Source organism: Rattus norvegicus, chromosome Y (genome assembly GCF_021556685.1).
Source record: "Rattus norvegicus strain SHRSP/BbbUtx chromosome Y, alternate assembly SHRSP_T2T, whole genome shotgun sequence".
Classification (NCBI taxonomy): Eukaryota; Metazoa; Chordata; class Mammalia; order Rodentia; family Muridae; genus Rattus; species Rattus norvegicus.
The window spans coordinates 69,839,461-69,911,549 of NC_141555.1; positions in this window are offsets into that span (position 1 = coordinate 69,839,461).

Below are 72,089 nucleotides of genomic sequence, written 5' to 3' on the forward strand. Positions count from 1 at the left end.
CTTTGCAAAACACTAGCTGTGTGTTTATCTTGAAAGTCAACTTCCTACAAGCTTTTCCCTCTTGGAATGAAGAGATTTCGCCAAAGAATGAAAGACTGAGACTGGGAAAAGCTATTTCAGTCTATATAAATAAGTCTGCTTTTACCGTCTAGAACCACTTAAAACTAAGCTTATTGGTCAAGTAACAGCAATTCACTGTGCAAAACAGTAGCTGTGTGTTTGTCTTCAAAGTCAACTTCCTACAAGCTTTTCCTACTGGAAGGAAAAGAATTCTCCAAAGATTGTTGGATTCAGACTGGGAAATCCATGTTTTGTCTATATTGAAAAGTGTGCTTTTTTCGCTCTAGAACCACATAGAGCTAGGCTTATTCGCCAAGTAACACCGATTTACTTTGCAAATCATTAGCTTTGTGTTCAGCTTCAAAGTCAAGTTCCTACAAGCTTTTTCCAGATGGAACAAACAGAACTCGACTGAGAATGTGTGATTCAGACAGGGAAACGCACTTTTTTCTATATAGAGAGGTATGCTTATCACCTTCTAGGACCATTTAAAAGAGAGCTTAATCACCAGGTAAGAACAATTCACTTGTAAAATGAAAAATAAAAGGCTGTTTTTTTATCTTCAAAGTCAACTTCCTACAAGCTTTTCCCTCTTGGAATGAACAGAATTCGCCAAAGAATGAGAGACTAAGACTGGGAAAAGCTTTTTCAGTCTATATAAATAATTCTGCTTTTTTACAGTCTAGAACCACTTAAAACTAAGATTATTGGTCAAGTAACAGCAATTCACTTTTCAAAACACTAGCTGTGTGTTTATCTTCAAAGTCAACTTCCTACAAGCTTTACCCCCTTGGAGAGAACAGAATTCGCCAAAGAATGAGAGATTCAGACTGGAAAACCCATGTTTGTCTATATTCAAAAGTCTGCTTTTTAGCCTCAAGAACAACTTAAAAGTAAGCTTATTCGCCTAGTAACAGAAATTCACTATTCAAAACACTAGCTGTGTGTTTATCTTCAAAGTCAACTTCCTACAAGCTTTTCCCTTTTGGAACGAACAGAATTCACCAAAGAATGGGAGACTGAGACTGGGAAAATCTTTTTCAGTCTATATGAATAAGTCTGCTTTTTACCATCTAGAACCAGTTAAAACTAAGCTTATTGGCCAAGTAACAGCAATACATTTTGCAAAACACTGGCTGTGTGTTTATTTCAAAGTCAACATCTTCTAAGCTCTTCCCCCTTGGAGAGAACAGAATTCACCTAAGAATGTCTGATTCAGACTGGGAAATGCAAGTATTGTCTACATTGAAGTCTGCTTTTTACTGTCTAGGACCACTTAAAACTAAGCCCATTGGCCAAGTAAGAGCAATTCACTTTGCAGATCATTAGCTCTGTGTTTATCTTCAAAGTGAACTTCCTACAAGCTTTTCCCGCTTGGAACGAACAGAATTCGCCAAAGAATGTTGGATTCAGACTGGGAAACACATGTTTGGTCCACATAGAAAAGTCTGCTTTTTACTGTCTAGAACCACTTAAAACTAAGCTTATTGGCCAAGTAACAGCAATTCACTTTGCAAAACCCTAGCTGTGTGTTCATTTTCAATGTCAACTTCCTACAAGCTTTTCATACTGGAACCAACAGAATTCTGCAAAGAATGTTCGATTCTGACTGGGAAACCCATGTTTTGTCTACATTGAAAAGTGTGCTTCTTACCCTATAGAACCACTTTAAACTAAGCTTATTCACCAAGGAACAGCCATTCACTCTGCAAATCACCAGCTTTGTGTTAAGCTTCAAACTCAAGTTCCTACAAGGTTTTCCCAATTGGAAGGAACAGAATTAGCCAAAGAATGAGATATTGAGACTGGGAAAAGGATTTTTAGTCTATATAGAAAAGTATGCTTTTTACCATATAGAACTACTTAAAACTAAGCTTAATCACCAAGTAAGAACAATTCACTTTGTAAAAGGAAAAATGGGGCTTTTTTTTTATCTCCAAAGTCAACTTCCTACAAGCCTTTCCAGCCTGGAACGGACAGAATTCACCAAGGAATGTTTGATTCAGACTGAGAAAACCATGTTTTGTCAATCTTGAAAAGTCTGCTTTTTACTCTCTAGAACCACTTAAAACTAATCTTATCCGCCAAGTAACACCTTTCACTTTGCAAATCACTAGCTGTGTGTTTTTCTTCAAAGTCAAGTTCCTACAAGCTTTTCCCGCTTGGAAGGAACAGAATGCGCCTGAGAATGTGTGATTCGGACAGGGAAACACACTTTTTTTCTATATAGAAATGTATGCTTTTTACATTCTAGGACCATTTAAAACAAAGGTTATTGGCCAAATAACCGCAATTCACTTTGTAAAACAGTAACTGTGTGTCTATCTTCAAAGTCAACTTCCAGCAAGCTTTTCCTGCTTGGATGAACAGTATTCGCCCAAGAATGAGAGATTCAGACCGGGAAAACCATGCTTTGTCTATACTGAAAAGTCTGGTTTTTACCGTCTAGCACCACTGAAAACTAAGTGTATTGGCCAAGCAAAGCAATTCACTTTCCAAACACCAGCTGTGTGTTTATCTTCAAAGTCAAGTTCCTACAAGCATTTCTCACTTGGATTGGACAAAATTTCCCAAAGAATGAGATTCAGACTGGGAAAACAATGTTTTGTCTATATTGAAAAGTCTGCTTTTACCCACTAGACCCACTTAAAACTAAGAATAATCTCCTGGTAAGAACAATTCCCTTTGCAAAAACAATTGCTGTGTGTTTGTCTTCAAAGTCAACTTTCTACAAGATTTTCATGATTGGAACACACAGAATTTGCCAAAGAGAGAGAGATTGAGACTGGGAAAAGCTTTTTTAGAATATATAGATAAGTATGTTTTTTACCAACTAGAACTACTTAAAACAGAGCTTAATCCCAAAGTAAGAACAATTCACTTTGTAAAAATCTAGCTGTGTGTTTATCTTCAAAGTTCACTTTCTCCAAACTTTTCCCGATTGGAACTAACACGTTTCCTCTAAGAATGTGTGATTGAGATAGGGAAACACACGTTTTGTGTATATATAAAAGTCTGCTTTTTTCCTCCTTTGAACCACTGAAAACTAAGCTTATTTTCCAAGTAACAGCACTTCACTTTGCAAAACACTACCTGTGTGTTTATCTTGAAAGTCACCTTCCTACAAGCTTTACACCCATGGAAAGGACAGTATTGGCCAAAGAATGAGAGATTCAGACTGGGAAAAACATGTTTGTCTCTATTGAAAAGTCTGCTTTTTGCCTCAAGAACCACTTAAAAGTAAGCTTCTTAGCCTAGTAACAGCAATTCACTTTGCAAAACACTAGCTGTGTGTTTATCTTGAAAGTCAACTTCCTACAAGCTTTTCCCTCTTGGAATGAAGAGATTTCGCCAAAGAATGAAAGACTGAGACTGGGAAAAGCTATTTCAGTCTATATAAATAAGTCTGCTTTTACCGTCTAGAACCACTTAAAACTAAGCTTATTGGTCAAGTAACAGCAATTCACTGTGCAAAACAGTAGCTGTGTGTTTGTCTTCAAAGTCAACTTCCTACAAGCTTTTCCTACTGGAAGGAAAAGAATTCTCCAAAGATTGTTGGATTCAGACTGGGAAATCCATGTTTTGTCTATATTGAAAAGTGTGCTTTTTTCGCTCTAGAACCACATAGAGCTAGGCTTATTCGCCAAGTAACACCGATTTACTTTGCAAATCATTAGCTTTGTGTTCAGCTTCAAAGTCAAGTTCCTACAAGCTTTTTCCAGATGGAACAAACAGAACTCGACTGAGAATGTGTGATTCAGACAGGGAAACGCACTTTTTTCTATATAGAGAGGTATGCTTATCACCTTCTAGGACCATTTAAAAGAGAGCTTAATCACCAGGTAAGAACAATTCACTTGTAAAATGAAAAATAAAAGGCTGTTTTTTTATCTTCAAAGTCAACTTCCTACAAGCTTTTCCCTCTTGGAATGAACAGAATTCGCCAAAGAATGAGAGACTAAGACTGGGAAAAGCTTTTTCAGTCTATATAAATAAGTCTGCTTTTTTACAGTCTAGAACCACTTAAAACTAAGATTATTGGTCAAGTAACAGCAATTCACTTTTCAAAACACTAGCTGTGTGTTTATCTTCAAAGTCAACTTCCTACAAGCTTTACCCCCTTGGAGAGAACAGAATTCGCCAAAGAATGAGAGATTCAGACTGGAAAACCCATGTTTGTCTATATTCAAAAGTCTGCTTTTTAGCCTCAAGAACAACTTGAAAGTAAGCTTATTCGCCTAGTAACAGAAATTCACTATTCAAAACACTAGCTGTGTGTTTATCTTCAAAGTCAACTTCCTACAAGCTTTTCCCTTTTGGAACGAACTGAATTCACCAAAGAATGGGAGACTGAGACTGGGAAAAGCTTTTTCAGTCTATATGAATAAGTCTGCTTTTACCATCTAGAACCAGTTAAAACTAAGCTTATTGGCCAAGTAACAGCAATTCATTTTGCAAAACATTGGCTGTGTGTTTATTTCAAAGTCAACATCTTCTAAGCTCTTCCCCCTTGGAGAGAACAGAATTCACCTAAGAATGTCTGATTCAGACTGGGAAATGCAAGTATTGTCTACATTGAAATCTGCTTTTTACTGTCTAGGACCACTTAAAACTAAGCCCATTGGCCAAGTAAGAGCAATTCACTTTGCAGATCATTAGCTCTGTGTTTATCTTCAAAGTGAACTTCCTACAAGCTTTTCCCGCTTGGAACGAACAGAATTCGCCAAAGAATGTTGGATTCAGACTGGGAAACACATGTTTGGTCCACATAGAAAAGTCTGCTTTTTACTGTCTAGAACCACTTAAAACTAAGCTTATTGGCCAAGTAACAGCAATTCACTTTGCAAAACCCTAGCTGTGTGTTCATTTTCAATGTCAACTTCCTACAAGCTTTTCATACTGGAACCAACAGAATTCTGCAAAGAATGTTCGATTCTGACTGGGAAACCCATGTTTTGTCTACATTGAAAAGTGTGCTTCTTACCCTATAGAACCACTTTAAACTAAGTTTATTCACCAAGGAACAGCCATTCACTCTGCAAATCACCAGCTTTGTGTTAAGCTTCAAACTCAAGTTCCTACAAGGTTTTCCCAATTGGAAGGAACAGAATTAGCCAAAGAATGAGATATTGAGACTGGGAAAAGTATTTTTAGTCTATATAGAAAAGTATGCTTTTTACCATATAGAACTACTTAAAACTAAGCTTAATCACCAAGTAAGAACAATTCACTTTGTAAAAGGAAAAATGGGGCTTTTTTTTTATCTCCAAAGTCAACTTCCTACAAGCCTTTCCAGCCTGGAACGGACAGAATTCACCAAGGAATGTTTGATTCAGACTGAGAAAACCATGTTTTGTCAATCTTGAAAAGTCTGCTTTTTACTCTCTAGAACCACTTAAAACTAATCTTATCCGCCAAGTAACACCTTTCACTTTGCAAATCACTAGCTGTGTGTTTTTCTTCAAAGTCAAGTTCCTACAAGCTTTTCCCGCTTGGAAGGAACAGAATGCGCCTGAGAATGTGTGATTCGGACAGGGAAACACACTTTTTTTCTATATAGAAATGTATGCTTTTTACCTTCTAGGACCATTTAAAACAAAGGTTATTGGCCAAATAACCGCAATTCACTTTGTAAAACAGTAACTGTGTGTCTATCTTCAAAGTCAACTTTCAGCAAGCTTTTCCTGCTTGGATGAACAGTATTCGCCCAAGAATGAGAGATTCAGACCGGGAAAACCATGCTTTGTCTATACTGAAAAGTCTGGTTTTTACCGTCTAGCACCACTGAAAACTAAGTGTATTGGCCAAGCAAAGCAATTCACTTTCCAAACACCAGCTGTGTGTTTATCTTCAAAGTCAAGTTCCTACAAGCATTTCTCACTTGGATTGGACAAAATTCCCCAAAGAATGAGATTCAGACTGGGAAAACAATGTTTTGTCTATATTGAAAAGTCTGCTTTTACCCACTAGACCCACTTAAAACTAAGAATATTCTCCTGGTAAGAACAATTCCCTTTGCAAAAACAATTGCTGTGTGTTTGTCTTCAAAGTCAATTTTCTACAAGATTTTCCTGATTGGAACACACAGAATTTGCCAAAGAGAGAGAGATTGAGACTGGGAAAAGCTTTTTTAGAATATATAGATAAGTATGTTTTTTACCAACTAGAACTACTTAAAACAGAGCTTAATCCCAAAGTAAGAACAATTCACTTTGTAAAAAACTAGCTGTGTGTTTATCTTCAAAGTTCACTTCCTCCAAACTTTTCCCGATTGGAACGAACACGTTTCCTCTAAGAATGTGTGATTGAGATAGGGAAACACACGTTTTGTGTATATTTAAAAGTCTGCTTTTTTCCTCCTTTGAACCACTGAAAACTAAGCTTATTTTCTAAGTAACAGGACTTCACTTTGCAAAACACCACCTGTGTGTTTATCTTGAAAGTCACCTTCCTACAAGCTTTACACCCATGGAAAGGACAGTATCGGCCAAAGAATGAGAGATTCAGACTGGGAAAAACATGTTTGTCTCTATTGAAAAGTCTGCTTTTTGCCTCAAGAACCACTTAAAAGTAAGCTTCTTCGCCTAGTAACAGCAATTCACTTTGCAAAACACTAGCTGTGTGTTTATCTTGAAAGTCAACTTCCTACAAGCTTTTCCCTCTTGGAATGAAGAGATTTCGCCAAAGAATGAAAGACTGAGACTGGGAAAAGCTATTTCAGTCTATATAAATAAGTCTGCTTTTACCGTCTAGAACCACTTAAAACTAAGCTTATTGGTCAAGTAACAGCAATTCACTGTGCAAAACAGTAGCTGTGTGTTTATCTTCAAAGTCAACTTCCTACAAGCTTTTCCTACTGGAAGGAAAAGAATTCTCCAAAGATTGTTGGATTCAGACTGGGAAATCCATGTTTTGTCTATATTGAAAAGTGTGCTTTTTTCGCTCTAGAACCACATAGAGCTAGGCTTATTCGCCAAGTAACACCGATTTACTTTGCAAATCATTAGCTTTGTGTTCAGCTTCAAAGTCAAGTTCCTACAAGCTTTTTCCAGATGGAACGAACAGAACTCGACTGAGAATGTGTGATTCAGACAGGGAAACGCACTTTTTTCTATATAGAGAGGTATGCTTATCACCTTCTAGGACCATTTAAAAGAGAGCTTAATCACCAGGTAAGAACAATTCACTTGTAAAATGAAAAATAAAAGGCTGTTTTTTTATCTTCAAAGTCAACTTCCTACAAGCTTTTCCCTCTTGGAATGAACAGAATTCGCCAAAGAATGAGAGACTAAGACTGGGAAAAGCTTTTTCAGTCTATATAAATAATTCTTCTTTTTTACAGTCTAGAACCACTTAAAACTAAGATTATTGGTCAAGTAACAGCAATTCACTTTTCAAAACACTAGCTGTGTGTTTATCTTCAAAGTCAACTTCCTACAAGCTTTACCCCCTTGGAGAGAACAGAATTCGCCAAAGAATGAGAGATTCAGACTGGGAAACCCATGTTTGTCTATATTCAAAAGTCTGCTTTTTAGCCTCAAGAACAACTTGAAAGTAAGCTTATTCGCCTAGTAACAGAAATTCACTATTCAAAACACTAGCTGTGTGTTTATCTTCAAAGTCAACTTCCTACAAGCTTTTCCCTTTTGGAACGAACAGAATTCACCAAAGAATGGGAGACTGAGACTGGGAAAAGCTTTTTCAGTCTATATGAATAAGTCTGCTTTTTACCATCTAGAACCAGTTAAAACTAAGCTTATTGGCCAAGTAACAGCAATTCATTTTGCAAAACATTGGCTGTGTGTTTATTTCAAAGTCAACATCTTCTAAGCTCTTCCCCCTTGGAGAGAACAGAATTCACCTAAGAATGTCTGATTCAGACTGGGAAATGCAAGTATTGTCTACATTGAAGTCTGCTTTTTACTGTCTAGGACCACTTAAAACTAAGCCCATTGGCCAAGTAAGAGCAATTCACTTTGCAGATCATTAGCTCTGTGTTTATCTTCAAAGTGAACTTCCTACAAGCTTTTCCCGCTTGGAACGAACAGAATTCGCCAAAGAATGTTGGATTCAGACTGGGAAACACATGTTTGGTCCACATAGAAAAGTCTGCTTTTTACTGTCTAGAACCACTTAAAACTAAGCTTATTGGCCAAGTAACAGCAATTCACTTTGCAAAACCCTAGCTGTGTGTTCATTTTCAATGTCAACTTCCTACAAGCTTTTCATACTGGAACCAACAGAATTCTGCAAAGAATGTTCGATTCTGACTGGGAAACCCATGTTTTGTCTACATTGAAAAGTGTGCTTCTTACCCTATAGAACCACTTTAAACTAAGCTTATTCACCAAGGAACAGCCATTCACTCTGCAAATCACCAGCTTTGTGTTAAGCTTCAAACTCAAGTTCCTACAAGGTTTTCCCAATTGGAAGGAACAGAATTAGCCAAAGAATGAGATATTGAGACTGGGAAAAGTATTTTTAGTCTATATAGAAAAGTATGCTTTTTACCATATAGAACTACTTAAAACTAAGCTTAATCACCAAGTAAGAACAATTCACATTGTAAAAGGAAAAATGGGGCTTTTTTTTTATCTCCAAAGTCAACTTCCTACAAGCCTTTCCAGCCTGGAACGGACAGAATTCACCAAGGAATGTTTGATTCAGACTGAGAAAACCATGTTTTGTCAATCTTGAAAAGTCTGCTTTTTACTCTCTAGAACCACTTAAAACTAATCTTATCCGCCAAGTAACACCTTTCACTTTGCAAATCACTAGCTGTGTGTTTTTCTTCAAAGTCAAGTTCCTACAAGCTTTTCCCGCTTGGAAGGAACAGAATGCGCCTGAGAATGTGTGATTCGGACAGGGAAACACACTTTTTTTCTATATAGAAATGTATGCTTTTTACCTTCTAGGACCATTTAAAACAAAGGTTATTGGCCAAATAACCGCAATTCACTTTGTAAAACAGTAACTGTGTGTCTATCTTCAAAGTCAACTTCCAGCAAGCTTTTCCTGCTTGGATGAACAGTATTCGCCCAAGAATGAGAGATTCAGACCGGGAAAACCATGCTTTGTCTATACTGAAAAGTCTGGTTTTTACCGTCTAGCACCACTGAAAACTAAGTGTATTGGCCAAGCAAAGCAATTCACTTTCCAAACACCAGCTGTGTGTTTATCTTCAAAGTCAAGTTCCTACAAGCATTTCTCACTTGGATTGGACAAAATTCCCCAAAGAATGAGATTCAGACTGGGAAAACAATGTTTTGTCTATATTGAAAAGTCTGCTTTTACCCACTAGACCCACTTAAAACTAAGAATAATCTCCTGGTAAGAACAATTCCCTTTGCAAAAACAATTGCTGTGTGTTTGTCTTCAAAGTCAACTTTCTACAAGATTTTCATGATTGGAACACACAGAATTTGCCAAAGAGAGAGAGATTGAGACTGGGAAAAGCTTTTTTAGAATATATAGATAAGTATGTTTTTTACCAACTAGAACTACTTAAAACAGAGCTTAATCCCAAAGTAAGAACAATTCACTTTGTAAAAATCTAGCTGTGTGTTTATCTTCAAAGTTCACTTCCTCCAAACTTTTCCCGATTGGAACGAACACGTTTCCTCTAAGAATGTGTGATTGAGATAGGGAAACACACGTTTTGTGTATATATAAAAGTCTGCTTTTTTCCTCCTTTGAACCACTGAAAACTAAGCTTATTTTCCAAGTAACAGCACTTCACTTTGCAAAACACCACCTGTGTGTTTATCTTGAAAGTCACCTTCCTACAAGCTTTACACCCATGGAAAGGACAGTATTGGCCAAAGAATGAGAGATTCAGACTGGGAAAAACATGTTTGTCTCTATTGAAAAGTCTGCTTTTTGCCTCAAGAACCACTTAAAAGTAAGCTTCTTAGCCTAGTAACAGCAATTCACTTTGCAAAACACTAGCTGTGTGTTTATCTTGAAAGTCAACTTCCTACAAGCTTTTCCCTCTTGGAATGAAGAGATTTCGCCAAAGAATGAAAGACTGAGACTGGGAAAAGCTATTTCAGTCTATATAAATAAGTCTGCTTTTACCGTCTAGAACCACTTAAAACTAAGCTTATTGGTCAAGTAACAGCAATTCACTGTGCAAAACAGTAGCTGTGTGTTTATCTTCAAAGTCAACTTCCTACAAGCTTTTCCTACTGGAAGGAAAAGAATTCTCCAAAGATTGTTGGATTCAGACTGGGAAATCCATGTTTTGTCTATATTGAAAAGTGTGCTTTTTTCGCTCTAGAACCACATAGAGCTAGGCTTATTCGCCAAGTAACACCGATTTACTTTGCAAATCATTAGCTTTGTGTTCAGCTTCAAAGTCAAGTTCCTACAAGCTTTTTCCAGATGGAACGAACAGAACTCGACTGAGAATGTGTGATTCAGACAGGGAAACGCACTTTTTTCTATATAGAGAGGTATGCTTATCACCTTCTAGGACCATTTAAAAGAGAGCTTAATCACCAGGTAAGAACAATTCACTTGTAAAATGAAAAATAAAAGGCTGTTTTTTTATCTTCAAAGTCAACTTCCTACAAGCTTTTCCCTCTTGGAATGAACAGAATTCGCCAAAGAATGAGAGACTAAGACTGGGAAAAGCTTTTTCAGTCTATATAAATAATTCTGCTTTTTTACAGTCTAGAACCACTTAAAACTAAGATTATTGGTCAAGTAACAGCAATTCACTTTTCAAAACACTAGCTGTGTGTTTATCTTCAAAGTCAACTTCCTACAAGCTTTACCCCCTTGGAGAGAACAGAATTCGCCAAAGAATGAGAGATTCAGACTGGAAAACCCATGTTTGTCTATATTCAAAAGTCTGCTTTTTAGCCTCAAGAACAACTTAAAAGTAAGCTTATTCGCCTAGTAACAGAAATTCACTATTCAAAACACTAGCTGTGTGTTTATCTTCAAAGTCAACTTCCTACAAGCTTTTCCCTTTTGGAACGAACAGAATTCACCAAAGAATGGGAGACTGAGACTGGGAAAATCTTTTTCAGTCTATATGAATAAGTCTGCTTTTTACCATCTAGAACCAGTTAAAACTAAGCTTATTGGCCAAGTAACAGCAATACATTTTGCAAAACACTGGCTGTGTGTTTATTTCAAAGTCAACATCTTCTAAGCTCTTCCCCCTTGGAGAGAACAGAATTCACCTAAGAATGTCTGATTCAGACTGGGAAATGCAAGTATTGTCTACATTGAAGTCTGCTTTTTACTGTCTAGGACCACTTAAAATTAAGCCCATTGGCCAAGTAAGAGCAATTCACTTTGCAGATCATTAGCTCTGTGTTTATCTTCAAAGTGAACTTCCTACAAGCTTTTCCCGCTTGGAACGAACAGAATTCGCCAAAGAATGTTGGATTCAGACTGGGAAACACATGTTTGGTCCACATAGAAAAGTCTGCTTTTTACTGTCTAGAACCACTTAAAACTAAGCTTATTGGCCAAGTAACAGCAATTCACTTTGCAAAACCCTAGCTGTGTGTTCATTTTCAATGTCAACTTCCTACAAGCTTTTCATACTGGAACCAACAGAATTCTGCAAAGAATGTTCGATTCTGACTGGGAAACCCATGTTTTGTCTACATTGAAAAGTGTGCTTCTTACCCTATAGAACCACTTTAAACTAAGCTTATTCACCAAGGAACAGCCATTCACTCTGCAAATCACCAGCTTTGTGTTCAGCTTCAAACTCAAGTTCCTACAAGCTTTTCCCAATTGGAAGGAACAGAATTAGCCAAAGAATGAGATATTGAGACTGGGAAAAGGATTTTTAGTCTATATAGAAAAGTATGCTTTTTACCATATAGAACTACTTAAAACTAAGCTTAATCACCAAGTAAGAACAATTCACTTTGTAAGAGGAAAAAAGGGGCTTTTTTTTTTATCTCCAAAGTCAACTTCCTACAAGCCTTTCCAGCCTGGAACGGACAGAATTCACCAAGGAATGTTCGATTCAGACTGGGAAAACCATGTTTTGTCAATCTTGAAAAGTCTGCTTTTTACTCTCTAGAACCACTTAAAACTAATCTTATCCGCCAAGTAACACCTTTCACTTTGCAAATCACTAGCTGTGTGTTTTTCTTCAAAGTCAAGTTCCTACAAGCTTTTCCCGCTTGGAAGGAACAGAATGCGCCTGAGAATGTGTGATTCGGACAGGGAAACACACTTTTTTTCTATATAGAAATGTATGCTTTTTACATTCTAGGACCATTTAAAACAAAGGTTATTGGCCAAATAACCGCAATTCACTTTGTAAAACAGTAACTGTGTGTCTATCTTCAAAGTCAACTTCCAGCAAGCTTTTCCTGCTTGGATGAACAGTATTCGCCCAAGAATGAGAGATTCAGACCGGGAAAACCATGCTTTGTCTATACTGAAAAGTCTGGTTTTTACCGTCTAGCACCACTGAAAACTAAGTGTATTGGCCAAGCAAAGCAATTCACTTTCCAAACACCAGCTGTGTGTTTATCTTCAAAGTCAAGTTCCTACAAGCATTTCTCACTTGGATTGGACAAAATTCCCCAAAGAATGAGATTCAGACTGGGAAAACAATGTTTTGTCTATATTGAAAAGTCTGCTTTTACCCACTAGACCCAGTTAAAACTAAGAATAATCTCCTGGTAAGAACAATTCCCTTTGCAAAAACAATTGCTGTGTGTTTGTCTTCAAAGTCAACTTTCTACAAGATTTTCATGATTGGAACACACAGAATTTGCCAAAGAGAGAGAGATTGAGACTGGGAAAAGCTTTTTTAGAATATATAGATAAGTATGTTTTTTACCAACTAGAACTACTTAAAACAGAGCTTAATCCCAAAGTAAGAACAATTCACTTTGTAAAAAACTAGCTGTGTGTTTATCTTCAAAGTTCACTTCCTCCAAACTTTTCCCGATTGGAACGAACACGTTTCCTCTAAGAATGTGTGATTGAGATAGGGAAACACACGTTTTGTGTATATATAAAAGTCTGCTTTTTTCCTCCTTTGAACCACTGAAAACTAAGCTTATTTTCCAAGTAACAGCACTTCACTTTGCAAAACACCACCTGTGTGTTTATCTTGAAAGTCACCTTCCTACAAGCTTTACACCCATGGAAAGGACAGTATTGGCCAAAGAATGAGAGATTCAGACTGGGAAAAACATGTTTGTCTCTATTGAAAAGTCTGCTTTTTGCCTCAAGAACCACTTAAAAGTAAGCTTCTTAGCCTAGTAACAGCAATTCACTTTGCAAAACACTAGCTGTGTGTTTATCTTGAAAGTCAACTTCCTACAAGCTTTTCCCTCTTGGAATGAAGAGAATTCGCCAAAGAATGAAAGACTGAGACTGGGAAAAGCTATTTCAGTCTATATAAATAAGTCTGCTTTTTACCGTCTAGAACCACTTAAAACTAAGCTTATTGGTCAAGTAACAGCAATTCACTGTGCAAAACAGTAGCTGTGTGTTTATCTTCAAAGTCAACTTCCTACAAGCTTTTCCTACTGGAAGGAAAAGAATTCTCCAAAGATTGTTGGATTCAGACTGGGAAATCCATGTTTTGTCTATATTGAAAAGTGTGCTTTTTTCGCTCTAGAACCACATAGAGCTAGGCTTATTGGCAAAGTAACACCGATTCACTTTGCCAATCATTAGCTTTGTGTTCAGCTTCAAAGTCAAGTTCCTACAAGCTTTTTCCGCATGGAACGAACAGAACTCGACTGAGAATGTGTTTCAGACAGGGAAACGCACTTTTTTCTATATAGAGAGGTATGCTTATCACCATCTAGGGCCATTTAAAACAGAGCTTAATCACCAGGTAAGAACAATTCACTTGTAAAATGAAAAAAAAAAAAGGCTGTTTTTTTATCTTCAAAGTCAACTTCCTACAAGCTTTTCCCTCTTGGAATGAACAGAATTCGCCAAAGAATGAGAGACGAAGACTGGGAAAAGCTTTTTCAGTCTATATAAATAAGTCTGCTTTTTTACAGTCTAGAACCACTTAAAACTAAGATTATTGGTCAAGTAACAGCAATTCACTTTTCAAAACACTAGCTGTGTGTTTATCTTCAAAGTCAACTTCCTACAAGCTTTACCCCCTTGGAGAGAACAGAATTCGCCAAAGAATGAGAGATTCAGACTGGGAAACCCATGTTTGTCTATATTCAAAAGTCTGCTTTTTAGCCTCAAGAACAACTTGAAAGTAAGCTTATTCGCCTAGTAACAGAAATTCACTTTTCAAAACACTAGCTGTGTGTTTATCTTCTAAGTCAACTTCCTACAAGCTTTTCCCTTTTGGAACGAACAGAATTCACCAAAGAATGGGAGACTGAGACTGGGAAAAGCTATTTCAGTCTATATAAATAAGTCTGCTTTTTACCATCTAGAACCAGTTAAAACTAAGCTTATTGGCCAAGTAACAGCAATTCATTTTGCAAAACACTAGCTGTGTGTTTATTTCAAAGTCAACATCTTCTAAGCTCTTCGCCCTTGGAGAGAACAGAATTCACCTAAGAATGTCTGATTCAGACTGGGAAATGCAAGTATTGTCTACATTGAAAGTCTGCTTTTTACTGTCTAGGACCACTTAAAACTAAGCCCATTGGCCAAGTAAGAGCAATTCACTTTGCAGATCATTAGCTCTGTGTTTATCTTCAAAGTGAACTTCCTACAAGCTTTTCCCGCTTGGAACGAACAGAATTCGCCAAAGAATGTTCGATTCAGACTGGGAAACACATGTTTGGTCCACATAGAAAAGTCTGCTTTTTACTGTCTAGAACCACTTAAAACTAAGCTTATTGGCCAAGTAACAGCAATTCACTTTGCAAAACCCTAGCTGTGCGTTTATTTTCAATGTCAACTTCCTACAAGCTTTTCATACTGGAACCAACAGAATTCTGCAAAGAATGTTCGATTCTGACTGGGAAACCCATGTTTTGTCTACATTGAAAAGTGTGCTTCTTACCCTATAGAACCACTTTAAACTAAGTTTATTCACCAAGGAACAGCCATTCACTCTGCAAATCACCAGCTTTGTGTTCAGCTTCAAACTCAAGTTCCTACAAGGTTTTCCCAATTGGAAGGAACAGAATTAGCCAAAGAATGAGATATTGAGACTGGGAAAAGGATTTTTAGTCTATATAGAAAAGTATGCTTTTTACCATATAGAACTACTTAAAACTAAGCTTAATCACCAAGTAAGAACAATTCACTTTGTAAGAGGAAAAAAGGGGCTTTTTTTTTTATCTCCAAAGTCAACTTCCTACAAGCCTTTCCAGCCTGGAACGGACAGAATTCACCAAGGAATGTTCGATTCAGACTGGAAAAACCATGTTTTGTCAATCTTGAAAAGTCTGCTTTTTACTCTCTAGAACCACTTAAAACTAATCTTATCCGCCAAGTAACACCTTTCACTTTGCAAATCACTAGCTGTGTGTTTTTCTTCAAAGTCAAGTTCCTACAAGCTTTTCCCGCTTGGAAGGAACAGAATGCGCCTGAGAATGTGTGATTCGGACAGGGAAACACACTTTTTTTCTATATAGAAATGTATGCTTTTTACCTTCTAGGACCATTTAAAACAAAGGTTATTGGCCAAATAACCGCAATTCACTTTGTAAAACAGTAACTGTGTGTCTATCTTCAAAGTCAACTTCCAGCAAGCTTTTCCTGCTTGGATGAACAGTATTCGCCCAAGAATGAGAGATTCAGACCGGGAAAACCATGCTTTGTCTATACTGAAAAGTCTGGTTTTTACCGTCTAGCACCACTGAAAACTAAGTGTATTGGCCAAGCAAAGCAATTCACTTTCCAAACACCAGCTGTGTGTTTATCTTCAAAGTCAAGTTCCTACAAGCATTTCTCACTTGGATTGGACAAAATTCCCCAAAGAATGAGATTCAGACTGGGAAAACAATGTTTTGTCTATATTGAAAAGTCTGCTTTTACCCACTAGACCCACTTAAAACTAAGAATATTCTCCTGGTAAGAACAATTCCCTTTGCAAAAACAATTGCTGTGTGTTTGTCTTCAAAGTCAATTTTCTACAATATTTTCCTGATTGGAACACACAGAATTTGCCAAAGAGAGAGAGATTGAGACTGGGAAAAGCTTTTTTAGAATATATAGATAAGTATGTTTTTTACCAACTAGAACTACTTAAAACAGAGCTTAATCCCAAAGTAAGAACAATTCACTTTGTAAAAATCTAGCTGTGTGTTTATCTTCAAAGTTCACTTCCTCCAAACTTTTCCCGATTGGAACTAACACGTTTCCTCTAAGAATGTGTGATTGAGATAGGGAAACACACGTTTTGTGTATATATAAAAGTCTGCTTTTTTCCTCCTTTGAACCACTGAAAACTAAGCTTATTTTCCAAGTAACAGCACTTCACTTTGCAAAACACCACCTGTGTGTTTATCTTGAAAGTCACCTTCCTACAAGCTTTACACCCATGGAAAGGACAGTATTGGCCAAAGAATGAGAGATTCAGACTGGGAAAAACATGTTTGTCTCTATTGAAAAGTCTGCTTTTTGCCTCAAGAACCACTTAAAAGTAAGCTTCTTAGCCTAGTAACAGCAATTCACTTTGCAAAACACTAGCTGTGTGTTTATCTTGAAAGTCAACTTCCTACAAGCTTTTCCCTCTTGGAATGAAGAGATTTCGCCAAAGAATGAAAGACTGAGACTGGGAAAAGCTATTTCAGTCTATATAAATAAGTCTGCTTTTACCGTCTAGAACCACTTAAAACTAAGCTTATTGGTCAAGTAACAGCAATTCACTGTGCAAAACAGTAGCTGTGTGTTTGTCTTCAAAGTCAACTTCCTACAAGCTTTTCCTACTGGAAGGAAAAGAATTCTCCAAAGATTGTTGGATTCAGACTGGGAAATCCATGTTTTGTCTATATTGAAAAGTGTGCTTTTTTCGCTCTAGAACCACATAGAGCTAGGCTTATTCGCCAAGTAACACCGATTTACTTTGCAAATCATTAGCTTTGTGTTCAGCTTCAAAGTCAAGTTCCTACAAGCTTTTTCCAGATGGAACAAACAGAACTCGACTGAGAATGTGTGATTCAGACAGGGAAACGCACTTTTTTCTATATAGAGAGGTATGCTTATCACCTTCTAGGACCATTTAAAAGAGAGCTTAATCACCAGGTAAGAACAATTCACTTGTAAAATGAAAAATAAAAGGCTGTTTTTTTATCTTCAAAGTCAACTTCCTACAAGCTTTTCCCTCTTGGAATGAACAGAATTCGCCAAAGAATGAGAGACTAAGACTGGGAAAAGCTTTTTCAGTCTATATAAATAATTCTGCTTTTTTACAGTCTAGAACCACTTAAAACTAAGATTATTGGTCAAGTAACAGCAATTCACTTTTCAAAACACTAGCTGTGTGTTTATCTTCAAAGTCAACTTCCTACAAGCTTTACCCCCTTGGAGAGAACAGAATTCGCCAAAGAATGAGAGATTCAGACTGGAAAACCCATGTTTGTCTATATTCAAAAGTCTGCTTTTTAGCCTCAAGAACAACTTAAAAGTAAGCTTATTCGCCTAGTAACAGAAATTCACTATTCAAAACACTAGCTGTGTGTTTATCTTCAAAGTCAACTTCCTACAAGCTTTTCCCTTTTGGAACGAACAGAATTCACCAAAGAATGGGAGACTGAGACTGGGAAAATCTTTTTCAGTCTATATGAATAAGTCTGCTTTTTACCATCTAGAACCAGTTAAAACTAAGCTTATTGGCCAAGTAACAGCAATACATTTTGCAAAACACTGGCTGTGTGTTTATTTCAAAGTCAACATCTTCTAAGCTCTTCCCCCTTGGAGAGAACAGAATTCACCTAAGAATGTCTGATTCAGACTGGGAAATGCAAGTATTGTCTACATTGAAGTCTGCTTTTTACTGTCTAGGACCACTTAAAACTAAGCCCATTGGCCAAGTAAGAGCAATTCACTTTGCAGATCATTAGCTCTGTGTTTATCTTCAAAGTGAACTTCCTACAAGCTTTTCCCGCTTGGAACGAACAGAATTCGCCAAAGAATGTTGGATTCAGACTGGGAAACACATGTTTGGTCCACATAGAAAAGTCTGCTTTTTACTGTCTAGAACCACTTAAAACTAAGCTTATTGGCCAAGTAACAGCAATTCACTTTGCAAAACCCTAGCTGTGTGTTCATTTTCAATGTCAACTTCCTACAAGCTTTTCATACTGGAACCAACAGAATTCTGCAAAGAATGTTCGATTCTGACTGGGAAACCCATGTTTTGTCTACATTGAAAAGTGTGCTTCTTACCCTATAGAACCACTTTAAACTAAGCTTATTCACCAAGGAACAGCCATTCACTCTGCAAATCACCAGCTTTGTGTTCAGCTTCAAACTCAAGTTCCTACAAGCTTTTCCCAATTGGAAGGAACAGAATTAGCCAAAGAATGAGATATTGAGACTGGGAAAAGGATTTTTAGTCTATATAGAAAAGTATGCTTTTTACCATATAGAACTACTTAAAACTAAGCTTAATCACCAAGTAAGAACAATTCACTTTGTAAGAGGAAAAAAGGGGCTTTTTTTTTTATCTCCAAAGTCAACTTCCTACAAGCCTTTCCAGCCTGGAACGGACAGAATTCACCAAGGAATGTTCGATTCAGACTGGGAAAACCATGTTTTGTCAATCTTGAAAAGTCTGCTTTTTACTCTCTAGAACCACTTAAAACTAATCTTATCCGCCAAGTAACACCTTTCACTTTGCAAATCACTAGCTGTGTGTTTTTCTTCAAAGTCAAGTTCCTACAAGCTTTTCCCGCTTGGAAGGAACAGAATGCGCCTGAGAATGTGTGATTCGGACAGGGAAACACACTTTTTTTCTATATAGAAATGTATGCTTTTTACATTCTAGGACCATTTAAAACAAAGGTTATTGGCCAAATAACCGCAATTCACTTTGTAAAACAGTAACTGTGTGTCTATCTTCAAAGTCAACTTCCAGCAAGCTTTTCCTGCTTGGATGAACAGTATTCGCCCAAGAATGAGAGATTCAGACCGGGAAAACCATGCTTTGTCTATACTGAAAAGTCTGGTTTTTACCGTCTAGCACCACTGAAAACTAAGTGTATTGGCCAAGCAAAGCAATTCACTTTCCAAACACCAGCTGTGTGTTTATCTTCAAAGTCAAGTTCCTACAAGCATTTCTCACTTGGATTGGACAAAATTCCCCAAAGAATGAGATTCAGACTGGGAAAACAATGTTTTGTCTATATTGAAAAGTCTGCTTTTACCCACTAGACCCAGTTAAAACTAAGAATAATCTCCTGGTAAGAACAATTCCCTTTGCAAAAACAATTGCTGTGTGTTTGTCTTCAAAGTCAACTTTCTACAAGATTTTCATGATTGGAACACACAGAATTTGCCAAAGAGAGAGAGATTGAGACTGGGAAAAGCTTTTTTAGAATATATAGATAAGTATGTTTTTTACCAACTAGAACTACTTAAAACAGAGCTTAATCCCAAAGTAAGAACAATTCACTTTGTAAAAAACTAGCTGTGTGTTTATCTTCAAAGTTCACTTCCTCCAAACTTTTCCCGATTGGAACGAACACGTTTCCTCTAAGAATGTGTGATTGAGATAGGGAAACACACGTTTTGTGTATATATAAAAGTCTGCTTTTTTCCTTCTTTGAACCACTGAAAACTAAGCTTATTTTCTAAGTAACAGGACTTCACTTTGCAAAACACCACCTGTGTGTTTATCTTGAAAGTCACCTTCCTACAAGCTTTACACCCATGGAAAGGACAGTATCGGCCAAAGAATGAGAGATTCAGACTGGGAAAAACATGTTTGTCTCTATTGAAAAGTCTGCTTTTTGCCTCAAGAACCACTTAAAAGTAAGCTTCTTCGCCTAGTAACAGCAATTCACTTTGCAAAACACTAGCTGTGTGTTTATCTTGAAAGTCAACTTCCTACAAGCTTTTCCCTCTTGGAATGAAGAGATTTCGCCAAAGAATGAAAGACTGAGACTGGGAAAAGCTTTTTCAGTCTATATAAATAAGTGTGCTTTTTACCGTCTAGAACCACTTAAAACTAAGCTTATTGGTCAAGTAACAGCAATTCACTGTGCAAAACAGTAGCTGTGTGTTTATCTTCAAAGTCAACTTCCTACAAGCTTTTCCTGCTGGAAGGAACAGAATTCTCCAAAGATTGTGGATTCAGACTGGGAAATCCATGTTTTGTCTATATTGAAAAGTGTGCTTTTTTCGCTCTAGAACCACATAGAGCTAGGCTTATTCGCCAAGTAACACCGATTTACTTTGCAAATCATTAGCTTTGTGTTCAGCTTCAAAGTCAAGTTCCTACAAGCTTTTTCCAGATGGAACGAACAGAACTCGACTGAGAATGTGTGATTCAGACAGGGAAACGCACTTTTTTCTATATAGAGAGGTATGCTTATCACCTTCTAGGACCATTTAAAAGAGAGCTTAATCACCAGGTAAGAACAATTCACTTGTAAAATGAAAAATAAAAGGCTGTTTTTTTATCTTCAAAGTCAACTTCCTACAAGCTTTTCCCTCTTGGAATGAACAGAATTCGCCAAAGAATGAGAGACTAAGACTGGGAAAAGCTTTTTCAGTCTATATAAATAATTCTGCTTTTTTACAGTCTAGAACCACTTAAAACTAAGATTATTGGTCAAGTAACAGCAATTCACTTTTCAAAACACTAGCTGTGTGTTTATCTTCAAAGTCAACTTCCTACAAGCTTTACCCCCTTGGAGAGAACAGAATTCGCCAAAGAATGAGAGATTCAGACTGGAAAACCCATGTTTGTCTATATTCAAAAGTCTGCTTTTTAGCCTCAAGAACAACTTAAAAGTAAGCTTATTCGCCTAGTAACAGAAATTCACTATTCAAAACACTAGCTGTGTGTTTATCTTCAAAGTCAACTTCCTACAAGCTTTTCCCTTTTGGAACGAACAGAATTCACCAAAGAATGGGAGACTGAGACTGGGAAAATCTTTTTCAGTCTATATGAATAAGTCTGCTTTTTACCATCTAGAACCAGTTAAAACTAAGCTTATTGGCCAAGTAACAGCAATTCATTTTGCAAAACACTGGCTGTGTGTTTATTTCAAAGTCAACATCTTCTAAGCTCTTCCCCCTTGGAGAGAACAGAATTCACCTAAGAATGTCTGATTCAGACTGGGAAATGCAAGTATTGTCTACATTGAAGTCTGCTTTTTACTGTCTAGGACCACTTAAAACTAAGCCCATTGGCCAAGTAAGAGCAATTCACTTTGCAGATCATTAGCTCTGTGTTTATCTTCAAAGTGAACTTCCTACAAGCTTTTCCCGCTTGGAACGAACAGAATTCGCCAAAGAATGTTGGATTCAGACTGGGAAACACATGTTTGGTCCACATAGAAAAGTCTGCTTTTTACTGTCTAGAACCACTTAAAACTAAGCTTATTGGCCAAGTAACAGCAATTCACTTTGCAAAACCCTAGCTGTGTGTTCATTTTCAATGTCAACTTCCTACAAGCTTTTCATACTGGAACCAACAGAATTCTGCAAAGAATGTTCGATTCTGACTGGGAAACCCATGTTTTGTCTACATTGAAAAGTGTGCTTCTTACCCTATAGAACCACTTTAAACTAAGCTTATTCACCAAGGAACAGCCATTCACTCTGCAAATCACCAGCTTTGTGTTAAGCTTCAAACTCAAGTTCCTACAAGGTTTTCCCAATTGGAAGGAACAGAATTAGCCAAAGAATGAGATATTGAGACTGGGAAAAGGATTTTTAGTCTATATAGAAAAGTATGCTTTTTACCATATAGAACTACTTAAAACTAAGCTTAATCACCAAGTAAGAACAATTCACTTTGTAAAAGGAAAAATGGGGCTTTTTTTTTATCTCCAAAGTCAACTTCCTACAAGCCTTTCCAGCCTGGAACGGACAGAATTCACCAAGGAATGTTTGATTCAGACTGAGAAAACCATGTTTTGTCAATCTTGAAAAGTCTGCTTTTTACTCTCTAGAACCACTTAAAACTAATCTTATCCGCCAAGTAACACCTTTCACTTTGCAAATCACTAGCTGTGTGTTTTTCTTCAAAGTCAAGTTCCTACAAGCTTTTCCCGCTTGGAAGGAACAGAATGCGCCTGAGAATGTGTGATTCGGACAGGGAAACACACTTTTTTTCTATATAGAAATGTATGCTTTTTACATTCTAGGACCATTTAAAACAAAGGTTATTGGCCAAATAACCGCAATTCACTTTGTAAAACAGTAACTGTGTGTCTATCTTCAAAGTCAACTTCCAGCAAGCTTTTCCTGCTTGGATGAACAGTATTCGCCCAAGAATGAGAGATTCAGACCGGGAAAACCATGCTTTGTCTATACTGAAAAGTCTGGTTTTTACCGTCTAGCACCACTGAAAACTAAGTGTATTGGCCAAGCAAAGCAATTCACTTTCCAAACACCAGCTGTGTGTTTATCTTCAAAGTCAAGTTCCTACAAGCATTTCTCACTTGGATTGGACAAAATTTCCCAAAGAATGAGATTCAGACTGGGAAAACAATGTTTTGTCTATATTGAAAAGTCTGCTTTTACCCACTAGACCCACTTAAAACTAAGAATAATCTCCTGGTAAGAACAATTCCCTTTGCAAAAACAATTGCTGTGTGTTTGTCTTCAAAGTCAACTTTCTACAAGATTTTCATGATTGGAACACACAGAATTTGCCAAAGAGAGAGAGATTGAGACTGGGAAAAGCTTTTTTAGAATATATAGATAAGTATGTTTTTTACCAACTAGAACTACTTAAAACAGAGCTTAATCCCAAAGTAAGAACAATTCACTTTGTAAAAATCTAGCTGTGTGTTTATCTTCAAAGTTCACTTTCTCCAAACTTTTCCCGATTGGAACTAACACGTTTCCTCTAAGAATGTGTGATTGAGATAGGGAAACACACGTTTTGTGTATATATAAAAGTCTGCTTTTTTCCTCCTTTGAACCACTGAAAACTAAGCTTATTTTCCAAGTAACAGCACTTCACTTTGCAAAACACTACCTGTGTGTTTATCTTGAAAGTCACCTTCCTACAAGCTTTACACCCATGGAAAGGACAGTATTGGCCAAAGAATGAGAGATTCAGACTGGGAAAAACATGTTTGTCTCTATTGAAAAGTCTGCTTTTTGCCTCAAGAACCACTTAAAAGTAAGCTTCTTAGCCTAGTAACAGCAATTCACTTTGCAAAACACTAGCTGTGTGTTTATCTTGAAAGTCAACTTCCTACAAGCTTTTCCCTCTTGGAATGAAGAGATTTCGCCAAAGAATGAAAGACTGAGACTGGGAAAAGCTATTTCAGTCTATATAAATAAGTCTGCTTTTACCGTCTAGAACCACTTAAAACTAAGCTTATTGGTCAAGTAACAGCAATTCACTGTGCAAAACAGTAGCTGTGTGTTTGTCTTCAAAGTCAACTTCCTACAAGCTTTTCCTACTGGAAGGAAAAGAATTCTCCAAAGATTGTTGGATTCAGACTGGGAAATCCATGTTTTGTCTATATTGAAAAGTGTGCTTTTTTCGCTCTAGAACCACATAGAGCTAGGCTTATTCGCCAAGTAACACCGATTTACTTTGCAAATCATTAGCTTTGTGTTCAGCTTCAAAGTCAAGTTCCTACAAGCTTTTTCCAGATGGAACAAACAGAACTCGACTGAGAATGTGTGATTCAGACAGGGAAACGCACTTTTTTCTATATAGAGAGGTATGCTTATCACCTTCTAGGACCATTTAAAAGAGAGCTTAATCACCAGGTAAGAACAATTCACTTGTAAAATGAAAAATAAAAGGCTGTTTTTTTATCTTCAAAGTCAACTTCCTACAAGCTTTTCCCTCTTGGAATGAACAGAATTCGCCAAAGAATGAGAGACTAAGACTGGGAAAAGCTTTTTCAGTCTATATAAATAAGTCTGCTTTTTTACAGTCTAGAACCACTTAAAACTAAGATTATTGGTCAAGTAACAGCAATTCACTTTTCAAAACACTAGCTGTGTGTTTATCTTCAAAGTCAACTTCCTACAAGCTTTACCCCCTTGGAGAGAACAGAATTCGCCAAAGAATGAGAGATTCAGACTGGAAAACCCATGTTTGTCTATATTCAAAAGTCTGCTTTTTAGCCTCAAGAACAACTTGAAAGTAAGCTTATTGGCCTAGTAACAGAAATTCACTTTTCAAAACACTAGCTGTGTGTTTATCTTGAAAGTCAACTTCCTACAAGCTTTACCCTCTTGGAATGAAGAGATTTCGCCAAAGAATGAAAGACTGAGACTGGGAAAAGCTATTTCAGTCTATATAAATAAGTCTGCTTTTACCGTCTAGAACCACTTAAAACTAAGCTTATTGGTCAAGTAACAGCAATTCACTGTGCAAAACAGTAGCTGTGTGTTTATCTTCAAAGTCAACTTCCTACAAGCTTTTCCTGCTGGAAGGAACAGAATTCTCCAAAGATTGTGGATTCAGACTGGGAAATCCATGTTTTGTCTATATTGAAAAGTGTGCTTTTTTCGCTCTAGAACCACATAGAGCTAGGCTTATTCGCCAAGTAACACCGATTTACTTTGCAAATCATTAGCTTTGTGTTCAGCTTCAAAGTCAAGTTCCTACAAGCTTTTTCCGCATGGAACGAACAGAACTCGACTGAGAATGTGTGATTCAGACAGGGAAACGCACTTTTTTCTATATAGAGAGGTATGCTTATCACCTTCTAGGACCATTTAAAAGAGAGCTTAATCACCAGGTAAGAACAATTCACTTGTAAAATGAAAAATAAAAGGCTGTTTTTTTATCTTCAAAGTCAACTTCCTACAAGCTTTTCCCTCTTGGAATGAAAAGAATTCGCCAAAGAATGAGAGACTAAGACTGGGAAAAGCTTTTTCAGTCTATATAAATAATTCTGAATTTTTACAGCCTAGAACCACTTAAAACTAAGATTATTGGTCAAGTAACAGCAATTCACTTTTCAAAACACTAGCTGTGTGTTTATCTTCAAAGTCAACTTCCTACAAGCTTTACCCCCTTGGAGAGAACAGAATTCGCCAAAGAATGAGAGATTCAGACTGGAAAACCCATGTTTGTCTATATTCAAAAGTCTGCTTTTTAGCCTCAAGAACAACTTAAAAGTAAGCTTATTCGCCTAGTAACAGAAATTCACTATTCAAAACACTAGCTGTGTGTTTATCTTCAAAGTCAACTTCCTACAAGCTTTTCCCTTTTGGAACGAACAGAATTCACCAAAGAATGGGAGACTGAGACTGGGAAAATCTTTTTCAGTCTATATGAATAAGTCTGCTTTTTACCATCTAGAACCAGTTAAAACTAAGCTTATTGGCCAAGTAACAGCAATTCATTTTGCAAAACACTGGCTGTGTGTTTATTTCAAAGTCAACATCTTCTAAGCTCTTCCCCATTGGAGAGAACAGAATTCACCTAAGAATGTCTGATTCAGACTGGGAAATGCAAGTATTGTCTACATTGAAGTCTGCTTTTTACTGTCTAGGACCACTTAAAACAAAGCCCATTGGCCAAGTAAGAGCAATTCACTTTGCAGATCATTAGCTCTGTGTTTATCTTCAAAGTGAACTTCCTACAAGCTTTTCCCGCTTGGAACGAACAGAATTCGCCAAAGAATGTTGGATTCAGACTGGGAAACACATGTTTGGTCCACATAGAAAAGTCTGCTTTTTACTGTCTAGAACCACTTAAAACTAAGCTTATTGGCCAAGTAACAGCAATTCACTTTGCAAAACCCTAGCTGTGTGTTCATTTTCAATGTCAACTTCCTACAAGCTTTTCATACTGGAACCAACAGAATTCTGCAAAGAATGTTCGATTCTGACTGGGAAACCCATGTTTTGTCTACATTGAAAAGTGTGCTTCTTACCCTATAGAACCACTTTAAACTAAGCTTATTCACCAAGGAACAGCCATTCACTCTGCAAATCACCAGCTTTGTGTTCAGCTTCAAACTCAAGTTCCTACAAGCTTTTCCCAATTGGAAGGAACAGAATTAGCCAAAGAATGAGATATTGAGACTGGGAAAAGGATTTTTAGTCTATATAGAAAAGTATGCTTTTTACCATATAGAACTACTTAAAACTAAGCTTAATCACCAAGTAAGAACAATTCACTTTGTAAGAGGAAAAAAGGGGCTTTTTTTTTTATCTCCAAAGTCAACTTCCTACAAGCCTTTCCAGCCTGGAACGGACAGAATTCACCAAGGAATGTTCGATTCAGACTGGGAAAACCATGTTTTGTCAATCTTGAAAAGTCTGCTTTTTACTCTCTAGAACCACTTAAAACTAATCTTATCCGCCAAGTAACACCTTTCACTTTGCAAATCACTAGCTGTGTGTTTTTCTTCAAAGTCAAGTTCCTACAAGCTTTTCCCGCTTGGAAGGAACAGAATGCGCCTGAGAATGTGTGATTCGGACAGGGAAACACACTTTTTTTCTATATAGAAATGTATGCTTTTTACCTTCTAGGACCATTTAAAACAAAGGTTATTGGCCAAATAACCGCAATTCACTTTGTAAAACAGTAACTGTGTGTCTATCTTCAAAGTCAACTTCCAGCAAGCTTTTCCTGCTTGGATGAACAGTATTCGCCCAAGAATGAGAGATTCAGACCGGGAAAACCATGCTTTGTCTATACTGAAAAGTCTGGTTTTTACCGTCTAGCACCACTGAAAACTAAGTGTATTGGCCAAGCAAAGCAATTCACTTTCCAAACACCAGCTGTGTGTTTATCTTCAAAGTCAAGTTCCTACAAGCATTTCTCACTTGGATTGGACAAAATTCCCCAAAGAATGAGATTCAGACTGGGAAAACAATGTTTTGTCTATATTGAAAAGTCTGCTTTTACCCACTAGACCCACTTAAAACTAAGAATATTCTCCTGGTAAGAACAATTCCCTTTGCAAAAACAATTGCTGTGTGTTTGTCTTCAAAGTCAACTTTCTACAAGATTTTCATGATTGGAACACACAGAATTTGCCAAAGAGAGAGAGATTGAGACTGGGAAAAGCTTTTTTAGAATATATAGATAAGTATGTTTTTTACCAACTAGAACTACTTAAAACAGAGCTTAATCCCAAAGTAAGAACAATTCACTTTGTAAAAAACTAGCTGTGTGTTTATCTTCAAAGTTCACTTCCTCCAAACTTTTCCCGATTGGAACGAACACGTTTCCTCTAAGAATGTGTGATTGAGATAGGGAAACACACGTTTTGTGTATATATAAAAGTCTGCTTTTTTCCTCCTTTGAACCACTGAAAACTAAGCTTATTTTCCAAGTAACAGCACTTCACTTTGCAAAACACTACCTGTGTGTTTATCTTGAAAGTCACCTTCCTACAAGCTTTACACCCATGGAAAGGACAGTATTGGCCAAAGAATGAGAGATTCAGACTGGGAAAAACATGTTTGTCTCTATTGAAAAGTCTGCTTTTTGCCTCAAGAACCACTTAAAAGTAAGCTTCTTAGCCTAGTAACAGCAATTCACTTTGCAAAACACTAGCTGTGTGTTTATCTTGAAAGTCAACTTCCTACAAGCTTTTCCCTCTTGGAATGAAGAGATTTCGCCAAAGAATGAAAGACTGAGACTGGGAAAGCTATTTCAGTCTATATAAATAAGTCTGCTTTTACCGTCTAGAACCACTTAAAACTAAGCTTATTGGTCAAGTAACAGCAATTCACTGTGCAAAACAGTAGCTGTGTGTTTATCTTCAAAGTCAACTTCCTACAAGCTTTTCCTACTGGAAGGAAAAGAATTCTCCAAAGATTGTTGGATTCAGACTGGGAAATCCATGTTTTGTCTATATTGAAAAGTGTGCTTTTTTCGCTCTAGAACCACATAGAGCTAGGCTTATTCGCCAAGTAACACCGATTTACTTTGCAAATCATTAGCTTTGTGTTCAGCTTCAAAGTCAAGTTCCTACAAGCTTTTTCCGCATGGAACGAACAGAACTCGACTGAGAATGTGTGATTCAGACAGGGAAACGCACTTTTTTCTATATAGAGAGGTATGCTTATCACCTTCTAGGACCATTTAAAAGAGAGCTTAATCACCAGGTAAGATAATTCACTTGTAAAATGAAAAATAAAAGGCTGTTTTTTTATCTTCAAAGTCAACTTCCTACAAGCTTTTCCCTCTTGGAATGAACAGAATTCGCCAAAGAATGAGAGACTAAGACTGGGAAAAGCTTTTTCAGTCTATATAAATAAGTCTGCTTTTTTACAGTCTAGAACCACTTAAAACTAAGATTATTGGTCAAGTAACAGCAATTCACTTTTCAAAACACTAGCTGTGTGTTTATCTTCAAAGTCAACTTCCTACAAGCTTTACCCCCTTGGAGAGAACAGAATTCGCCAAAGAATGAGAGATTCAGACTGGGAAACCCATGTTTGTCTATATTCAAAAGTCTGCTTTTTAGCCTCAAGAACAACTTGAAAGTAAGCTTATTGGCCTAGTAACAGAAATTCACTTTTCAAAACACTAGCTGTGTGTTTATCTTGAAAGTCAACTTCCTACAAGCTTTACCCTCTTGGAATGAAGAGATTTCGCCAAAGAATGAAAGACTGAGACTGGGAAAAGCTATTTCAGTCTATATAAATAAGTCTGCTTTTACCGTCTAGAACCACTTAAAACTAAGCTTATTGGTCAAGTAACAGCAATTCACTGTGCAAAACAGTAGCTGTGTGTTTATCTTCAAAGTCAACTTCCTACAAGCTTTTCCTGCTGGAAGGAACAGAATTCTCCAAAGATTGTGGATTCAGACTGGGAAATCCATGTTTTGTCTATATTGAAAAGTGTGCTTTTTTCGCTCTAGAACCACATAGAGCTAGGCTTATTCGCCAAGTAACACCGATTTACTTTGCAAATCATTAGCTTTGTGTTCAGCTTCAAAGTCAAGTTCCTACAAGCTTTTTCCGCATGGAACGAACAGAACTCGACTGAGAATGTGTGATTCAGACAGGGAAACGCACTTTTTTCTATATAGAGAGGTATGCTTATCACCTTCTAGGACCATTTAAAAGAGAGCTTAATCACCAGGTAAGAACAATTCACTTGTAAAATGAAAAATAAAAGGCTGTTTTTTTATCTTCAAAGTCAACTTCCTACAAGCTTTTCCCTCTTGGAATGAAAAGAATTCGCCAAAGAATGAGAGACTAAGACTTGGAAAAGCTTTTTCAGTCTATATAAATAATTCTGAATTTTTACAGCCTAGAACCACTTAAAACTAAGATTATTGGTCAAGTAACAGCAATTCACTTTTCAAAACACTAGCTGTGTGTTTATCTTCAAAGTCAACTTCCTACAAGCTTTACCCCCTTGGAGAGAACAGAATTCGCCAAAGAATGAGAGATTCAGACTGGAAAACCCATGTTTGTCTATATTCAAAAGTCTGCTTTTTAGCCTCAAGAACAACTTAAAAGTAAGCTTATTCGCCTAGTAACAGAAATTCACTATTCAAAACACTAGCTGTGTGTTTATCTTCAAAGTCAACTTCCTACAAGCTTTTCCCTTTTGGAACGAACAGAATTCACCAAAGAATGGGAGACTGAGACTGGGAAAATCTTTTTCAGTCTATATGAATAAGTCTGCTTTTTACCATCTAGAACCAGTTAAAACTAAGCTTATTGGCCAAGTAACAGCAATTCATTTTGCAAAACACTGGCTGTGTGTTTATTTCAAAGTCAACATCTTCTAAGCTCTTCCCCATTGGAGAGAACAGAATTCACCTAAGAATGTCTGATTCAGACTGGGAAATGCAAGTATTGTCTACATTGAAGTCTGCTTTTTACTGTCTAGGACCACTTAAAACAAAGCCCATTGGCCAAGTAAGAGCAATTCACTTTGCAGATCATTAGCTCTGTGTTTATCTTCAAAGTGAACTTCCTACAAGCTTTTCCCGCTTGGAACGAACAGAATTCGCCAAAGAATGTTGGATTCAGACTGGGAAACACATGTTTGGTCCACATAGAAAAGTCTGCTTTTTACTGTCTAGAACCACTTAAAACTAAGCTTATTGGCCAAGTAACAGCAATTCACTTTGCAAAACCCTAGCTGTGTGTTCATTTTCAATGTCAACTTCCTACAAGCTTTTCATACTGGAACCAACAGAATTCTGCAAAGAATGTTCGATTCTGACTGGGAAACCCATGTTTTGTCTACATTGAAAAGTGTGCTTCTTACCCTATAGAACCACTTTAAACTAAGCTTATTCACCAAGGAACAGCCATTCACTCTGCAAATCACCAGCTTTGTGTTCAGCTTCAAACTCAAGTTCCTACAAGCTTTTCCCAATTGGAAGGAACAGAATTAGCCAAAGAATGAGATATTGAGACTGGGAAAAGGATTTTTAGTCTATATAGAAAAGTATGCTTTTTACCATATAGAACTACTTAAAACTAAGCTTAATCACCAAGTAAGAACAATTCACTTTGTAAGAGGAAAAAAGGGGCTTTTTTTTTTATCTCCAAAGTCAACTTCCTACAAGCCTTTCCAGCCTGGAACGGACAGAATTCACCAAGGAATGTTCGATTCAGACTGGGAAAACCATGTTTTGTCAATCTTGAAAAGTCTGCTTTTTACTCTCTAGAACCACTTAAAACTAATCTTATCCGCCAAGTAACACCTTTCACTTTGCAAATCACTAGCTGTGTGTTTTTCTTCAAAGTCAAGTTCCTACAAGCTTTTCCCGCTTGGAAGGAACAGAATGCGCCTGAGAATGTGTGATTCGGACAGGGAAACACACTTTTTTTCTATATAGAAATGTATGCTTTTTACCTTCTAGGACCATTTAAAACAAAGGTTATTGGCCAAATAACCGCAATTCACTTTGTAAAACAGTAACTGTGTGTCTATCTTCAAAGTCAACTTCCAGCAAGCTTTTCCTGCTTGGATGAACAGTATTCGCCCAAGAATGAGAGATTCAGACCGGGAAAACCATGCTTTGTCTATACTGAAAAGTCTGGTTTTTACCGTCTAGCACCACTGAAAACTAAGTGTATTGGCCAAGCAAAGCAATTCACTTTCCAAACACCAGCTGTGTGTTTATCTTCAAAGTCAAGTTCCTACAAGCATTTCTCACTTGGATTGGACAAAATTCCCCAAAGAATGAGATTCAGACTGGGAAAACAATGTTTTGTCTATATTGAAAAGTCTGCTTTTACCCACTAGACCCACTTAAAACTAAGAATATTCTCCTGGTAAGAACAATTCCCTTTGCAAAAACAATTGCTGTGTGTTTGTCTTCAAAGTCAACTTTCTACAAGATTTTCATGATTGGAACACACAGAATTTGCCAAAGAGAGAGAGATTGAGACTGGGAAAAGCTTTTTTAGAATATATAGATAAGTATGTTTTTTACCAACTAGAACTACTTAAAACAGAGCTTAATCCCAAAGTAAGAACAATTCACTTTGTAAAAAACTAGCTGTGTGTTTATCTTCAAAGTTCACTTCCTCCAAACTTTTCCCGATTGGAACGAACACGTTTCCTCTAAGAATGTGTGATTGAGATAGGGAAACACACGTTTTGTGTATATATAAAAGTCTGCTTTTTTCCTCCTTTGAACCACTGAAAACTAAGCTTATTTTCCAAGTAACAGCACTTCACTTTGCAAAACACTACCTGTGTGTTTATCTTGAAAGTCACCTTCCTACAAGCTTTACACCCATGGAAAGGACAGTATTGGCCAAAGAATGAGAGATTCAGACTGGGAAAAACATGTTTGTCTCTATTGAAAAGTCTGCTTTTTGCCTCAAGAACCACTTAAAAGTAAGCTTCTTAGCCTAGTAACAGCAATTCACTTTGCAAAACACTAGCTGTGTGTTTATCTTGAAAGTCAACTTCCTACAAGCTTTTCCCTCTTGGAATGAAGAGATTTCGCCAAAGAATGAAAGACTGAGACTGGGAAAGCTATTTCAGTCTATATAAATAAGTCTGCTTTTACCGTCTAGAACCACTTAAAACTAAGCTTATTGGTCAAGTAACAGCAATTCACTGTGCAAAACAGTAGCTGTGTGTTTATCTTCAAAGTCAACTTCCTACAAGCTTTTCCTACTGGAAGGAAAAGAATTCTCCAAAGATTGTTGGATTCAGACTGGGAAATCCATGTTTTGTCTATATTGAAAAGTGTGCTTTTTTCGCTCTAGAACCACATAGAGCTAGGCTTATTCGCCAAGTAACACCGATTTACTTTGCAAATCATTAGCTTTGTGTTCAGCTTCAAAGTCAAGTTCCTACAAGCTTTTTCCAGATGGAACGAACAGAACTCGACTGAAAATGTGTGATTCAGACAGGGAAACGCACTTTTTTCTATATAGAGAGGTATGCTTATCACCTTCTAGGACCATTTAAAAGAGAGCTTAATCACCAGGTAAGAACAATTCACTTGTAAAATGAAAAATAAAAGGCTGTTTTTTTATCTTCAAAGTCAACTTCCTACAAGCTTTTCCCTCTTGGAATGAACAGAATTCGCCAAAGAATGAGAGACTAAGACTGGGAAAAGCTTTTTCAGTCTATATAAATAAGTCTGCTTTTTTACAGTCTAGAACCACTTAAAACTAAGATTATTGGTCAAGTAACAGCAATTCACTTTTCAAAACACTAGCTGTGTGTTTATCTTCAAAGTCAACTTCCTACAAGCTTTACCCCCTTGGAGAGAACAGAATTCGCCAAAGAATGAGAGATTCAGACTGGAAAACCCATGTTTGTCTATATTCAAAAGTCTGCTTTTTAGCCTCAAGAACAACTTAAAAGTAAGCTTATTCGCCTAGTAACAGAAATTCACTATTCAAAACACTAGCTGTGTGTTTATCTTCAAAGTCAACTTCCTACAAGCTTTTCCCTTTTGGAACGAACAGAATTCACCAAAGAATGGGAGACTGAGACTGGGAAAATCTTTTTCAGTCTATATGAATAAGTCTGCTTTTTACCATCTAGAACCAGTTAAAACTAAGCTTATTGGCCAAGTAACAGCAATTCATTTTGCAAAACACTGGCTGTGTTTTTATTTCAAAGTCAACATCTTCTAAGCTCTTCCCCCTTGGAGAGAACAGAATTCACCTAAGAATGTCTGATTCAGACTGGGAAATGCAAGTATTGTCTACATTGAAGTCTGCTTTTTACTGTCTGGGACCACTTAAAACTAAGCCCATTGGCCAAGTAAGAGCAATTCACTTTGCAGATCATTAGCTCTGTGTTTATCTTCAAAGTGAACTTCCTACAAGCTTTTCCCGCTTGGAACGAACAGAATTCGCCAAAGAATGCTGGATTCAGACTGGGAAACACATGTTTGGTCCACATAGAAAAGTCTGCTTTTTACTGTCTAGAACCACTTAAAACTAAGCTTATTGGCCAAGTAACAGCAATTCACTTTGCAAAACCCTAGCTGTGTGTTCATTTTCAATGTCAACTTCCTACAAGCTTTTCATACTGGAACCAACAGAATTCTGCAAAGAATGTTCGATTCTGACTGGGAAACCCATGTTTTGTCTACATTGAAAAGTGTGCTTCTTACCCTATAGAACCACTTTAAACTAAGCTTATTCACCAAGGATCAGCCATTCACTCTGCAAATCACCAGCTTTGTGTTCAGCTTCAAACTCAAGTTCCTACAAGCTTTTCCCAATTGGAAGGAACAGAATTTGCCAAAGAATGAGATATTGAGACTGGGAAAAGGATTTTTAGTCTATATAGAAAAGTATGCTTTTTACCATATAGAACTACTTAAAACTAAGCTTAATCACCAAGTAAGAACAATTCACTTTGTAAGAGGAAAAAAGGGGCTTTTTTTTTTTATCTCCAAAGTCAACTTCCTACAAGCCTTTCCAGCCTGGAACGGACAGAATTCACCAAGGAATGTTCGATTCAGACTGGGAAAACCATGTTTTGTCAATCTTGAAAAGTCTGCTTTTTACTCTCTAGAACCACTTAAAACTAATCTTATCCGCCAAATAACACCTTTCACTTTGCAAATCACTAGCTGTGTGTTTTTCTTCAAAGTCAAGTTCCTACAAGCTTTTCCCGCTTGGAAGGAACAGAATGCGCCTGAGAATGTGTGATTCGGACAGGGAAACACACTTTTTTTCTATATAGAAATGTATGCTTTTTACATTCTAGGACCATTTAAAACAAAGGTTATTGGCCAAATAACCGCAATTCACTTTGTAAAACAGTAACTGTGTGTCTATCTTCAAAGTCAACTTCCAGCAAGCTTTTCCTGCTTGGATGAACAGTATTCGCCCAAGAATGAGAGATTCAGACCGGGAAAACCATGCTTTGTCTATACTGAAAAGTCTGGTTTTTACCGTCTAGCACCACTGAAAACTAAGTGTATTGGCCAAGCAAAGCAATTCACTTTCCAAACACCAGCTGTGTGTTTATCTTCAAAGTCAAGTTCCTACAAGCACTTCTCACTTGGATTGGACAAAATTTCCCAAAGAATGAGATTCAGACTGGGAAAACAATGTTTTGTCTATATTGAAAAGTCTGCTTTTACCCACTAGACCCACTTAAAACTAAGAATAATCTCCTGGTAAGAACAATTCCCTTTGCAAAAACAATTGCTGTGTGTTTGTCTTCAAAGTCAACTTTCTACAAGATTTTCATGATTGGAACACACAGAATTTGCCAAAGAGAGAGAGATTGAGACTGGGAAAAGCTTTTTTAGAATATATAGATAAGTATGTTTTTTACCAACTAGAACTACTTAAAACAGAGCTTAATCCCAAAGTAAGAACAATTCACTTTGTAAAAAACTAGCTGTGTGTTTATCTTCAAAGTTCACTTCCTCCAAACTTTTCCCGATTGGAACTAACACGTTTCCTCTAAGAATGTGTGATTGAGATAGGGAAACACACGTTTTGTGTATATATAAAAGTCTGCTTTTTTCCTCCTTTGAACCACTGAAAACTAAGCTTATTTTCCAAGTAACAGCACTTCACTTTGCAAAACACTACCTGTGTGTTTATCTTGAAAGTCACCTTCCTACAAGCTTTACACCCATGGAAAGGACAGTATTGGCCAAAGAATGAGAGATTCAGACTGGGAAAAACATGTTTGTCTCTATTGAAAAGTCTGCTTTTTGCCTCAAGAACCACTTAAAAGTAAGCTTCTTAGCCTAGTAACAGCAATTCACTTTGCAAAACACTAGCTGTGTGTTTATCTTGAAAGTCAACTTCCTACAAGCTTTTCCCTCTTGGAATGAAGAGAATTTGCCAAAGAATGAAAGACTGAGACTGGGAAAAGCTATTTCAGTCTATATAAATAAGTCTGCTTTTTACCGTCTAGAACCACTTAAAACTAAGCTTATTGGTCAAGTAACAGCAATTCACTGTGCAAAACAGTAGCTGTGTGTTTATCTTCAAAGTCAACTTCCTACAAGCTTTTCCTACTGGAAGGAAAAGAATTCTCCAAAGATTGTTGGATTCAGACTGGGAAATCCATGTTTTGTCTATATTGAAAAGTGTGCTTTTTTCGCTCTAGAACCACATAGAGCTAGGCTTATTGGCAAAGTAACACCGATTCACTTTGCCAATCATTAGCTTTGTGTTCAGCTTCAAAGTCAAGTTCCTACAAGCTTTTTCCGCATGGAACGAACAGAACTCGACTGAGAATGTGTTTCAGACAGGGAAACGCACTTTTTTCTATATAGAGAGGTATGCTTATCACTTTCTAGGACCATTTAAAACAGAGCTTAATCACCAGGTAAGAACAATTCACTTGTAAAATGAAAAAAAAAAAGGCTGTTTTTTTATCTTCAAAGTCAACTTCCTACAAGCTTTTCCCTCTTGGAATGAACAGAATTCGCCAAAGAATGAGAGACGAAGACTGGGAAAAGCTTTTTCAGTCTATATAAATAAGTCTGCTTTTTTACAGTCTAGAACCACTTAAAACTAAGATTATTGGTCAAGTAACAGCAATTCACTTTTCAAAACACTAGCTGTGTGTTTATCTTCAAAGTCAACTTCCTACAAGCTTTACCCCCTTGGAGAGAACAGAATTCGCCAAAGAATGAGAGATTCAGACTGGGAAACCCATGTTTGTCTATATTCAAAAGTCTGCTTTTTAGCCTCAAGAACAACTTAAAAGTAAGCTTATTCGCCTAGTAACAGAAATTCACTATTCAAAACACTAGCTGTGTGTTTATCTTCAAAGTCAACTTCCTACAAGCTTTTCCCTTTTGGAACGAACAGAATTCACCAAAGAATGGGAGACTGAGACTGGGAAAATCTTTTTCAGTCTATATGAATAAGTCTGCTTTTTACCATCTAGAACCAGTTAAAACTAAGCTTATTGGCCAAGTAACAGCAATTCATTTTGCAAAACACTGGCTGTGTGTTTATTTCAAAGTCAACATCTTCTAAGCTCTTCCCCCTTGGAGAGAACAGAAATCACCTAAGAATGTCTGATTCAGACTGGGAAATGCAAGTATTGTCTACATTGAAGTCTGCTTTTTACTGTCTAGGACCACTTAAAACTAAGCCCATTGGCCAAGTAAGAGCAATTCACTTTGCAGATCATTAGCTCTGTGTTTATCTTCAAAGTGAACTTCCTACAAGCTTTTCCCGCTTGGAACGAACAGAATTCGCCAAAGAATGTTGGATTCAGACTGCGAAACACATGTTTGGTCCACATAGAAAAGTCTGCTTTTTACTGTCTAGAACCACTTAAAACTAAGCTTATTGGCCAAGTAACAGCAATTCACTTTGCAAAACCCTAGCTGTGTGTTTATTTTCAATGTCAACTTCCTACAAGCTTTTCATACTGGAACCAACAGAATTCTGCAAAGAATGTTCGATTCTGACTGGGAAACCCATGTTTTGTCTACATTGAAAAGTGTGCTTCTTACCCTATAGAACCACTTTAAACTAAGCTTATTCACCAAGGAACAGCCATTCACTCTGCAAATCACCAGCTTTGTGTTCAGCTTCAAACTCAAGTTCCTACAAGCTTTTCCCAATTGGAAGGAACAGAATTAGCCAAAGAATGAGATATTGAGACTGGGAAAAGGATTTTTAGTCTATATAGAAAAGTATGCTTTTTACCATATAGAACTACTTAAAACTAAGCTTAATCACCAAGTAAGAACAATTCACTTTGTAAGAGGAAAAAAGGGGCTTTTTTTTTTTATCTCCAAAGTCAACTTCCTACAAGCCTTTCCAGCCTGGAACGGACAGAATTCACCAAGGAATGTTCGATTCAGACTGGAAAAACCATGTTTTGTCAATCTTGAAAAGTCTGCTTTTTACTCTCTAGAACCACTTAAAACTAATCTTATCCGCCAAGTAACACCTTTCACTTTGCAAATCACTAGCTGTGTGTTTTTCTTCAAAGTCAAGTTCCTACAAGCTTTTCCCGCTTGGAAGGAACAGAATGCGCCTGAGAATGTGTGATTCGGACAGGGAAACACACTTTTTTTCTATATAGAAATGTATGCTTTTTACCTTCTAGGACCATTTAAAACAAAGGTTATTGGCCAAATAACCGCAATTCACTTTGTAAAACAGTAACTGTGTGTCTATCTTCAAAGTCAACTTCCAGCAAGCTTTTCCTGCTTGGATGAACAGTATTCGCCCAAGAATGAGAGATTCAGACCGGGAAAACCATGCTTTGTCTATACTGAAAAGTCTGGTTTTTACCGTCTAGCACCACTGAAAACTAAGTGTATTGGCCAAGCAAAGCAATTCACTTTCCAAACACCAGCTGTGTGTTTATCTTCAAAGTCAAGTTCCTACAAGCATTTCTCACTTGGATTGGACAAAATTCCCCAAAGAATGAGATTCAGACTGGGAAAACAATGTTTTGTCTATATTGAAAAGTCTGCTTTTACCCACTAGACCCAGTTAAAACTAAGAATAATCTCCTGGTAAGAACAATTCCCTTTGCAAAAACAATTGCTGTGTGTTTGTCTTCAAAGTCAACTTTCTACAAGATTTTCATGATTGGAACACACAGAATTTGCCAAAGAGAGAGAGATTGAGACTGGGAAAAGCTTTTTTAGAATATATAGATAAGTATGTTTTTTACCAACTAGAACTACTTAAAACAGAGCTTAATCCCAAAGTAAGAACAATTCACTTTGTAAAAAACTAGCTGTGTGTTTATCTTCAAAGTTCACTTCCTCCAAACTTTTCCCGATTGGAACTAACACGTTTCCTCTAAGAATGTGTGATTGAGATAGGGAAACACACATTTTGTGTATATATAAAAGTCTGCTTTTTTCCTCCTTTGAACCACTGAAAACTAAGCTTATTTTCCAAATAACAGCACTTCACTTTGCAAAACACTACCTGTGTGTTTATCTTGAAAGTCACCTTCCTACAAGCTTTACACCCATGGAAAGGACAGTATTGGCCAAAGAATGAGAGATTCAGACTGGGAAAAACATGTTTGTCTCTATTGAAAAGTCTGCTTTTTGCCTCAAGAACCAATTAAAAGTAAGCTTCTTAGCCTAGTAACAGCAATTCACTTTGCAAAACACTAGCTGTGTGTTTATCTTGAAAGTCAACTTCCTACAAGCTTTTCCCTCTTGGAATGAAGAGAATTCGCCAAAGAATGAAAGACTGAGACTGGGAAAAGCTATTTCAGTCTATATAAATAAGTCTGCTTTTTACCGTCTAGAACCACTTAAAACTAAGCTTATTGGTCAAGTAACAGCAATTCACTGTGCAAAACAGTAGCTGTGTGTTTATCTTCAAAGTCAACTTCCTACAAGCTTTTCCTACTGGAAGGAAAAGAATTCTCCAAAGATTGTTGGATTCAGACTGGGAAATCCATGTTTTGTCTATATTGAAAAGTGTGCTTTTTTCGCTCTAGAACCACATAGAGCTAGGCTTATTGGCAAAGTAACACCGATTCACTTTGCCAATCATTAGCTTTGTGTTCAGCTTCAAAGTCAAGTTCCTACAAGCTTTTTCCGCATGGAACGAACAGAACTCGACTGAGAATGTGTTTCAGACAGGGAAACGCACTTTTTTCTATATAGAGAGGTATGCTTATCACCTTCTAGGACCATTTAAAACAGAGCTTAATCACCAGGTAAGAACAATTCACTTGTAAAATGAAAAAAAAAAGGCTGTTTTTTTATCTTGAAAGTCAACTTCCTACAAGCTTTTCCCTCTTGGAATGAACAGAATTCGCCAAAGAATGAGAGACTAAGACTGGGAAAAGCTTTTTCAGTCTATATAAATAAGTCTGCTTTTTTACAGTCTAGAACCACTTAAAACTAAGATTATTGGTCAAGTAACAGCAATTCACTTTTCAAAACACTAGCTGTGTGTTTATCTTCAAAGTCAACTTCCTACAAGCTTTACCCCCTTGGAGAGAACAGAATTCGCCAAAGAATGAGAGATTCAGACTGGGAAACCCATGTTTGTCTATATTCAAAAGTCTGCTTTTTAGCCTCAAGAACAACTTGAAAGTAAGCTTATTGGCCTAGTAACAGAAATTCACTTTTCAAAACACTAGCTGTGTGTTTATCTTGAAAGTCAACTTCCTACAAGCTTTTCCCTCTTGGAATGAAGAGATTTCGCCAAAGAATGAAAGACTGAGACTGGGAAAAGCTATTTCAGTCTATATAAATAAGTCTGCTTTTACCGTCTAGAACCACTTAAAACTAAGCTTATTGGTCAAGTAACAGCAATTCACTGTGCAAAACAGTAGCTGTGTGTTTATCTTCAAAGTCAACTTCCTACAAGCTTTTCCTGCTGGAAGGAACAGAATTCTCCAAAGATTGTGGATTCAGACTGGGAAATCCATGTTTTGTCTATATTGAAAAGTGTGCTTTTTTCGCTCTAGAACCACATAGAGCTAGGCTTATTCGCCAAGTAACACCGATTTACTTTGCAAATCATTAGCTTTGTGTTCAGCTTCAAAGTCAAGTTCCTACAAGCTTTTTCCGCATGGAGCGAACAGAACTCGACTGAGAATGTGTGATTCAGACAGGGAAACGCACTTTTTTCTATATAGAGAGGTATGCTTATCACCTTCTAGGACCATTTAAAAGAGAGCTTAATCACCAGGTAAGAACAATTCACTTGTAAAATGAAAAATAAAAGGCTGTTTTTTTATCTTCAAAGTCAACTTCCTACAAGCTTTTCCCTCTTGGAATGAAAAGAATTCGCCAAAGAATGAGAGACTAAGACTGGGAAAAGCTTTTTCAGTCTATATAAATAATTCTGAATTTTTACAGCCTAGAACCACTTAAAACTAAGATTATTGGTCAAGTAACAGCAATTCACTTTTCAAAACACTAGCTGTGTGTTTATCTTCAAAGTCAACTTCCTACAAGCTTTACCCCCTTGGAGAGAACAGAATTCGCCAAAGAATGAGAGATTCAGACTGGAAAACCCATGTTTGTCTATATTCAAAAGTCTGCTTTTTAGCCTCAAGAACAACTTAAAAGTAAGCTTATTCGCCTAGTAACAGAAATTCACTATTCAAAACACTAGCTGTGTGTTTATCTTCAAAGTCAACTTCCTACAAGCTTTTCCCTTTTGGAACGAACAGAATTCACCAAAGAATGGGAGACTGAGACTGGGAAAATCTTTTTCAGTCTATATGAATAAGTCTGCTTTTTACCATCTAGAACCAGTTAAAACTAAGCTTATTGGCCAAGTAACAGCAATTCATTTTGCAAAACACTGGCTGTGTGTTTATTTCAAAGTCAACATCTTCTAAGCTCTTCCCCATTGGAGAGAACAGAATTCACCTAAGAATGTCTGATTCAGACTGGGAAATGCAAGTATTGTCTACATTGAAGTCTGCTTTTTACTGTCTAGGACCACTTAAAACAAAGCCCATTGGCCAAGTAAGAGCAATTCACTTTGCAGATCATTAGCTCTGTGTTTATCTTCAAAGTGAACTTCCTACAAGCTTTTCCCGCTTGGAACGAACAGAATTCGCCAAAGAATGTTGGATTCAGACTGGGAAACACATGTTTGGTCCACATAGAAAAGTCTGCTTTTTACTGTCTAGAACCACTTAAAACTAAGCTTATTGGCCAAGTAACAGCAATTCACTTTGCAAAACCCTAGCTGTGTGTTCATTTTCAATGTCAACTTCCTACAAGCTTTTCATACTGGAACCAACAGAATTCTGCAAAGAATGTTCGATTCTGACTGGGAAACCCATGTTTTGTCTACATTGAAAAGTGTGCTTCTTACCCTATAGAACCACTTTAAACTAAGCTTATTCACCAAGGAACAGCCATTCACTCTGCAAATCACCAGCTTTGTGTTCAGCTTCAAACTCAAGTTCCTACAAGCTTTTCCCAATTGGAAGGAACAGAATTAGCCAAAGAATGAGATATTGAGACTGGGAAAAGGATTTTTAGTCTATATAGAAAAGTATGCTTTTTACCATATAGAACTACTTAAAACTAAGCTTAATCACCAAGTAAGAACAATTCACTTTGTAAGAGGAAAAAAGGGGCTTTTTTTTTTATCTCCAAAGTCAACTTCCTACAAGCCTTTCCAGCCTGGAACGGACAGAATTCACCAAGGAATGTTCGATTCAGACTGGGAAAACCATGTTTTGTCAATCTTGAAAAGTCTGCTTTTTACTCTCTAGAACCACTTAAAACTAATCTTATCCGCCAAGTAACACCTTTCACTTTGCAAATCACTAGCTGTGTGTTTTTCTTCAAAGTCAAGTTCCTACAAGCTTTTCCCGCTTGGAAGGAACAGAATGCGCCTGAGAATGTGTGATTCGGACAGGGAAACACACTTTTTTTCTATATAGAAATGTATGCTTTTTACCTTCTAGGACCATTTAAAACAAAGGTTATTGGCCAAATAACCGCAATTCACTTTGTAAAACAGTAACTGTGTGTCTATCTTCAAAGTCAACTTCCAGCAAGCTTTTCCTGCTTGGATGAACAGTATTCGCCCAAGAATGAGAGATTCAGACCGGGAAAACCATGCTTTGTCTATACTGAAAAGTCTGGTTTTTACCGTCTAGCACCACTGAAAACTAAGTGTATTGGCCAAGCAAAGCAATTCACTTTCCAAACACCAGCTGTGTGTTTATCTTCAAAGTCAAGTTCCTACAAGCATTTCTCACTTGGATTGGACAAAATTCCCCAAAGAATGAGATTCAGACTGGGAAAACAATGTTTTGTCTATATTGAAAAGTCTGCTTTTACCCACTAGACCCACTTAAAACTAAGAATATTCTCCTGGTAAGAACAATTCCCTTTGCAAAAACAATTGCTGTGTGTTTGTCTTCAAAGTCAACTTTCTACAAGATTTTCATGATTGGAACACACAGAATTTGCCAAAGAGAGAGAGATTGAGACTGGGAAAAGCTTTTTTAGAATATATAGATAAGTATGTTTTTTACCAACTAGAACTACTTAAAACAGAGCTTAATCCCAAAGTAAGAACAATTCACTTTGTAAAAAACTAGCTGTGTGTTTATCTTCAAAGTTCACTTCCTCCAAACTTTTCCCGATTGGAACGAACACGTTTCCTCTAAGAATGTGTGATTGAGATAGGGAAACACACGTTTTGTGTATATATAAAAGTCTGCTTTTTTCCTCCTTTGAACCACTGAAAACTAAGCTTATTTTCCAAGTAACAGCACTTCACTTTGCAAAACACTACCTGTGTGTTTATCTTGAAAGTCACCTTCCTACAAGCTTTACACCCATGGAAAGGACAGTATTGGCCAAAGAATGAGAGATTCAGACTGGGAAAAACATGTTTGTCTCTATTGAAAAGTCTGCTTTTTGCCTCAAGAACCACTTAAAAGTAAGCTTCTTAGCCTAGTAACAGCAATTCACTTTGCAAAACACTAGCTGTGTGTTTATCTTGAAAGTCAACTTCCTACAAGCTTTTCCCTCTTGGAATGAAGAGATTTCGCCAAAGAATGAAAGACTGAGACTGGGAAAGCTATTTCAGTCTATATAAATAAGTCTGCTTTTACCGTCTAGAACCACTTAAAACTAAGCTTATTGGTCAAGTAACAGCAATTCACTGTGCAAAACAGTAGCTGTGTGTTTATCTTCAAAGTCAACTTCCTACAAGCTTTTCCTACTGGAAGGAAAAGAATTCTCCAAAGATTGTTGGATTCAGACTGGGAAATCCATGTTTTGTCTATATTGAAAAGTGTGCTTTTTTCGCTCTAGAACCACATAGAGCTAGGCTTATTCGCCAAGTAACACCGATTTACTTTGCAAATCATTAGCTTTGTGTTCAGCTTCAAAGTCAAGTTCCTACAAGCTTTTTCCAGATGGAACGAACAGAACTCGACTGAGAATGTGTGATTCAGACAGGGAAACGCACTTTTTTCTATATAGAGAGGTATGCTTATCACCTTCTAGGACCATTTAAAAGAGAGCTTAATCACCAGGTAAGAACAATTCACTTGTAAAATGAAAAATAAAAGGCTGTTTTTTTATCTTCAAAGTCAACTTCCTACAAGCTTTTCCCTCTTGGAATGAACAGAATTCGCCAAAGAATGAGAGACTAAGACTGGGAAAAGCTTTTTCAGTCTATATAAATAATTCTGCTTTTTTACAGTCTAGAACCACTTAAAACTAAGATTATTGGTCAAGTAACAGCAATTCACTTTTCAAAACACTAGCTGTGTGTTTATCTTCAAAGTCAACTTCCTACAAGCTTTACCCCCTTGGAGAGAACAGAATTCGCCAAAGAATGAGAGATTCAGACTGGAAAACCCATGTTTGTCTATATTCAAAAGTCTGCTTTTTAGCCTCAAGAACAACTTAAAAGTAAGCTTATTCGCCTAGTAACAGAAATTCACTATTCAAAACACTAGCTGTGTGTTTATCTTCAAAGTCAACTTCCTACAAGCTTTTCCCTTTTGGAACGAACAGAATTCACCAAAGAATGGGAGACTGAGACTGGGAAAATCTTTTTCAGTCTATATGAATAAGTCTGCTTTTTACCATCTAGAACCAGTTAAAACTAAGCTTATTGGCCAAGTAACAGCAATTCATTTTGCAAAACACTGGCTGTGTTTTTATTTCAAAGTCAACATCTTCTAAGCTCTTCCCCCTTGGAGAGAACAGAATTCACCTAAGAATGTCTGATTCAGACTGGGAAATGCAAGTATTGTCTACATTGAAGTCTGCTTTTTACTGTCTGGGACCACTTAAAACTAAGCCCATTGGCCAAGTAAGAGCAATTCACTTTGCAGATCATTAGCTCTGTGTTTATCTTCAAAGTGAACTTCCTACAAGCTTTTCCCGCTTGGAACGAACAGAATTCGCCAAAGAATGCTGGATTCAGACTGGGAAACACATGTTTGGTCCACATAGAAAAGTCTGCTTTTTACTGTCTAGAACCACTTAAAACTAAGCTTATTGGCCAAGTAACAGCAATTCACTTTGCAAAACCCTAGCTGTGTGTTCATTTTCAATGTCAACTTCCTACAAGCTTTTCATACTGGAACCAACAGAATTCTGCAAAGAATGTTCGATTCTGACTGGGAAACCCATGTTTTGTCTACATTGAAAAGTGTGCTTCTTACCCTATAGAACCACTTTAAACTAAGCTTATTCACCAAGGATCAGCCATTCACTCTGCAAATCACCAGCTTTGTGTTCAGCTTCAAACTCAAGTTCCTACAAGCTTTTCCCAATTGGAAGGAACAGAATTTGCCAAAGAATGAGATATTGAGACTGGGAAAAGGATTTTTAGTCTATATAGAAAAGTATGCTTTTTACCATATAGAACTACTTAAAACTAAGCTTAATCACCAAGTAAGAACAATTCACTTTGTAAGAGGAAAAAAGGGGCTTTTTTTTTTTATCTCCAAAGTCAACTTCCTACAAGCCTTTCCAGCCTGGAACGGACAGAATTCACCAAGGAATGTTCGATTCAGACTGGGAAAACCATGTTTTGTCAATCTTGAAAAGTCTGCTTTTTACTCTCTAGAACCACTTAAAACTAATCTTATCCGCCAAGTAACACCTTTCACTTTGCAAATCACTAGCTGTGTGTTTTTCTTCAAAGTCAAGTTCCTACAAGCTTTTCCCGCTTGGAAGGAACAGAATGCGCCTGAGAATGTGTGATTCGGACAGGGAAACACACTTTTTTTCTATATAGAAATGTATGCTTTTTACCTTCTAGGACCATTTAAAACAAAGGTTATTGGCCAAATAACCGCAATTCACTTTGTAAAACAGTAACTGTGTGTCTATCTTCAAAGTCAACTTCCAGCAAGCTTTTCCTGCTTGGATGAACAGTATTCGCCCAAGAATGAGAGATTCAGACCGGGAAAACCATGCTTTGTCTATACTGAAAAGTCTGGTTTTTACCGTCTAGCACCACTGAAAACTAAGTGTATTGGCCAAGCAAAGCAATTCACTTTCCAAACACCAGCTGTGTGTTTATCTTCAAAGTCAAGTTCCTACAAGCATTTCTCACTTGGATTGGACAAAATTCCCCAAAGAATGAGATTCAGACTGGGAAAACAATGTTTTGTCTATATTGAAAAGTCTGCTTTTACCCACTAGACCCACTTAAAACTAAGAATATTCTCCTGGTAAGAACAATTCCCTTTGCAAAAACAATTGCTGTGTGTTTGTCTTCAAAGTCAACTTTCTACAAGATTTTCATGATTGGAACACACAGAATTTGCCAAAGAGAGAGAGATTGAGACTGGGAAAAGCTTTTTTAGAATATATAGATAAGTATGTTTTTTACCAACTAGAACTACTTAAAACAGAGCTTAATCCCAAAGTAAGAACAATTCACTTTGTAAAAAACTAGCTGTGTGTTTATCTTCAAAGTTCACTTCCTCCAAACTTTTCCCGATTGGAACGAACACGTTTCCTCTAAGAATGTGTGATTGAGATAGGGAAACACACGTTTTGTGTATATATAAAAGTCTGCTTTTTTCCTCCTTTGAACCACTGAAAACTAAGCTTATTTTCCAAGTAACAGCACTTCACTTTGCAAAACACTACCTGTGTGTTTATCTTGAAAGTCACCTTCCTACAAGCTTTACACCCATGGAAAGGACAGTATTGGCCAAAGAATGAGAGATTCAGACTGGGAAAAACATGTTTGTCTCTATTGAAAAGTCTGCTTTTTGCCTCAAGAACCACTTAAAAGTAAGCTTCTTAGCCTAGTAACAGCAATTCACTTTGCAAAACACTAGCTGTGTGTTTATCTTGAAAGTCAACTTCCTACAAGCTTTTCCCTCTTGGAATGAAGAGATTTCGCCAAAGAATGAAAGACTGAGACTGGGAAAGCTATTTCAGTCTATATAAATAAGTCTGCTTTTACCGTCTAGAACCACTTAAAACTAAGCTTATTGGTCAAGTAACAGCAATTCACTGTGCAAAACAGTAGCTGTGTGTTTATCTTCAAAGTCAACTTCCTACAAGCTTTTCCTACTGGAAGGAAAAGAATTCTCCAAAGATTGTTGGATTCAGACTGGGAAATCCATGTTTTGTCTATATTGAAAAGTGTGCTTTTTTCGCTCTAGAACCACATAGAGCTAGGCTTATTCGCCAAGTAACACCGATTTACTTTGCAAATCATTAGCTTTGTGTTCAGCTTCAAAGTCAAGTTCCTACAAGCTTTTTCCAGATGGAACGAACAGAACTCGACTGAGAATGTGTGATTCAGACAGGGAAACGCACTTTTTTCTATATAGAGAGGTATGCTTATCACCTTCTAGGACCATTTAAAAGAGAGCTTAATCACCAGGTAAGAACAATTCACTTGTAAAATGAAAAATAAAAGGCTGTTTTTTTATCTTCAAAGTCAACTTCCTACAAGCTTTTCCCTCTTGGAATGAACAGAATTCGCCAAAGAATGAGAGACTAAGACTGGGAAAAGCTTTTTCAGTCTATATAAATAATTCTGCTTTTTTACAGTCTAGAACCACTTAAAACTAAGATTATTGGTCAAGTAACAGCAATTCACTTTTCAAAACACTAGCTGTGTGTTTATCTTCAAAGTCAACTTCCTACAAGCTTTACCCCCTTGGAGAGAACAGAATTCGCCAAAGAATGAGAGATTCAGACTGGAAAACCCATGTTTGTCTATATTCAAAAGTCTGCTTTTTAGCCTCAAGAACAACTTAAAAGTAAGCTTATTCGCCTAGTAACAGAAATTCACTATTCAAAACACTAGCTGTGTGTTTATCTTCAAAGTCAACTTCCTACAAGCTTTTCCCTTTTGGAACGAACAGAATTCACCAAAGAATGGGAGACTGAGACTGGGAAAATCTTTTTCAGTCTATATGAATAAGTCTGCTTTTTACCATCTAGAACCAGTTAAAACTAAGCTTATTGGCCAAGTAACAGCAATTCATTTTGCAAAACACTGGCTGTGTTTTTATTTCAAAGTCAACATCTTCTAAGCTCTTCCCCCTTGGAGAGAACAGAATTCACCTAAGAATGTCTGATTCAGACTGGGAAATGCAAGTATTGTCTACATTGAAGTCTGCTTTTTACTGTCTGGGACCACTTAAAACTAAGCCCATTGGCCAAGTAAGAGCAATTCACTTTGCAGATCATTAGCTCTGTGTTTATCTTCAAAGTGAACTTCCTACAAGCTTTTCCCGCTTGGAACGAACAGAATTCGCCAAAGAATGCTGGATTCAGACTGGGAAACACATGTTTGGTCCACATAGAAAAGTCTGCTTTTTACTGTCTAGAACCACTTAAAACTAAGCTTATTGGCCAAGTAACAGCAATTCACTTTGCAAAACCCTAGCTGTGTGTTCATTTTCAATGTCAACTTCCTACAAGCTTTTCATACTGGAACCAACAGAATTCTGCAAAGAATGTTCGATTCTGACTGGGAAACCCATGTTTTGTCTACATTGAAAAGTGTGCTTCTTACCCTATAGAACCACTTTAAACTAAGCTTATTCACCAAGGATCAGCCATTCACTCTGCAAATCACCAGCTTTGTGTTCAGCTTCAAACTCAAGTTCCTACAAGCTTTTCCCAATTGGAAGGAACAGAATTTGCCAAAGAATGAGATATTGAGACTGGGAAAAGGATTTTTAGTCTATATAGAAAAGTATGCTTTTTACCATATAGAACTACTTAAAACTAAGCTTAATCACCAAGTAAGAACAATTCACTTTGTAAGAGGAAAAAAGGGGCTTTTTTTTTTTATCTCCAAAGTCAACTTCCTACAAGCCTTTCCAGCCTGGAACGGACAGAATTCACCAAGGAATGTTCGATTCAGACTGGGAAAACCATGTTTTGTCAATCTTGAAAAGTCTGCTTTTTACTCTCTAGAACCACTTAAAACTAATCTTATCCGCCAAGTAACACCTTTCACTTTGCAAATCACTAGCTGTGTGTTTTTCTTCAAAGTCAAGTTCCTACAAGCTTTTCCCGCTTGGAAGGAACAGAATGCGCCTGAGAATGTGTGATTCGGACAGGGAAACACACTTTTTTACTATATAGAAATGTATGCTTTTTACCTTCTAGGACCATTTAAAACAAAGGTTATTGGCCAAATAACCGCAATTCACTTTGTAAAACAGTAACTGTGTGTCTATCTTCAAAGTCAACTTCCAGCAAGCTTTTCCTGCTTGGATGAACAGTATTCGCCCAAGAATGAGAGATTCAGACCGGGAAAACCATGCTTTGTCTATACTGAAAAGTCTGGTTTTTACCGTCTAGCACCACTGTAAACTAAGTGTATTGGCCAAGCAAAGCAATTCACTTTCCAAACACCAGCTGTGTGTTTATCTTCAAAGTCAAGTTCCTACAAGCATTTCTCACTTGGATTGGACAAAATTCCCCAAAGAATGAGATTCAGACTGGGAAAACAATGTTTTGTCTATATTGAAAAGTCTGCTTTTACCCACTAGACCCACTTAAAACTAAGAATATTCTCCTGGTAAGAACAATTCCCTTTGCAAAAACAATTGCTGTGTGTTTGTCTTCAAAGTCAATTTTCTACAAGATTTTCCTGATTGGAACACACAGAATTTGCCAAAGAGAGAGAGATTGAGACTGGGAAAAGCTTTTTTAGAATATATAGATAAGTATGTTTTTTACCAACTAGAACTACTTAAAACAGAGCTTAATCCCAAAGTAAGAACAATTCACTTTGTAAAAAACTAGCTGTGTGTTTATCTTCAAAGTTCACTTCCTCCAAACTTTTCCCGATTGGAACGAACACGTTTCCTCTAAGAATGTGTGATTGAGATAGGGAAACACACGTTTTGTGTATATATAAAAGTCTGCTTTTTTCCTTCTTTGAACCACTGAAAACTAAGCTTATTTTCTAAGTAACAGGACTTCACTTTGCAAAACACCACCTGTGTGTTTATCTTGAAAGTCACCTTCCTACAAGCTTTACACCCATGGAAAGGACAGTATCGGCCAAAGAATGAGAGATTCAGACTGGGAAAAACATGTTTGTCTCTATTGAAAAGTCTGCTTTTTGCCTCAAGAACCACTTAAAAGTAAGCTTCTTCGCCTAGTAACAGCAATTCACTTTGCAAAACACTAGCTGTGTGTTTATCTTGAAAGTCAACTTCCTACAAGCTTTTCCCTCTTGGAATGAAGAGATTTCGCCAAAGAATGAAAGACTGAGACTGGGAAAAGCTTTTTCAGTCTATATAAATAAGTGTGCTTTTTACCGTCTAGAACCACTTAAAACTAAGCTTATTGGTCAAGTAACAGCAATTCACTGTGCAAAACAGTAGCTGTGTGTTTATCTTCAAAGTCAACTTCCTACAAGCTTTTCCTGCTGGAAGGAACAGAATTCTCCAAAGATTGTGGATTCAGACTGGGAAATCCATGTTTTGTCTATATTGAAAAGTGTGCTTTTTTCGCTCTAGAACCACATAGAGCTAGGCTTATTCGCCAAGTAACACCGATTTACTTTGCAAATAATTAGCTTTGTGTTCAGCTTCAAAGTCAAGTTCCTACAAGCTTTTTCCAGATGGAACGAACAGAACTCGACTGAGTATGTGTGATTCAGACAGGGAAACGCACTTTTTTCTATATAGAGAGGTATGCTTATCACCTTCTAGGACCATTTAAAAGAGAGCTTAATCACCAGGTAAGAACAATTCACTTGTAAAATGAAAAATAAAAGGCTGTTTTTTTATCTTCAAAGTCAACTTCCTACAAGCTTTTCCCTCTTGGAATGAACAGAATTCGCCAAAGAATGAGAGACTAAGACTGGGAAAAGCTTTTTCAGTCTATATAAATAATTCTGCTTTTTTACAGTCTAGAACCACTTAAAACTAAGATTATTGGTCAAGTAACAGCAATTCACTTTTCAAAACACTAGCTGTGTGTTTATCTTCAAAGTCAACTTCCTACAAGCTTTACCCCCTTGGAGAGAACAGAATTCGCCAAAGAATGAGAGATTCAGACTGGAAAACCCATGTTTGTCTATATTCAAAAGTCTGCTTTTTAGCCTCAAGAACAACTTAAAAGTAAGCTTATTCGCCTAGTAACAGAAATTCACTATTCAAAACACTAGCTGTGTGTTTATCTTCAAAGTCAACTTCCTCAAGCTTTTCCCTTTTGGAACGAACAGAATTCACCAAAGAATAGGAGACTGAGACTGGGAAAATCTTTTTCAGTCTATATGAATAAGTCTGCTTTTTACCATCTAGAACCAGTTAAAACTAAGCTTATTGGCCAAGTAACAGCAATTCATTTTGCAAAACACTGGCTGTGTGTTTATTTCAAAGTCAACATCTTCTAAGCTCTTCCCCCTTGGAGAGAACAGAATTCACCTAAGAATGTCTGATTCAGACTGGGAAATGCAAGTATTGTCTACATTGAAGTCTGCTTTTTACTGTCTAGGACCACTTAAAACTAAGCCCATTGGCCAAGTAAGAGCAATTCACTTTGCAGATCATTAGCTCTGTGTTTATCTTCAAAGTGAACTTCCTACAAGCTTTTCCCGCTTGGAACGAACAGAATTCGCCAAAGAATGTTGGATTCAGACTGGGAAACACATGTTTGGTCCACATAGAAAAGTCTGCTTTTTACTGTCTAGAACCACTTAAAACTAAGCTTATTGGCCAAGTAACAGCAATTCACTTTGCAAAACCCTAGCTGTGTGTTCATTTTCAATGTCAACTTCCTACAAGCTTTTCATACTGGAACCAACAGAATTCTGCAAAGAATGTTCGATTCTGACTGGGAAACCCATGTTTTGTCTACATTGAAAAGTGTGCTTCTTACCCTATAGAACCACTTTAAACTAAGCTTATTCACCAAGGAACAGCCATTCACTCTGCAAATCACCAGCTTTGTGTTAAGCTTCAAACTCAAGTTCCTACAAGGTTTTCCCAATTGGAAGGAACAGAATTAGCCAAAGAATGAGATATTGAGACTGGGAAAAGGATTTTTAGTCTATATAGAAAAGTATGCTTTTTACCATATAGAACTACTTAAAACTAAGCTTAATCACCAAGTAAGAACAATTCACTTTGTAAAAGGAAAAATGGGGCTTTTTTTTTATCTCCAAAGTCAACTTCCTACAAGCCTTTCCAGCCTGGAACGGACAGAATTCACCAAGGAATGTTTGATTCAGACTGAGAAAACCATGTTTTGTCAATCTTGAAAAGTCTGCTTTTTACTCTCTAGAACCACTTAAAACTAATCTTATCCGCCAAGTAACACCTTTCACTTTGCAAATCACTAGCTGTGTGTTTTTCTTCAAAGTCAAGTTCCTACAAGCTTTTCCCGCTTGGAAGGAACAGAATGCGCCTGAGAATGTGTGATTCGGACAGGGAAACACACTTTTTTTCTATATAGAAATGTATGCTTTTTACATTCTAGGACCATTTAAAACAAAGGTTATTGGCCAAATAACCGCAATTCACTTTGTAAAACAGTAACTGTGTGTCTATCTTCAAAGTCAACTTCCAGCAAGCTTTTCCTGCTTGGATGAACAGTATTCGCCCAAGAATGAGAGATTCAGACCGGGAAAACCATGCTTTGTCTATACTGAAAAGTCTGGTTTTTACCGTCTAGCACCACTGAAAACTAAGTGTATTGGCCAAGCAAAGCAATTCACTTTCCAAACACCAGCTGTGTGTTTATCTTCAAAGTCAAGTTCCTACAAGCACTTCTCACTTGGATTGGACAAAATTTCCCAAAGAATGAGATTCAGACTGGGAAAACAATGTTTTGTCTATATTGAAAAGTCTGCTTTTACCCACTAGACCCACTTAAAACTAAGAATAATCTCCTGGTAAGAACAATTCCCTTTGCAAAAACAATTGCTGTGTGTTTGTCTTCAAAGTCAACTTTCTACAAGATTTTCATGATTGGAACACACAGAATTTGCCAAAGAGAGAGAGATTGAGACTGGGAAAAGCTTTTTTAGAATATATAGATAAGTATGTTTTTTACCAACTAGAACTACTTAAAACAGAGCTTAATCCCAAAGTAAGAACAATTCACTTTGTAAAAAACTAGCTGTGTGTTTATCTTCAAAGTTCACTTCCTCCAAACTTTTCCCGATTGGAACTAACACGTTTCCTCTAAGAATGTGTGATTGAGATAGGGAAACACACGTTTTGTGTATATATAAAAGTCTGCTTTTTTCCTCCTTTGAACCACTGAAAACTAAGCTTATTTTCCAAGTAACAGCACTTCACTTTGCAAAACACTACCTGTGTGTTTATCTTGAAAGTCACCTTCCTACAAGCTTTACACCCATGGAAAGGACAGTATTGGCCAAAGAATGAGAGATTCAGACTGGGAAAAACATGTTTGTCTCTATTGAAAAGTCTGCTTTTTGCCTCAAGAACAACTTAAAAGTAAGCTTCTTAGCCTAGTAACAGCAATTCACTTTGCAAAACACTAGCTGTGTGTTTATCTTGAAAGTCAACTTCCTACAAGCTTTTCCCTCTTGGAATGAAGAGAATTTGCCAAAGAATGAAAGACTGAGACTGGGAAAAGCTATTTCAGTCTATATAAATAAGTCTGCTTTTTACCGTCTAGAACCACTTAAAACTAAGCTTATTGGTCAAGTAACAGCAATTCACTGTGCAAAACAGTAGCTGTGTGTTTATCTTCAAAGTCAACTTCCTACAAGCTTTTCCTACTGGAAGGAAAAGAATTCTCCAAAGATTGTTGGATTCAGACTGGGAAATCCATGTTTTGTCTATATTGAAAAGTGTGCTTTTTTCGCTCTAGAACCACATAGAGCTAGGCTTATTGGCAAAGTAACACCGATTCACTTTGCCAATCATTAGCTTTGTGTTCAGCTTCAAAGTCAAGTTCCTACAAGCTTTTTCCGCATGGAACGAACAGAACTCGACTGAGAATGTGTTTCAGACAGGGAAACGCACTTTTTTCTATATAGAGAGGTATGCTTATCACTTTCTAGGACCATTTAAAACAGAGCTTAATCACCAGGTAAGAACAATTCACTTGTAAAATGAAAAAAAAAAAGGCTGTTTTTTTATCTTCAAAGTCAACTTCCTACAAGCTTTTCCCTCTTGGAATGAACAGAATTCGCCAAAGAATGAGAGACGAAGACTGGGAAAAGCTTTTTCAGTCTATATAAATAAGTCTGCTTTTTTACAGTCTAGAACCACTTAAAACTAAGATTATTGGTCAAGTAACAGCAATTCACTTTTCAAAACACTAGCTGTGTGTTTATCTTCAAAGTCAACTTCCTACAAGCTTTACCCCCTTGGAGAGAACAGAATTCGCCAAAGAATGAGAGATTCAGACTGGGAAACCCATGTTTGTCTATATTCAAAAGTCTGCTTTTTAGCCTCAAGAACAACTTAAAAGTAAGCTTATTCGCCTAGTAACAGAAATTCACTATTCAAAACACTAGCTGTGTGTTTATCTTCAAAGTCAACTTCCTACAAGCTTTTCCCTTTTGGAACGAACAGAATTCACCAAAGAATGGGAGACTGAGACTGGGAAAATCTTTTTCAGTCTATATGAATAAGTCTGCTTTTTACCATCTAGAACCAGTTAAAACTAAGCTTATTGGCCAAGTAACAGCAATTCATTTTGCAAAACACTGGCTGTGTGTTTATTTCAAAGTCAACATCTTCTAAGCTCTTCCCCCTTGGAGAGAACAGAAATCACCTAAGAATGTCTGATTCAGACTGGGAAATGCAAGTATTGTCTACATTGAAGTCTGCTTTTTACTGTCTAGGACCACTTAAAACTAAGCCCATTGGCCAAGTAAGAGCAATTCACTTTGCAGATCATTAGCTCTGTGTTTATCTTCAAAGTGAACTTCCTACAAGCTTTTCCCGCTTGGAACGAACAGAATTCGCCAAAGAATGTTGGATTCAGACTGCGAAACACATGTTTGGTCCACATAGAAAAGTCTGCTTTTTACTGTCTAGAACCACTTAAAACTAAGCTTATTGGCCAAGTAACAGCAATTCACTTTGCAAAACCCTAGCTGTGTGTTTATTTTCAATGTCAACTTCCTACAAGCTTTTCATACTGGAACCAACAGAATTCTGCAAAGAATGTTCGATTCTGACTGGGAAACCCATGTTTTGTCTACATTGAAAAGTGTGCTTCTTACCCTATAGAACCACTTTAAACTAAGCTTATTCACCAAGGAACAGCCATTCACTCTGCAAATCACCAGCTTTGTGTTCAGCTTCAAACTCAAGTTCCTACAAGCTTTTCCCAATTGGAAGGAACAGAATTAGCCAAAGAATGAGATATTGAGACTGGGAAAAGGATTTTTAGTCTATATAGAAAAGTATGCTTTTTACCATATAGAACTACTTAAAACTAAGCTTAATCACCAAGTAAGAACAATTCACTTTGTAAGAGGAAAAAAGGGGCTTTTTTTTTTTATCTCCAAAGTCAACTTCCTACAAGCCTTTCCAGCCTGGAACGGACAGAATTCACCAAGGAATGTTCGATTCAGACTGGGAAAACCATGTTTTGTCAATCTTGAAAAGTCTGCTTTTTACTCTCTAGAACCACTTAAAACTAATCTTATCCGCCAAGTAACACCTTTCACTTTGCAAATCACTAGCTGTGTGTTTTTCTTCAAAGTCAAGTTCCTACAAGCTTTTCCCGCTTGGAAGGAACAGAATGCGCCTGAGAATGTGTGATTCGGACAGGGAAACACACTTTTTTTCTATATAGAAATGTATGCTTTTTACCTTCTAGGACCATTTAAAACAAAGGTTATTGGCCAAATAACCGCAATTCACTTTGTAAAACAGTAACTGTGTGTCTATCTTCAAAGTCAACTTCCAGCAAGCTTTTCCTGCTTGGATGAACAGTATTCGCCCAAGAATGAGAGATTCAGACCGGGAAAACCATGCTTTGTCTATACTGAAAAGTCTGGTTTTTACCGTCTAGCACCACTGAAAACTAAGTGTATTGGCCAAGCAAAGCAATTCACTTTCCAAACACCAGCAGTGTGTTTATCTTCAAAGTCAAGTTCCTACAAGCATTTCTCACTTGGATTGGACAAAATTTCCCAAAGAATGAGATTCAGACTGGGAAAACAATGTTTTGTCTATATTGAAAAGTCTGCTTTTACCCACTAGACCCACTTAAAACTAAGAATATTCTCCTGGTAAGAACAATTCCCTTTGCAAAAACAATTGCTGTGTGTTTGTCTTCAAAGTCAATTTTCTACAAGATTTTCCTGATTGGAACACACAGAATTTGCCAAAGAGAGAGAGATTGAGACTGGGAAAAGCTTTTTTAGAATATATAGATAAGTATGTTTTTTACCAACTAGAACTACTTAAAACAGAGCTTAATCCCAAAGTAAGAACAATTCACTTTGTAAAAAACTAGCTGTGTGTTTATCTTCAAAGTTCACTTCCTCCAAACTTTTCCCGATTGGAACGAACACGTTTCCTCTAAGAATGTGTGATTGAGATAGGGAAACACACGTTTTGTGTATATATAAAAGTCTGCTTTTTTCCTTCTTTGAACCACTGAAAACTAAGCTTATTTTCTAAGTAACAGGACTTCAATTTGCAAAACACCACCTGTGTGTTTATCTTGAAAGTCACCTTCCTACAAGCTTTACACCCATGGAAAGGACAGTATCGGCCAAAGAATGAGAGATTCAGACTGGGAAAAACATGTTTGTCTCTATTGAAAAGTCTGCTTTTTGCCTCAAGAACCACTTAAAAGTAAGCTTCTTCGCCTAGTAACAGCAATTCACTTTGCAAAACACTAGCTGTGTGTTTATCTTGAAAGTCAACTTCCTACAAGCTTTTCCCTCTTGGAATGAAGAGATTTCGCCAAAGAATGAAAGACTGAGACTGGGAAAAGCTTTTTCAGTCTATATAAATAAGTGTGCTTTTTACCGTCTAGAACCACTTAAAACTAAGCTTATTGGTCAAGTAACAGCAATTCACTGTGCAAAACAGTAGCTGTGTGTTTATCTTCAAAGTCAACTTCCTACAAGCTTTTCCTGCTGGAAGGAACAGAATTCTCCAAAGATTGTGGATTCAGACTGGGAAATCCATGTTTTGTCTATATAGAAAAGTGTGCTTTTTTCGCTCTAGAACCACATAGAGCTAGGCTTATTCGCCAAGTAACACCGATTTACTTTGCAAATCATTAGCTTTGTGTTCAGCTTCAAAGTCAAGTTCCTACAAGCTTTTTCCAGATGGAACGAACAGAACTCGACTGAGAATGTGTGATTCAGACAGGGAAACGCACTTTTTTCTATATAGAGAGGTATGCTTATCACCTTCTAGGACCATTTAAAAGAGAGCTTAATCACCAGGTAAGAACAATTCACTTGTAAAATGAAAAATAAAAGGCTGTTTTTTTATCTTCAAAGTCAACTTCCTACAAGCTTTTCCCTCTTGGAATGAACAGAATTCGCCAAAGAATGAGAGACTAAGACTGGGAAAAGCTTTTTCAGTCTATATAAATAATTCTGCTTTTTTACTGTCTAGAACCACTTAAAACTAAGATTATTGGTCAAGTAACAGCAATTCACTTTTCAAAACACTAGCTGTGTGTTTATCTTCAAAGTCAACTTCCTACAAGCTTTACCCCCTTGGAGAGAACAGAATTCGCCAAAGAATGAGAGATTCAGACTGGAAAACCCATGTTTGTCTATATTCAAAAGTCTGCTTTTTAGCCTCAAGAACAACTTAAAAGTAAGCTTATTCGCCTAGTAACAGAAATTCACTATTCAAAACACTAGCTGTGTGTTTATCTTCAAAGTCAACTTCCTTCAAGCTTTTCCCTTTTGGAACGAACAGAATTCACCAAAGAATGGGAGACTGAGACTGGGAAAATCTTTTTCAGTCTATATGAATAAGTCTGCTTTTTACCATCTAGAACCAGTTAAAACTAAGCTTATTGGCCAAGTAACAGCAATTCATTTTGCAAAACACTGGCTGTGTGTTTATTTCAAAGTCAACATCTTCTAAGCTCTTCCCCCTTGGAGAGAACAGAATTCACCTAAGAATGTCTGATTCAGACTGGGAAATGCAAGTATTGTCTACATTGAAGTCTGCTTTTTACTGTCTAGGACCACTTAAAACTAAGCCCATTGGCCAAGTAAGAGCAATTCACTTTGCAGATCATTAGCTCTGTGTTTATCTTCAAAGTGAACTTCCTACAAGCTTTTCCCGCTTGGAACGAACAGAATTCGCCAAAGAATGTTGGATTCAGACTGGGAAACACATGTTTGGTCCACATAGAAAAGTCTGCTTTTTACTGTCTAGAACCACTTAAAACTAAGCTTATTGGCCAAGTAACAGCAATTCACTTTGCAAAACCCTAGCTGTGTGTTCATTTTCAATGTCAACTTCCTACAAGCTTTTCATACTGGAACCAACAGAATTCTGCAAAGAATGTTCGATTCTGACTGGGAAACCCATGTTTTGTCTACATTGAAAAGTGTGCTTCTTACCCTATAGAACCACTTTAAACTAAGCTTATTCACCAAGGAACAGCCATTCACTCTGCAAATCACCAGCTTTGTGTTAAGCTTCAAACTCAAGTTCCTACAAGGTTTTCCCAATTGGAAGGAACAGAATTAGCCAAAGAATGAGATATTGAGACTGGGAAAAGGATTTTTAGTCTATATAGAAAAGTATGCTTTTTACCATATAGAACTACTTAAAACTAAGCTTAATCACCAAGTAAGAACAATTCACTTTGTAAAAGGAAAAATGGGGCTTTTTTTTTATCTCCAAAGTCAACTTCCTACAAGCCTTTCCCTCTTGGAATGAACAGAATTCGCCAAAGAATGAGAGACTAAGACTGGGAAAAGCTTTTTCAGTCTATATAAATAAGTCTGCTTTTTTACAGTCTAGAACCACTTAAAACTAAGATTATTGGTCAAGTAACAGCAATTCACTTTTCAAAACACTAGCTGTGTGTTTATCTTCAAAGTCAACTTCCTACAAGCTTTACCCCCTTGGAGAGAACAGAATTCGCCAAAGAATGAGAGATTCAGACTGGGAAACCCATGTTTGTCTATATTCAAAAGTCTGCTTTTTAGCCTCAAGAACAACTTGAAAGTAAGCTTATTGGCCTAGTAACAGAAATTCACTTTTCAAAACACTAGCTGTGTGTTTATCTTGAAAGTCAACTTCCTACAAGCTTTTCCCTCTTGGAATGAAGAGATTTCGCCAAAGAATGAAAGACTGAGACTGGGAAAAGCTATTTCAGTCTATATAAATAAGTCTGCTTTTACCGTCTAGAACCACTTAAAACTAAGCTTATTGGTCAAGTAACAGCAATTCACTGTGCAAAACAGTAGCTGTGTGTTTATCTTCAAAGTCAACTTCCTACAAGCTTTTCCTGCTGGAACGGACAGAATTCACCAAGGAATGTTCGATTCAAACTGGGAAAACCATGTTTTGTCAATCTTGAAAAGTCTGCTTTTTACTCTCTAGAACCACTTAAAACTAATCTTATCCGCCAAGTAACACCTTTCACTTTGCAAATCACTAGCTGTGTGTTTTTCTTCAAAGTCAAGTTCCTACAAGCTTTTCCCGCTTGGAAGGAACAGAATGCGCCTGAGAATGTGTGATTCGGACAGGGAAACACACTTTTTTTCTATATAGAAATGTATGCTTTTTACCTTCTAGGACCATTTAAAACAAAGGTTATTGGCCAAATAACCGCAATTCACTTTGTAAAACAGTAACTGTGTGTCTATCTTCAAAGTCAACTTCCAGCAAGCTTTTCCTGCTTGGATGAACAGTATTCGCCCAAGAATGAGAGATTCAGACCGGGAAAACCATGCTTTGTCTATACTGAAAAGTCTGGTTTTTACCGTCTAGCACCACTGAAAACTAAGTGTATTGGCCAAGCAAAGCAATTCACTTTCCAAACACCAGCTGTGTGTTTATCTTCAAAGTCAAGTTCCTACAAGCATTTCTCACTTGGATTGGACAAAATTCCCCAAAGAATGAGATTCAGACTGGGAAAACAATGTTTTGTCTATATTGAAAAGTCTGCTTTTACCCACTAGACCCACTTAAAACTAAGAATATTCTCCTGGTAAGAACAATTCCCTTTGCAAAAACAATTGCTGTGTGTTTGTCTTCAAAGTCAATTTTCTACAAGATTTTCCTGATTGGAACACACAGAATTTGCCAAAGAGAGAGAGATTGAGACTGGGAAAAGCTTTTTTAGAATATATAGATAAGTATGTTTTTTACCAACTAGAACTACTTAAAACAGAGCTTAATCCCAAAGTAAGAACAATTCACTTTGTAAAAAACTAGCTGTGTGTTTATCTTCAAAGTTCACTTCCTCCAAACTTTTCCCGATTGGAACGAACACGTTTCCTCTAAGAATGTGTGATTGAGATAGGGAAACACACGTTTTGTGTATATTTAAAAGTCTGCTTTTTTCCTCCTTTGAACCACTGAAAACTAAGCTTATTTTCTAAGTAACAGGACTTCACTTTGCAAAACACCACCTGTGTGTTTATCTTGAAAGTCACCTTCCTACAAGCTTTACACCCATGGAAAGGACAGTATCGGCCAAAGAATGAGAGATTCAGACTGGGAAAAACATGTTTGTCTCTATTGAAAAGTCTGCTTTTTGCCTCAAGAACCACTTAAAAGTAAGCTTCTTCGCCTAGTAACAGCAATTCACTTTGCAAAACACTAGCTGTGTGTTTATCTTGAAAGTCAACTTCCTACAAGCTTTTCCCTCTTGGAATGAAGAGATTTCGCCAAAGAATGAAAGACTGAGACTGGGAAAAGCTATTTCAGTCTATATAAATAAGTCTGCTTTTACCGTCTAGAACCACTTAAAACTAAGCTTATTGGTCAAGTAACAGCAATTCACTGTGCAAAACAGTAGCTGTGTGTTTATCTTCAAAGTCAACTTCCTACAAGCTTTTCCAACTGGAAGGAAAAGAATTCTCCAAAGATTGTTGGATTCAGACTGGGAAATCCATGTTTTGTCTATATTGAAAAGTGTGCTTTTTTCGCTCTAGAACCACATAGAGCTAGGCTTATTGGCAAAGTAACACCGATTCACTTTGCCAATCATTAGCTTTGTGTTCAGCTTCAAAGTCAAGTTCCTACAAGCTTTTTCCGCATGGAACGAACAGAACTCGACTGAGAATGTGTTTCAGACAGGGAAACGCACTTTTTTCTATATAGAGAGGTATGCTTATCACCTTCTAGGACCATTTAAAACAGAGCTTAATCACCAGGTAAGAACAATTCACTTGTAAAATGAAAAAAAAAAAGGCTGTTTTTTTATCATGAAAGTCAACTTCCTACAAGCTTTTCCCTCTTGGAATGAACAGAATTCGCCAAAGAATGAGAGACGAAGACTGGGAAAAGCTTTTTCAGTCTATATAAATAAGTCTGCTTTTTTACAGTCTAGAACCACTTAAAACTAAGATTATTGGTCAAGTAACAGCAATTCACTTTTCAAAACACTAGCTGTGTGTTTATCTTCAAAGTCAACTTCCTACAAGCTTTACCCCCTTGGAGAGAACAGAATTCGCCAAAGAATGAGAGATTCAGACTGGGAAACCCATGTTTGTCTATATTCAAAAGTCTGCTTTTTAGCCTCAAGAACAACTTGAAAGTAAGCTTATTCGCCTAGTAACAGAAATTCACTTTTCAAAACACTAGCTGTGTGTTTATCTTCAAAGTCAACTTCCTACAAGCTTTTCCCTTTTGGAACGAACAGAATTCACCAAAGAATGGGAGACTGAGACTGGGAAAAGCTTTTTCAGTCTATATAAATAAGTCTGCTTTTTACCATCTAGAACCAGTTAAAACTAAGCTTATTGGCCAAGTAACAGCAATTCATTTTGCAAAACACTAGCTGTGTGTTTATTTCAAAGTCAACATCTTCTAAGCTCTTCGCCCTTGGAGAGAACAGAATTCACCTAAGAATGTCTGATTCAGACTGGGAAATGCAAGTATTGTCTACATTGAAAGTCTGCTTTTTACTGTCTAGGACCACTTAAAACTAAGCCCATTGGCCAAGTAAGAGCAATTCACTTTGCAGATCATTAGCTCTGTGTTTATCTTCAAAGTGAACTTGCTACAAGCTTTTCCCGCTTGGAACGAACAGAATTCGCCAAAGAATGTTGGATTCAGACTGGGAAACACATGTTTGGTCCACATAGAAAAGTCTGCTTTTTACTGTCTAGAACCACTTAAAACTAAGCTTATTGGCCAAGTAACAGCAATTCACTTTGCAAAACCCTAGCTGTGCGTTCATTTTCAATGTCAACTTCCTACAAGCTTTTCATACTGGAACCAACAGAATTCTGCAAAGAATGTTCGATTCTGACTGGGAAACCCATGTTTTGTCTACATTGAAAAGTGTGCTTCTTACCCTATAGAACCACTTTAAACTAAGCTTATTCACCAAGGAACAGCCATTCACTCTGCAAATCACCAGCTTTGTGTTCAGCTTCAAACTCAAGTTCCTACAAGCTTTTCCCAGTTGGAAGGAACAGAATTAGCCAAAGAATGAGATATTGAGACTGGGAAAAGGATTTTTAGTCTATATAGAAAAGTATGCTTTTTACCATATAGAACTACTTAAAACTAAGCTTAATCACCAAGTAAGAACAATTCACTTTGTAAGAGGAAAAAAGGGGCTTTTTTTTTTATCTCCAAAGTCAACTTCCTACAAGCCTTTCCAGCCTGGAACGGACAGAATTCACCAAGGAATGTTCGATTCAGACTGGGAAAACCATGTTTTGTCAATCTTGAAAAGTTTGCTTTTTACTCTCTAGAACCACTTAAAACTAATCTTATCCGCCAAGTAACACCTTTCACTTTGCAAATCACTAGCTGTGTGTTTTTCTTCAAAGTCAAGTTCCTACAAGCTTTTCCCGCTTGGAAGGAACAGAATGCGCCTGAGAATGTGTGATTCGGACAGGGAAACACACTTTTTTTCTATATAGAAATGTATGCTTTTTACCTTCTAGGACCATTTAAAACAAAGGTTATTGGCCAAATAACCGCAATTCACTTTGTAAAACAGTAACTGTGTGTCTATCTTCAAAGTCAACTTCCAGCAAGCTTTTCCTGCTTGGATGAACAGTATTCGCCCAAGAATGAGAGATTCAGACCGGGAAAACCATGCTTTGTCTATACTGAAAAGTCTGGTTTTTACCGTCTAGCACCACTGAAAACTAAGTGTATTGGCCAAGCAAAGCAATTCACTTTCCAAACACCAGCTGTGTGTTTATCTTCAAAGTCAAGTTCCTACAAGCATTTCTCACTTGGATTGGACAAAATTCCCCAAAGAATGAGATTCAGACTGGGAAAACAATGTTTTGTCTATATTGAAAAGTCTGCTTTTACCCACTAGACCCACTTAAAACTAAGAATATTCTCCTGGTAAGAACAATTCCCTTTGCAAAAACAATTGCTGTGTGTTTGTCTTCAAAGTCAATTTTCTACAAGATTTTCCTGATTGGAACACACAGAATTTGCCAAAGAGAGAGAGATTGAGACTGGGAAAAGCTTTTTTAGAATATATAGATAAGTATGTTTTTTACCAACTAGAACTACTTAAAACAGAGCTTAATCCCAAAGTAAGAACAATTCACTTTGTAAAAAACTAGCTGTGTGTTTATCTTCAAAGTTCACTTCCTCCAAACTTTTCCCGATTGGAACGAACACGTTTCCTCTAAGAATGTGTGATTGAGATAGGGAAACACACGTTTTGTGTATATTTAAAAGTCTGCTTTTTTCCTCCTTTGAACCACTGAAAACTAAGCTTATTTTCTAAGTAACAGGACTTCACTTTGCAAAACACCACCTGTGTGTTTATCTTGAAAGTCACCTTCCTACAAGCTTTACACCCATGGAAAGGACAGTATCGGCCAAAGAATGAGAGATTCAGACTGGGAAAAACATGTTTGTCTCTATTGAAAAGTCTGCTTTTTGCCTCAAGAACCACTTAAAAGTAAGCTTCTTCGCCTAGTAACAGCAATTCACTTTGCAAAACACTAGCTGTGTGTTTATCTTGAAAGTCAACTTCCTACAAGCTTTTCCCTCTTGGAATGAAGAGATTTCGCCAAAGAATGAAAGACTGAGACTGGGAAAAGCTATTTCAGTCTATATAAATAAGTCTGCTTTTACCGTCTAGAACCACTTAAAACTAAGCTTATTGGTCAAGTAACAGCAATTCACTGTGCAAAACAGTAGCTGTGTGTTTGTCTTCAAAGTCAACTTCCTACAAGCTTTTCCTGCTGGAAGGAACAGAATTCTCCAAAGATTGTTGGATTCAGACTGGGAAATCCATGTTTTGTCTATATTGAAAAGTGTGCTTTTTTCGCTCTAGAACCACATAGAGCTAGGCTTATTCGCCAAGTAACTCCGATTTACTTTGCAAATCATTAGCTTTGTGTTCAGCTTCAAAGTCAAGTTCCTACAAGCTTTTTCCAGATGGAACGAACAGAACTCGACTGAGAATGTGTGATTCAGACAGGGAAACGCACTTTTTTCTATATAGAGAGGTATGCTTATCACCTTCTAGGACCATTTAAAAGAGAGCTTAATCACCAGGTAAAGAACAATTAACTTGTAAAATGAAAAATAAAAGGCTGTTTTTTTATCTTCAAAGTCAACTTCCTACAAGCTTTTCCCTCTTGGAATGAACAGAATTCGCCAAAGAATGAGAGACTAAGACTGGGAAAAGCTTTTTCAGTCTATATAAATAATTCTGCTTTTTTACAGTCTAGAACCACTTAAAACTAAGATTATTGGTCAAGTAACAGCAATTCACTTTTCAAAACACTAGCTGTGTGTTTATCTTCAAAGTCAACTTCCTACAAGCTTTACCCCCTTGGAGAGAACAGAATTCGCCAAAGAATGAGAGATTCAGACTGGAAAACCCATGTTTGTCTATATTCAAAAGTCTGCTTTTTAGCCTCAAGAACAACTTAAAAGTAAGCTTATTCGCCTAGTAACAGAAATTCACTATTCAAAACACTAGCTGTGTGTTTATCTTCTAAGTCAACTTCCTACAAGCTTTTCCCTTTTGGAACGAACAGAATTCACCAAAGAATGGGAGACTGAGACTGGGAAAAGCTTTTTCAGTCTATATGAATAAGTCTGCTTTTTACCATCTAGAACCAGTTAAAACTAAGCTTATTGGCCAAGTAACAGCAATTCATTTTGCAAAACACTGGCTGTGTGTTTATTTCAAAGTCAACATCTTCTAAGCTCTTCCCCCTTGGAGAGAACAGAATTCACCTAAGAATGTCTGATTCAGACTGGGAAATGCAAGTATTGTCTACATTGAAGTCTGCTTTTTACTGTCTAGGACCACTTAAAACTAAGCCCATTGGCCAAGTAAGAGCAATTCACTTTGCAGATCATTAGCTCTGTGTTTATCTTCAAAGTGAACTTCCTACAAGCTTTTCCCGCTTGGAACGAACAGAATTCGCCAAAGAATGTTGGATTCAGACTGGGAAACACATGTTTGGTCCACATAGAAAAGTCTGCTTTTTACTGTCTAGAACCACTTAAAACTAAGCTTATTGGCCAAGTAACAGCAATTCACTTTGCAAAACCCTAGCTGTGTGTTTATCTTCAAAGTCAAATTCCTACAAGCTTTTCATACTGGAACCAACAGAATTCTTCAAAGAATGTTCGATTCTGACTGGGAAACCCATGTTTTGTCTACATTGAAAAGTGTGCTTCTTACCCTATAGAACCACTTTAAACTAAGAATATTCACCAAGGAACAGCCATTCACTCTGCAAATCACCAGCTTTGTGTTAAGCTTCAAACTCAAGTTCCTACAAGGTTTTCCCAATTGGAAGGAACAGAATTAGCCAAAGAATGAGATATTGAGACTGGGAAAAGGATTTTTAGTCTATATAGAAAAGTATGCTTTTTACCATATAGAACTACTTAAAACTAAGCTTAATCACCAAGTAAGAACAATTCACTTTGTAAAAGGAAAAATGGGGCTTTTTTTTTATCTCCAAAGTCAACTTCCTACAAGCCTTTCCAGCCTGGAACGGACAGAATTCACCAAGGAATGTTTGATTCAGACTGAGAAAACCATGTTTTGTCAATCTTGAAAAGTCTGCTTTTTACTCTCTAGAACCACTTAAAACTAATCTTATCCGCCAAGTAACACCTTTCACTTTGCAAATCACTAGCTGTGTGTTTTTCTTCAAAATCAAGTTCCTACAAGCTTTTCCCGCTTGGAAGGAACAGAATTCGCCAAAGAATGAGAGACGAAGACTGGGAAAAGCTTTTTCAGTCTATATAAATAAGTCTGCTTTTTTACAGTCTAGAACCACTTAAAACTAAGATTATTGGTCAAGTAACAGCAATTCACTTTTCAAAACACTAGCTGTGTGTTTATCTTCAAAGTCAACTTCCTACAAGCTTTACCCCCTTGGAGAGAACAGAATTCGCCAAAGAATGAGAGATTCAGACTGGGAAACCCATGTTTGTCTATATTCAAAAGTCTGCTTTTTAGCCTCAAGAACAACTTGAAAGTAAGCTTATTCGCCTAGTAACAGAAATTCACTTTTCAAAACACTAGCTGTGTGTTTATCTTCAAAGTCAACTTCCTACAAGCTTTTCCCTTTTGGAACGAACAGAATTCACCAAAGAATGGGAGACTGAGACTGGGAAAAGCTTTTTCAGTCTATATAAATAAGTCTGCTTTTTACCATCTAGAACCAGTTAAAACTAAGCTTATTGGCCAAGTAACAGCAATTCATTTTGCAAAACACTAGCTGTGTGTTTATTTCAAAGTCAACATCTTCTAAGCTCTTCGCCCTTGGAGAGAACAGAATTCACCTAAGAATGTCTGATTCAGACTGGGAAATGCAAGTATTGTCTACATTGAAAGTCTGCTTTTTACTGTCTAGGACCACTTAAAACTAAGCCCATTGGCCAAGTAAGAGCAATTCACTTTGCAGATCATTAGCTCTGTGTTTATCTTCAAAGTGAACTTCCTACAAGCTTTTCCCGCTTGGAACGAACAGAATTCGCCAAAGAATGTTGGATTCAGACTGGGAAACACATGTTTGGTCCACATAGAAAAGTCTGCTTTTTACTGTCTAGAACCACTTAAAACTAAGCTTATTGGCCAAGTAACAGCAATTCACTTTGCAAAACCCTAGCTGTGCGTTCATTTTCAATGTCAACTTCCTACAAGCTTTTCATACTGGAACCAACAGAATTCTGCAAAGAATGTTCGATTCTGACTGGGAAACCCATGTTTTGTCTACATTGAAAAGTGTGCTTCTTACCCTATAGAACCACTTTAAACTAAGCTTATTCACCAAGGAACAGCCATTCACTCTGCAAATCACCAGCTTTGTGTTCAGCTTCAAACTCAAGTTCCTACAAGCTTTTCCCAGTTGGAAGGAACAGAATTAGCCAAAGAATGAGATATTGAGACTGGGAAAAGGATTTTTAGTCTATATAGAAAAGTATGCTTTTTACCATATAGAACTACTTAAAACTAAGCTTAATCACCAAGTAAGAACAATTCACTTTGTAAGAGGAAAAAAGGGGCTTTTTTTTTTATCTCCAAAGTCAACTTCCTACAAGCCTTTCCAGCCTGGAACGGACAGAATTCACCATGGAATGTTCGATTCAGACTGGGAAAACCATGTTTTGTCAATCTTGAAAAGTCTGCTTTTTACTCTCTAGAACCACTTAAAACTAATCTTATCCGCCAAGTAACACCTTTCACTTTGCAAATCACTAGCTGTGTGTTTTTCTTCAAAGTCAAGTTCCTACAAGCTTTTCCCGCTTGGAAGGAACAGAATGCGCCTGAGAATGTGTGATTCGGACAGGGAAACACACTTTTTTTCTATATAGAAATGTATGCTTTTTACCTTCTAGGACCATTTAAAACAAAGGTTATTGGCCAAATAACCGCAATTCACTTTGTAAAACAGTAACTGTGTGTCTATCTTCAAAGTCAACTTCCAGCAAGCTTTTCCTGCTTGGATGAACAGTATTCGCCCAAGAATGAGAGATTCAGACCGGGAAAACCATGCTTTGTCTATACTGAAAAGTCTGGTTTTTACCGTCTAGCACCACTGAAAACTAAGTGTATTGGCCAAGCAAAGCAATTCACTTTCCAAACACCAGCTGTGTGTTTATCTTCAAAGTCAAGTTCCTACAAGCATTTCTCACTTGGATTGGACAAAATTCCCCAAAGAATGAGATTCAGACTGGGAAAACAATGTTTTGTCTATATTGAAAAGTCTGCTTTTACCCACTAGACCCACTTAAAACTAAGAATATTCTCCTGGTAAGAACAATTCCCTTTGCAAAAACAATTGCTGTGTGTTTGTCTTCAAAGTCAATTTTCTACAAGATTTTCCTGATTGGAACACACAGAATTTGCCAAAGAGAGAGAGATTGAGACTGGGAAAAGCTTTTTTAGAATATATAGATAAGTATGTTTTTTACCAACTAGAACTACTTAAAACAGAGCTTAATCCCAAAGTAAGAACAATTCACTTTGTAAAAAACTAGCTGTGTGTTTATCTTCAAAGTTCACTTCCTCCAAACTTTTCCCGATTGGAACGAACACGTTTCCTCTAAGAATGTGTGATTGAGATAGGGAAACACACGTTTTGTGTATATTTAAAAGTCTGCTTTTTTCCTCCTTTGAACCACTGAAAACTAAGCTTATTTTCTAAGTAACAGGACTTCACTTTGCAAAACACCACCTGTGTGTTTATCTTGAAAGTCACCTTCCTACAAGCTTTACACCCATGGAAAGGACAGTATCGGCCAAAGAATGAGAGATTCAGACTGGGAAAAACATGTTTGTCTCTATTGAAAAGTCTGCTTTTTGCCTCAAGAACCACTTAAAAGTAAGCTTCTTCGCCTAGTAACAGCAATTCACTTTGCAAAACACTAGCTGTGTGTTTATCTTGAAAGTCAACTTCCTACAAGCGTTTCCCTCTTGGAATGAAGAGATTTCGCCAAAGAATGAAAGACTGAGACTGGGAAAAGCTATTTCAGTCTATATAAATAAGTCTGCTTTTACCGTCTAGAACCACTTAAAACTAAGCTTATTGGTCAAGTAACAGCAATTCACTGTGCAAAACAGTAGCTGTGTGTTTATCTTCAAAGTCAACTTCCTACAAGCTTTTCCAACTGGAAGGAAAAGAATTCTCCAAAGATTGTTGGATTCAGACTGGGAAATCCATGTTTTGTCAATATTGAAAAGTGTGCTTTTTTCGCTCTAGAACCACATAGAGCTAGGCTTATTGGCAAAGTAACACCGATTCACTTTGCCAATCATTAGCTTTGTGTTCAGCTTCAAAGTCAAGTTCCTACAAGCTTTTTCCGCATGGAACGAACAGAACTCGACTGAGAATGTGTTTCAGACAGGGAAACGCACTTTTTTCTATATAGAGAGGTATGCTTATCACCTTCTAGGACCATTTAAAACAGAGCTTAATCACCAGGTAAGAACAATTCACTTGTAAAATGAAAAAAAAAAAGGCTGTTTTTTTATTATGAAAGTCAACTTCCTACAAGCTTTTCCCTCTTGGAATGAACAGAATTCGCCAAAGAATGAGAGACGAAGACTGGGAAAAGCTTTTTCAGTCTATATAAATAAGTCTGCTTTTTTACAGTCTAGAACCACTTAAAACTAAGATTATTGGTCAAGTAACAGCAATTCACTTTTCAAAACACTAGCTGTGTGTTTATCTTCAAAGTCAACTTCCTACAAGCTTTACCCCCTTGGAGAGAACAGAATTCGCAAAGAATGAGAGATTCAGACTGGGAAACCCATGTTTGTCTATATTCAAAAGTCTGCTTTTTAGCCTCAAGAACAACTTGAAAGTAAGCTTATTCGCCTAGTAACAGAAATTCACTTTTCAAAACACTAGCTGTGTGTTTATCTTCAAAGTCAACTTCCTACAAGCTTTTCCCTTTTGGAACGAACAGAATTCACCAAAGAATGGGAGACTGAGACTGGGAAAAGCTTTTTCAGTCTATATAAATAAGTCTGCTTTTTACCATCTAGAACCAGTTAAAACTAAGCTTATTGGCCAAGTAACAGCAATTCATTTTGCAAAACACTAGCTGTGGGTTTATTTCAAAGTCAACATCTTCTAAGCTCTTCGCCCTTGGAGAGAACAGAATTCACCTAAGAATGTCTGATTCAGACTGGGAAATGCAAGTATTGTCTACATTGAAAGTCTGCTTTTTACTGTCTAGGACCACTTAAAACTAAGCCCATTGGCCAAGTAAGAGCAATTCACTTTGCAGATCATTAGCTCTGTGTTTATCTTCAAAGTGAACTTCCTACAAGCTTTTCCCGCTTGGAACGAACAGAATTCGCCAAAGAATGTTGGATTCAGACTGGGAAACACATGTTTGGTCCACATAGAAAAGTCTGCTTTTTACTGTCTAGAACCACTTAAAACTAAGCTTATTGGCCAAGTAACAGCAATTCACTTTGCAAAACCCTAGCTGTGCGTTCATTTTCAATGTCAACTTCCTACAAGCTTTTCATACTGGAACCAACAGAATTCTGCAAAGAATGTTCGATTCTGACTGGGAAACCCATGTTTTGTCTACATTGAAAAGTGTGCTTCTTACCCTATAGAACCACTTTAAACTAAGCTTATTCACCAAGGAACAGCCATTCACTCTGCAAATCACCAGCTTTGTGTTCAGCTTCAAACTCAAGTTCCTACAAGCTTTTCCCAGTTGGAAGGAACAGAATTAGCCAAAGAATAAGATATTGAGACTGGGAAAAGGATTTTTAGTCTATATAGAAAAGTATGCTTTTTACCATATAGAACTACTTAAAACTAAGCTTAATCACCAAGTAAGAACAATTCACTTTGTAAAAGGAAAAATGCGGCTTTTTTTTTATCTCCAAAGTCAACTTCCTACAAGCCTTTCCAGCCTGGAACGGACAGAATTCACCAAGGAATGTTTGATTCAGACTGAGAAAACCATGTTTTGTCAATCTTGAAAAGTCTGCTTTTTACTCTCTAGAACCACTTAAAACTAATCTTATCCGCCAAGTAACACCTTTCACTTTGCAAATCACTAGCTGTGTGTTTTTCTTCAAAGTCAAGTTCCTACAAGCTTTTCCCGCTTGGAAGGAACAGAATGCGCCTGAGAATGTGTGATTCGGACAGGGAAACACACTTTTTTTCTATATAGAAATGTATGCTTTTTACCTTCTAGGACCATTTAAAACAAAGGTTATTGGCCAAATAACCGCAATTCACTTTGTAAAACAGTAACTGTGTGTCTATCTTCAAAGTCAACTTTCAGCAAGCTTTTCCTGCTTGGATGAACAGTATTCGCCCAAGAATGAGAGATTCAGACCGGGAAAACCATGCTTTGTCTATACTGAAAAGTCTGGTTTTTACCGTCTAGCACCACTGAAAACTAAGTGTATTGGCCAAGCAAAGCAATTCACTTTCCAAACACCAGCTGTGTGTTTATCTTCAAAGTCAAGTTCCTACAAGCATTTCTCACTTGGATTGGACAAAATTCCCCAAAGAATGAGATTCAGACTGGGAAAACAATGTTTTGTCTATATTGAAAAGTCTGCTTTTACCCACTAGACCCACTTAAAACTAAGAATATTCTCCTGGTAAGAACAATTCCCTTTGCAAAAACAATTGCTGTGTGTTTGTCTTCAAAGTCAATTTTCTACAAGATTTTCCTGATTGGAACACACAGAATTTGCCAAAGAGAGAGAGATTGAGACTGGGAAAAGCTTTTTTAGAATATATAGATAAGTATGTTTTTTACCAACTAGAACTACTTAAAACAGAGCTTAATCCCAAAGTAAGAACAATTCACTTTGTAAAAAACTAGCTGTGTGTTTATCTTCAAAGTTCACTTCCTCCAAACTTTTCCCGATTGGAACGAACACGTTTCCTCTAAGAATGTGTGATTGAGATAGGGAAACACACGTTTTGTGTATATTTAAAAGTCTGCTTTTTTCCTCCTTTGAACCACTGAAAACTAAGCTTATTTTCTAAGTAACAGGACTTCACTTTGCAAAACACCACCTGTGTGTTTATCTTGAAAGTCACCTTCCTACAAGCTTTACACCCATGGAAAGGACAGTATCGGCCAAAGAATGAGAGATTCAGACTGGGAAAAACATGTTTGTCTCTATTGAAAAGTCTGCTTTTTGCCTCAAGAACCACTTAAAAGTAAGCTTCTTCGCCTAGTAACAGCAATTCACTTTGCAAAACACTAGCTGTGTGTTTATCTTGAAAGTCAACTTCCTACAAGCTTTTCCCTCTTGGAATGAAGAGATTTCGCCAAAGAATGAAAGACTGAGACTGGGAAAAGCTATTTCAGTCTATATAAATAAGTCTGCTTTTACCGTCTAGAACCACTTAAAACTAAGCTTATTGGTCAAGTAACAGCAATTCACTGTGCAAAACAGTAGCTGTGTGTTTATCTTCAAAGTCAACTTCCTACAAGCTTTTCCAACTGGAAGGAAAAGAATTCTCCAAAGATTGTTGGATTCAGACTGGGAAATCCATGTTTTGTCTATATTGAAAAGTGTGCTTTTTTCGCTCTAGAACCA